This window comes from Triticum aestivum, chromosome 3B (assembly GCF_018294505.1).
Source record: "Triticum aestivum cultivar Chinese Spring chromosome 3B, IWGSC CS RefSeq v2.1, whole genome shotgun sequence".
In the NCBI taxonomy this organism is placed as follows: Eukaryota; Viridiplantae; Streptophyta; class Magnoliopsida; order Poales; family Poaceae; genus Triticum; species Triticum aestivum.
In genome coordinates, this window is record NC_057801.1 from 617,220,986 (window position 1) to 617,293,074 (window position 72,089).

The 72,089-nt window shown below is 43.4% G+C and overlaps 1 protein-coding gene and 1 long non-coding RNA gene across 2 annotated transcripts; both read right to left on the reverse strand.

Annotated features, from left to right (window-relative positions):
• Nucleotides 1-27,548: 27,548 nt before the first annotated feature.
• LOC123071284 (uncharacterized) lies at nt 27,549-29,904 on the reverse strand. The gene is made up of 3 exons (XR_006434225.1): nt 29,122-29,904; nt 28,591-28,695; nt 27,549-28,505 (listed from the first exon to the last, which is right to left on the reverse strand). It is a non-coding gene; the product is annotated as an uncharacterized lncRNA (long non-coding RNA).
• A 506-nt stretch (nt 29,905-30,410) lies between these two features.
• On the reverse strand, nt 30,411-35,656 carry LOC123071283 (heat shock 70 kDa protein 14). The gene is made up of 9 exons (XM_044494810.1): nt 35,340-35,656; nt 33,519-34,624; nt 33,256-33,432; nt 33,005-33,103; nt 32,851-32,925; nt 32,449-32,681; nt 32,246-32,344; nt 31,969-32,153; nt 30,411-31,641 (listed from the first exon to the last, which is right to left on the reverse strand). Exons 2-3 carry the CDS (start codon nt 34,619-34,621, stop codon nt 33,429-33,431), a joined length of 1,107 nt encoding a protein of 368 aa, XP_044350745.1. The 5' UTR covers nt 34,622-34,624; nt 35,340-35,656; the 3' UTR covers nt 30,411-31,641; nt 31,969-32,153; nt 32,246-32,344; nt 32,449-32,681; nt 32,851-32,925; nt 33,005-33,103; nt 33,256-33,428.
• Nucleotides 35,657-72,089: the final 36,433 nt, after the last annotated feature.

The window sequence follows — 72,089 nt, forward strand, 5'->3', positions numbered from 1 at the left end:
CTGAAACTTCACGGAAGTCATTTTTGGAATTAATAAAAAATATTGAGCGCAAAAAATACCAGAGGGGGCCACATTCTGGCCACGAGGGTGGGAGGTGTGCCCTGCCCCCCTGGGCGCGCCCCTGCCTCGTGGGCCCCCTGGCAGGCCTCCGGTGCCCATCTTCTGCTATATGAAGTCTTTCATCCGAGGAAAAATCATAAGCAAGCTTTCGGGAGGAAACTCTGCCGCCATGAGGCGGAACCTTGGCGGAACCAATCTAGGGTTGCGGCAGAGCTGTTCTGGCGGGGAAACTTCCCTTCGAGAGGGGGAAATCATCGCCATCGTCATCACCAATGATCCTCTCATAGGGAGGGGGTCAATCTCCATCAACATCTTCACCAGAACCATCTCCTCTCAAACCCTAGTTCATCTCTTGTATCCAATCTTTGTCCCAAAGCCTCAGCTTGGTACCTATGGGTTACTAGTAGTGTTGATTACTCCTTGTAGTTGATGCTAGTTGGTTTATTTGGTGGAAGATCATATGTTCAGATCCATTATGCATATTAATACCCCTCTGATTATGAACATGAATATGATTTGTGAGTAGTTACGTTTGTTCCTGAGGACATGGGAGAAGTCTTGCTATAAGTAGTCATGTGAATTTGGTATTCGTTCAATATTTTGATGAGATGTATGTTGTCTTTCCTCTAGTGGTGTTATGTGAACGTTGACTACATGACACTTTACCATTGTTTGGGCCTAGAGGAAGGCATTGGGAATTAATAAGTAGATGATGGGTTGCTAGAGTGGCAGAAGCTTAAACCCTAGTTTATGCGTTGCTTCATAAGGGGCTGATTTGGATCCATATGTTTCATGCTATGGTTAGGTTTACCTTAATACTTCTTTTGTAGTTGCGTATGCTTGCAATATGGGTTAATCATAAGTGGGATGCTTGTCCAAGAAAGGACAACACCCAAACACCGGTCCACCCACATACCAAATTATCAAAATAACGAACGCGAATCATATGAACGTGATGAAAACTAGCTTGACGATAATTCCCATGTGTCCTCGGGAGCGCTTTTCTCTATATAAGAGTTTGTCCAGGCTTGTCTTTTGCTACAAAAAGGATTGGGCCATCTTGCTGCACTTTATTTACACTTGTTACTTGTTACCCGTTACAAATTACCTTATCACAAAACTATCTGATACCGATAATTTCAGTGCTTGCAGAGAATACCTTACTGAAAACCGCTTATCATTTCCTTCTGCTCCTCGTTGGGTTCGACACTCTTACTTATCGAAAGGACTACGATAGATCCCCTATACTTGTGGGTCATCAATATTGTCAGATGTGGGGTTCCGGCAAACCCTTAAGGTTCGAACTCTGGGGTGCGCGTGAAGTCTTTCCCTCCTACCGATCTACACCCTAGCTCACTAAGATCTCGCGGACGAACTCGGCGAACTCGCAACACAGAAAGACACGAGATTTATACTGGTTCGGGCCACCGTTGTGGTGTAATACCCTACTCCAGTGTGGTGGTGGTGGATTTGCTCTTGGGCTGATGATGAACAGTACAAGGGGAAGAACAGCCTCCTGAGGTTGAGGCATTCTTGTGCTCGTCGGACTTGTGTGGGTGAAGACTCGATGAACTACTCTCCCCCCTACTATGGTGGCTAGCTCTACTTATATATGCCCTGGTCCTCTCCCCAAATATTGAGCGGGAAGGGAGCCAACAACAGCGGGCAAATTTGAAGGGGGACAGCTAGTACAAGCTATCCTGACAAAAGTGCTCTTCGCCTGCGAAAGGCTCTAGTGGTGACGCCGTCTTGCGCTCCATGATGACCTCCGTTCTACCGTCCTTCTAGTGTTGGTCTTGTTGCACCAATATGGAAACCTTTGCTTGATGCCTCGGTACTCCTCGCCTGTGTTGGCCTCCTTAGCACCAAAGAGGAAACAAGGACGCTGCACGCGCTGGCACTCGCCTGGCGCCGATCGTCATGGCTCACGTCATGAGAGCCTCGTGAGGTTTGCCCCGCCTTGATAACTCTGCTCCTCGTGAGCCTGCCTGGCTAGGCCACTCCCGAGGAGGTCTTGCATCGTCTGCCTCGCGAGGCTTGGCCCCTCGCAAGGGTCTCGGTTGCCTTGTTGATGAAGATGGGCCGTACGGCCTGCTGCCTTAGCCACACCGTGGGCCGCAGGCAGGCAAGTCTGGGGACTCTCGTTCCCAGAATGCCGACAGTAGCCCCCGGGCCCAAGGTGCACTCGGGCTTGGCTTTGCGGCGAAGCCAAGGGTCAAGTATGAAGCGCTGCGGGCCCCCAAAAAGCCTGCGGCCTCGGTTGATGTGTGGCGGTTGATTGGACGTGGGTGCCTCCGCTTCCCCACGCTGCCTTTGAATCCGCCTGGCTATGCGGCTCCCGCAGCCTACACAGTTATTCCTCCGCCGCCTGCACCCTGCTTCCCCAATCTCCCCGCTTCCTTGAGACTCTTCTCCTCTCCTCCAATCTGACCTGCCATCTGCCCGCTTCGTTGCCATGGTGCCAAAACAAGCAGATAAGGGAAAGAAGCCTTTGTCTCCGTCAAGCGCTCCCCCGGCCGTCGAGCTGGCGCTAGGCCGATCCCGGGTGCTCAACAACGAGGCCATGGACAAGGTGCATTTGATGCTTTCTTCTAGCTTCAACGAGTGGGGAGAGACGGTGGCTTGGCCTGCTTCTCGCACTCGCATGGCTCAGGCAGCCATGGAAGTCCCAATCTTCATAGATACCCTCTGGGCCGGTCTGATTCCTCCCTTCTCCACCTTCTTCAAGTCGGTGCTGGAGCATTATCAGATCCACATGCTGCATCTTGACCCTCAATCTGTGACCCTTCTTGTCGTCTTCGCCTTCTTGTGTGGAGCCATGGTGGGCATCGCTCCCTCGGTGGCTTTTCTCTGCCATTTCTTCTCGTTGCATCTAGCCGATCCTCATCAGAGCTTGGGGTGCGTGAGCTTCCAGGCCGTGGCTGCGACGGCGCACGCGGGGATTGACTTCGAGCTTCCTTCATCCACGAGCGAGTTCCACACACGATGGGTGTTTGTTGACGCCGGTGTGTTCAGCCCTCTGCTCCAAGTTCCAGCGGGGCCTACTGTTCCAAACTCTGGCTGGGGCCATCAGAAGCTCACGAGCCCCCACCTTGCTCCCGTCTGGGCTAGGCAGAGGAGGTTGAAGGAACGCGGTGTGACTGCGCCTATGGTGGTGAAGGAGTTTGTCAGGCGTCGATTCACACCGCTTCAGCGCCATTCCCGCCCAATGTGGGATTTGCTCAGCAGTCAGGACCATATGAGGTTTCAGGAGAAGGGGCTTCCTCTTACGATGCGGTAAACGGTGCTCACGGTCCTATCGAGTGTCCCTCTGCCGAACGACATGCCCAGGAATAGCTGCCTGCTATACCGCTGCAAGAACAAAGCCGCATTTGCCGCTAGCATGCCTTCCTTTGACGAGTGGGGGCTGCGCCCAATCAGCCTGGTGGGGTCTCGCGAGAACCCCATCGACGTGGTTCCCTTCCTCGCCGCCGATGCCGAGCTCGCCCCAGGTGAGGGTTGATACGTCTCCAATGTATCTATAATTTTTGATTGCTCCATGCTACTTTATCTACTGTTTTTGGACTATATTGGGCTTTATTTTTCACTTTTATATTATTTTTGGGACTAACCTATTAACCGGAGGCCTAGCCCAGAGTTGCTATTTTTTGCCTATTTTGGTGTTTCGAAGAAACAGAATATCAAACGGAGTCCAAATGGAATGAAACCTTCGGGAACGTGATTTTCTCACCGAACGTGGTCCAAGAGACTTGGACCCTGCTCCAAGGAACAAAAGAGGTGGTCACGAGGGTTGGGGGCGCCCCCCTAGGGCGCACCCCCTGCCTCATGGGCCCCCTGTTGCTCCACCGACGTACTCCTTCCTCCTATATATACCTACGTATCCCCAAACGACCAGAAGAGGAGCCAAAAACCTAATTCCACCGCCGCAACCTTCGGTATCCACGAGATCCCATCTTGGGGCCTGTTCTGGAGCTCCACCGGAGGGGGCATCCACCATGGAGGGCTTCTACATCAACACCATAGCCCCTCCGATGAAGTGTGAGTAGTTTACTTCAGACCTTCGAGTCCATAGCTAGTAGCTAGATGGCTTTTTCTCTCTTTTTGGATCTCGATACAATGTTCTCCCCCTCTCTCGTGGAGATCTATTCGATGTAATCTTCTTTTTGCGGTGTGTATGTTGAGACAGATGAATTGTGGGTTTATGATCCAGCTTATCTATGAATAATATTTGAATCTTCTCTGAATTCTTTTATGTATGATTCAGTTATCTTTGCAAGTCTCTTCGAATTATCCGTTTGGTTTGGCCAACTAGATTGGTAGTTCTTGTAATGGGAGAAGTGCTTGGCTTTGGGTTCAATCTTGCGGTGTCCTTTCCCAGTGACAGAAGGGGTAGCAAGGCACGTATTGTATTGTTGCCATTGAGGATAACAAGATGGGGATTTTATCATATTGCATGAATTTATCCCTCTACATCATGTCATCTTGCTTAAGGCGTTACTCTGTTTTTAACTTAATACTCTAGATGCATGCCGGATAGCGGTCGATGAGTGGAGTAATACTAGTAGATGCAGAATCGTTTCGATCTACTTGTCTTGGACGTGATGCCTATATACATGATCATACCTAGATATACTCATAATTATGCTCAATTCTATCAATTTCTCAACAGTAATTTGTTCACCCACCGTAGAATATCTATGCTCTTGAGAGAAGCCACTAGTGAAACCTATGGCCCCCGGGTCTATTCTCATCATATCAATCTCCATTACTTTATTACTTTCTTTGTTTTTACTTTGCCTTTTACTTTTCACTTTGCATCTATATACCAAAAATACCAAAAATATTATTTATCATCTCTATCAGATCTCACTCTCGTAAGTGACCGTGAAGGGATTGACAACCCCTAATCGCGTTGGTTGCGAGGAGCTATCATTTTGTGTAGGTATGAGGGACTTGTGCGTGGTCTCCTACTGGATTGATACCTTGGTTCTCAAAAACTGAGGGAAATACTTACGCTACTTTGCTGCATCATCCTCTCCGCTTTGGGGAAATCCAACGCAGTGCTCAAGAGGTAGCAAGAAGAATTTCTGGCGCCGTTGCCGGGGAGGCTCACGCAAGAGCAAGTCAACCATACCAAGTACCCATCACAATCCCTATCTCTCGCATTACATTATTTGCCATTTGCCTTTCTTTTTCCTCTCCCCCACTTCACCCTTGCCGTTTTATTCGCCCTCTCTTTCCCAACCTCCTCCTCTTTTTCCCGTTGCCTTTCTGTTCGCTTGTGTGTTGGATTACTTGTTGCCATGGCGCAAGATAATACCAAATTGTGTGACTTCTCGAATACCAATAATAATGATTTCCTTAGTACTCCGATTGCTCCTCTTAATAATGATGAGTCTTGTGAAATCAATACCGCTTTGCTGAATCTTGTTATGAAAGATCAATTCGCCGGCCTTCCTAGTGAAGATGCCGCTACTCATTTAAAGAATTTTGTTGATTTGTGTGATATGCAAAAGAATAAAGATACGGATAACAATATTTTCAAATTGAAGTTATTTCCGTTTTCACTTAGAGATCGTGCTAAAGTTTGGTTTTCGTCTTTGCCTAAAAATAGTATTGATTCTTGGAACAAGTGCAAAGATGCTTTTATCTCTAAGTATTTTCCTTCCGCTAAGATCATCACTCTTAGGAATGATATTATGAATTTTAAACAACTTGATCATGAGCATGTTGCCCAATCTTGGGAAAGAATGAAATTGATGCTTCACAATTGCCCTACTCATGGTTTGAATTTATGGATGATCATACAAAAATTTTATGCCGGATTGAATTTTGCTTCTAGAAATCTTTTAGATTCGGCCGCGGGAGGCACGTTTATGGAAATTATGTTAGGAGATTCTACAAAATTGCTTGATAATATTATGGCTAATTATTCTCAATGGCACATCGAAAGATCTTCTAGTAAAAAAGTGCATGCTATAGAAGAAATAATTGTTTTGAGTGAAAAGATGGATGAACTTATGAATATGTTTGCTACTAAAAATACTTCTATTGATCCCAATGATATGCCTTTGTCTACTTTGATTGAGAATAATAATGAATCTATGGATGTGAATTTTGTTGGAAGGAATAGTTTTGGAAACAACGCGTATAGAGGGAATTTTAATCCTAGGCCTTATCCTAGTAATCCTTCTAATAATTATGGAAATTCCTACAACAACTCTTATGGAAATTTTAATAAGATGCCCTCTGAATTTGAGAGTAGTGTTAAAGAGTTTATGAATTCACAAAAGAATTTTAATGCTTTGCTTGAAGAGAAATTGCTTAAAGTTGATGATTTGGCTAGGAACGTTGATAGAATTTCTCTTGAAATTGATTCTTTAAAGCTTAGATCTATTCCTCCTATGCATGAAATCAATGAGTCTCTCAAAGCCATGAGAATTTCCATTGATGAGTGCAAAGAAAGAACCGCTAGGATGTGTGCTTCCAAAGATGCCTTTATTAAAGCATGTTCTTCCAATTCCTATGAAAATCAAGATGAAGATCTAAAAGTTATTGATGTGTCCCCCATTAAATATTTGTTTTGCAATATGAATCTTGATGAAACTGAATATGATCTTCCTTTACCTAGAAGGCGTTCTAAGAATTTGGAGTTTCTAGATCTTGATGATGAAATTGATAAATGTGGGATTGAAAGAAATAAAAACCTAGATGTTGCTAAACCCACTATTTTGGATCTCAAGGAATTTAATTATGAAAATTGCTCTTTAATTGATTGTATTTCCTTGTTGCAATCCATGCTAGATTCTCCTCATGCTTATAGTCAAAATAAGGCCTTTACCGAACACATTGTTGATGCCTTGATTCAATCTTATGAAGAAAAACTTGAGTTGAAAGTTTCTATCCCTAGAAAACTCTATGATGAGTGGGAACCTACTATTAAAATTAAAATTAAAGATTATGAGTTTCATGCTTTGTGTGATTTGGGTGCTAGTGTCTCTACTATTCCCAAAACTTTGTGTGATTTGCTAGATTTCCGTGACTTTGATGATTGCTCTCTAAACTTGCATCTTGCGGATTCCACTATTAAAAAGCCTATGGGAAGAATTAGTGATGTTCTTATTGTTGAAAATAGGAATTATGTGCCCGTAGATTTTATCGTTCTTGATATAGATTGCAATCCTTCATGTCCTATTATTCTTGGTAGACCTTTCCTTCGAACGATTGGTGCAATTATTGATATGAAGGAAGGGAATATTATATTCCAATTTCCCTTAAAGAAGGGCATGGAACACTTCCCTAGAAAGAAAATAAAATTACCATATGAATCTATCATGAGAGCCACTTATGGATTGCCTACCAAAGATGGCAATACCTAGATCTATCCTAGCTTTTATGCCTAGCTAGGGGCGTTAAACGATAGCGCTTGTTGGGAGGCAACCCAATTTTATTTTTGTTTTTGTTTTTGATTCTTTTTAGGAATAAATAATCCATCTAGCCTCTGTTTAGATGTGGTTTTATGTTTTAATTAGGGTTTGTGCCAAGTAGAACCTATAGGATAACCAACGATGATAGTTGATTTGATTCTACTGAAAAACAGAAACTTTGCACGCACGAATATAATTTTGTTAAATCACATAAACGTTATTTTGCGTTGATTCTTTTTGCTTCTGTTCAATAAACAAATTGTACAGGACTTCCTATTTTGGTAGGATTTTTAGAGTTCCAGAAGTTTTCATTAGTTACAGATTACTACAGACTGTTCTGTTTTTGACAGATTCTGTTTTGCGTGTGTTGTTTGCTTATTTTGATGAATCTATGGCTAGTAAAATAGTTTATAATACATAGAGAAGTTGGAATAAATTAGGTTTAACACCAATATAAATAAAGAATGAGTTCATTACAGTACCTTAAAGTAGTCTTTTCTTTTCTTTCTCTAACGGAGCTCACGAGATTTCTATTGAGTTTTGTGTTGTGAAGTTTTCAAGTTTTGGGTGAATTCTTTTGATGGATTATGGAACAAGGAGTGGCAAGAGCCTAAGCTTGGGGATGCCCATGGCACCCCCAAGATAATCTAAGGACACCAAAAAGTCAAAGCTTGGGGATGCCCCGGAAGGCATCCCCTCTTTCGTCTACTTCCATCGGTAATTTATTTGGAGCTATATTTTTATTCACCACATGATATGTGTTTTGCTTGGAGCGTCTTGTATTATTTGGTGTCAATTGCTCAACAGTAATTTGTTCACCCACCGTAGAATATCTATGCTCTTGAGAGAAGCCACTAGTGAAACCTATGGCCCCCGGGTCTATTCTCATCATGTCAATCTCCATTACTTTATTACTTGCTTTGTTTTTACTTTGCCTTTTACTTTTCACTTTGCATCTATATACCAAAAATACCAAAAATATTATTTATCATCTCTATCAGATCTCACTCTCGTAAGTGACCGTGAAGGGATTGACAACCCCTAATCGTGTTGGTTGCGAGGAGCTATCGTTTTGTGTAGGTACGAGGGACTTGTGCGTGGTCTCCTACTAGATTGATACCTTAGTTCTCAAAAACTGAGGGAAATACTTATGCTACTTTGCTGCATCATACTCTCCTCTTCGGGGAAATCCAACGCAGTGATCAAGAGGTAGCAAGGGTGTAGGAGGGCGAGCTCTGACGGGGGCCGGTGGCTCGAGTGCTGAGGAGCACATGCTGAGTGGTGATTCTGGAGCGTCATCCTCGGGAGCTCGCGACCCCTCTCCTAAGGCTTCGGCCGCTGAGGAGACGCAGCATGCGGCTCCCGAGGCTAAGGCTCCAAGAGCATCGGGAGGTTGTGGTGAGGCGGCGCTAGACTGTTCACCACAGCCGGGCACCCCAGAAGCAGTTCCTCCGTGCTCTTCCTCAGCCTCGCCCCGCGTTGGTCGCCATGTCCAGCGCTTCGGTCGGCTTTGCATGGACTTCGAGGAGCTCCGCAAGAGGAAAGGATCCCCGAGCGGTGACAGCATCTTTGGGCCACTGAAGTGAAGGAAGTACATCGTCGTCGACGTGTAAGTACCGTATCGCTATGGCTTCTTGTGTGTTGTTTCCATTTCCTGACGTCAGTTCTTCAGGGCTCCTTCCGTCAAGGCGGCTACGCCTTCTGAGAAGCGGCCTCCTCCTTCCTCAACTCCCCCATCGGCCTTGAGCCCCCCGGGTCCGCTTGCAGCCCCTGGAGCAGGGTGGTTTGAAGGAGCGCTCTTGCCTTCACGGCGCGCTGAACCCGCGGCTTGGTCGCTCCTCCCCCATGGCCTGGTGTGGAGCTTGGCGGGCATGACCAAATCCCCTCATTTGGTCATGGACAGCAGCTGGTTGGCTCCGATCTTTGGTTCCTCTGCAAGCAGTGAGCCCCATTTGGCCTGGGCTCCTCGCGAGGACTGGTCGACGTTAGGTGTAGTGCCAGCCCCCAGCCCCCTACCGAGAGGCGGCGCGCCGCTTGATACCCCGCCCACAGCCCCCGAGGCAGTGGACGAGGCGGGTCGTGCATTCGAGTTCGAGCGCGGGCGAGGCATAGTCCGCCATGAGCTCTTCCAGGAGGCAATGGGTGCAATGAGCCGACTTGGTGAAGAGCTCGCGGGTGTTGACTCGTGCCTTGAGGCTGAGGGTCTTCGGCTGGTGGAGGAGCGGCGCAAGCTGAGGGTGGCCATCAACCTCGGCTGCTATCAGTGTGACCTTGAGAGCGCGAAGGATGAGGCGTCCCTCAAGGTTTCCCGTGAAGCCCGCTCGCGAGCTTTGGAAGAGGCTCGCGACGCTGACCGCCATCACGAGGCTGCGGAGAAGAGCATGTGGGAGCTCCTGGCTTGGAGTGCATCCCTTGAGCAGCAGGTGGAGACGCGCAGAGCCGCTCTTGCATCGCTGAGGGGGACGCCCGTGGAGGAAGAGGAGGTCCGGGAACGCGAGGAGGCGATGGCCCTGGAAGCCGTGGAGCGCAGCCTCGAGCTCGAGCAACTGGAGATGAGGGAGCGTCAAGTTGCTCAAGAAGAAGATGCCGTCAGGGCTCGCGAGGCCAGGGTCGAGGAGGAGGTCGATCGCCGGGTGGGCGAGGTTTGCACAGACCTTGAGGGTAGGTACGACTTGAAGCTGAAGCTCACGGGTAAAGAGGATGCGGGCAGGGCCGCTGCCCTCAGGCCCAAGTTGGATGAGGCTGAGAGGCGTGTGGATTCCACAGCCGCCGCCCTGGTTACGGCGCAGGCGGACTTGGCCTCCGCCTGCACCGAGCTGCTTTCTCTTCGAAAGCGGGTTGATGACGCTGAGGCCGTCACACGGCAAAATAGGAAGGAAGTGCTCCAACGATGAACGCTGGAGCGCGAGCATACCCCCATGCTACAGGATCTTCGGAACAGGGCCAATACCGCCCTCGGCCATATTTGCGACAAGGATGCACCGACCCCTCACTCGAATGACTATGCCAGCCACCTGACCTTCTTCACCGAGCTGGCGACGCGCCTGGAGGCCCGATCTGATAGAGCTCGCCAGCTTGTGGAGGAGAGGGGTCGTGGCATGCTTGAGCGCGCCTTCTCTCATGTCTTCAGCCACCTTCTGAATGCCAACCCCAACTTTGATTTTGACGCCCCCATCACCCCTGTACCCACGGCCGTCCGGGGCGACCTGGCGCGTTGGGTTCGGGATAATGTGGAAGTGTTGGTCAGGGCCTTCACTTCGGAGGATGACGCAGTGGTGGTCGTCGCAGACGAAGGCGGCATGGTTGACGACGGCAACGGGGGAGTCACCGACGGTGGCGATGGTGCTGACGAAGATGATGACGACGCGAGTGATGCGTCCGGGGGTGATGTAGCGAGTGACATTTCTGGCTGGTCCCATGTTCTCCTGTCGTTTTACCCTGTACACAAAACTCGGGTGTGGCCCTTGGAGAACTTGTAAGAGCATTTTGAGAGGGGGAGCCCATCATGTAAGCAAGTTGCAGCCTTCACTTTCCTAAGCGATATTGAATATGTGCCCTCGTGAACTCGTGAATCCGGGAGCGAGTTTTCCGTTGTGGTTTATCTTAGTCAGTGCCGGCTTCGAGCTGGGTCGCGAGGCGACGAGTTTCTGAGAATCCTGCGGAGTTTGTTGCCCCGTCAGAAGGGGCCCCACAAGAGGTGAGCACCAGTTGCAGCGCCGGTGCGTGCTTGGCGTGCATGCGCTTCGTGCAGTCCCGCTTGCGAGGAGCTTGTGAGGGGAAGGCGACGGACATGAGTCCCAAACGAATTGAGATCCAGAAAGCAAGAAATTGCTCGAACGAGAAAAGGCACTCCCCGCATGCATCAATAAAAACTCGACTTCAACTCAAATTCAAATCCATAAAGCAAGGCTACAGAAAAAGAGATTCAAAACGAAAGGCCGCGTCTGACCCCTAGTCTAGTCTTCTGGTCTTCAAGTCTTCTCACCAGCGCGGAGCTAAGTGCTGCCACTAGGCGTGGGAGGGAGCCCCGGGGCCTGAGGCCGGCGCTCTTGAGACTCTGGGGCGTGTATAGCCCCAACTCATTATTACGTGAGAGTGTCACGGGCGGCGAGCTTCACAGGTGCTGGGCCTTCTTCACAGGTACCGGCCTTGCTTCATATCGCCTGATGAGGGCCCCACCTTGCGCCACCCTTGACCTCCTTTGAGCCGGCCGGCTACCAGGACGACACAAAAGAGGGAAAGGGGACGCCAGCGGCGCCCTTGGCGACCACGGGTTCTCTGTTGGGGGAAGGGTTTTCGAGGCCTCCCCGGCAGAGGGCCTACCACCGGACGTCACTCGGCTTCGCGCGGCGTGGGGAGGGGGCCTGCTCCTGGCTCCCTCCGCACAGCCCCCAGCGTGTTTCCCCCGGCGGAAAGGATGCTACTGCGCCGGGGCCGTCGACCGATGCCGTGACCTGATTCACTTGTGGCCCACGGTTAGCGTAAGCCTGCTCCTGAGAGATTAGTGGTACCCTGTAGTTGTTGTTGCCGACGCGATTGTTGCGGTTCCCCGTGGTTCTTGGAAGGCTTCCACTTCTAGCGTCCCTTCTTCCCAATCTTCTCTGAGGAACGAGTTGGGGTCGTCTTCTGGAGCGTACTCCTGGTCCATCATGCGGGGCACGTAAGCTTCCGGGGCCTTTACCCCGAACACCTCGCCGTAGTGCCCCACACTCCATGTCGCCCGGCCCAGCATGGCGTCCTGAGGATGATAGCGCGACATCCCACTTGGGCCATGGGAGGCGACATTTGTGCCCATGCTTGCCACAGGCGGCATGGGGGCGCCGGAGCCCCTGACGCCGCTGGCAGTGCTGGTGTTGACGAAGCCCCCAAGCGTACCCGAGGTCGTGCGGTTGTGGTGAGGTCGGTCGTTAGGACCTGCGGCGGCCTGAGGAGAAAGCCGATAGCAGAAAGGCGGCGCTCCCAACGCCGCTGCGTTCAGCAGCTCGGCAACGCGCTCCAGCAGTGCATCCCGACCGCTTTCCAACAGCCGGCACCGTGATACGTCTCCAACGTATCTACTTTTCCAAACACTTTTGCCCTTGTTTTGGACTCTAACTTGCATGACTTGAATGAAACTAACCCGGACTGACGCTGTTTTCAGCAGAACTGCCATGATGTTGTTCTATGTGTAGAAAATAAAAGTTCTCGGAATGTCCTGAAAATCCACGGAAACACTTTTTGGAATTAATAAGAATTTCTGGGCGAAAGAAATACACCGGGGGGCCCACGGCCTGTACACGAGACAGGGGGGCGCCCCCCCCCTCCTCTATAGGGTGCGCCCCCTATCTCGTGGGCCCCCTGGACCTCCACCTACCTCAACTCCAACTCCATATATTCCGTCTCGGGGAGAAAAAATCAGAGAGAAAGTTTCATCACGTTTTACGACACGGAGCCGCCGCCAAGACCTAATCTCTCTCGGGAAGGCTGATCTGAGTCCGTTCGGGGTTCCGGAGAGGGGGATTCGTCGTCGTCATCATCATCAACCATCCTCCATCACCAACTTCATGATGCTCACCGCATGCGTGAGTAATTCCATCGTAGGCTTGCTGGACGGTGAGGGGTTGGATGAGATTTACCATGTAATCAAGTTAGTTTTGTTAGGGTTTGATCCCTAGTATCCACTATGTTCTGAGATTGATGTTGCGATGACTTTGCTATGCTTAAGGCTTGTCACTAGGGCCCGAGTCCCATGATTTCAGATCTGAACCTATTATGTTTTCATGAATATATGTGTGTTCTTGATCCTATCTTGCAAGTCTATAGTCACCTATTATGTGTTATGATCCGAAAACCCCGAAGTGACAATAATCGGTATACTTCTCGGTGATGACCGTAGTTTGAGGAGTTCATGTATTCATTATGTGCTAATGCTTCGTTCCGGTTCTCTATTAAAAGGAGGCCTTAATATCCCTTAGTTTCCGCTAGGACCCCGCTGCCACGGGAGGGTAGGACAAAAGATGTCATGCAAGTTCTTTTCCATAAGCATGTATGACTATTTACGGAATACATGCCTACATTACATTGATGAACTGGAGCTAGTTCTGTGTCATCCTATGTTATAGCTATTACATGAGGAATCGCATTCGGCATAATTATCCATCACTGATCCATTGCCTACGAGCTTTTCACATATTGTTCTTCGTTTATTTACTTTTTCGTTGCTACTGTTACAACTACTACAAAAACCCAAAAAACTATTATCTTTACTTTTGCCACCGTTACCTTTATTATCATACTACTTTGCTACTAAATACTTTGCTGCAGATACTAAGTTATCCAGGTGTGGTTGAATTGACAACTCAACTGCTAATACTCAAGAATATTCTTTGGCTCCCCTTGTGTCGAATCAATAAATTTGGGTTGTACTTCACCCTCGAAAGTTGTTGCAATCCCCTACACTTGTGGGTTATCAAGACTAATTTCTGGCGCCGTTGCCGGGGAGCATAGCTCTATTCTCTAAGTCACTTGGGATTTATATCTGTTGATCACTATGAAGAACTTGAAAGACGCTAAAACCAAGATCTATCCCTCAACTACGAGGGGAGGTAAGGAACTGCCATCTAGCTCTGCACTAGATTCTCCTTCTGTTATGAGTAAGCTTGCGACAACTAAACCTGCTACTGCTATGAATTCTGATATGTCGCATGTTATTGATGATGCCACTTCTGCTATGCATGATGAAACTAATTTTGTGTGTGATACTACTTTGCCATTAGGTGAATTTCTTGATGAACAACTTGCTAGAGTTAGGGGGAATGAAAATATTGAAGATGCTATTATTGATGATAGTGATGATGAAAGTTCTCCCAATGATTATGTATTGCCTGTTGTTCCTAAGGGTTATGTTATGAATGAAGAAGCTGCTAGAGCTATCTTTGCTTGCAATGATAGATATGATCTTAAGAAATTATTAGCTAAATGGAAGCAGCAGTCTCTTAATGCTAGAATGAAACCTGACCCTGCTTTTGCTACTTCACCTATCTGTGTTACTGATAAGGATTATGAATTCTCTGTTGATCCTGAGATTATTACTTTAGTTCAATCTGATCCTTTTTATGGCCTTGAATCTAAAACTGTTGTGGCACATCTTACCAAGTTGAATGAAATAGCTACCCTGTTTACTCATGATGAAAGATCTTGCTATTTTTATATCCTTAAGATATTTCCATTCTCGTTAAAGGGTGATGCTAAGACTTGGTATAATTCTCTTGCTCCTGGTTGTGTGCATAGTCCCCAGGATATGATTTACTACTTCTCTGCTAAATATTTCCCTGCTCATAAGAAACAAGCTGCCTTTGCGGGAAATATATAATTTTGTGCAAATCAAAGAAGAGAGTCTCCCACAAGCTTGGGGGAGGCTTCTCCGGTTACTTAATGCTTTGCCTGATCATCCTCTCAAGAAAAATGAAATACTTGATATCTTTTATAATGGACTAACCGATGCTTCCAAGGACTACTTGGATAGTTGTGTTGGTTGTGTTTTCAGGGAAAGAACAGTCGACGAAGCTAAAATATTATTGAATAATATGTTGACTAATGAAAATAATTGGACTCTTCCTAAGCCAATTCCTGAAGCAATTCCTGAACCAATTGATCCAACTCCTGAGCCCATTCCTAAACCCACTCCGAAGAAGAGAGGTATTTTATTTCTCAGTCCTGAAGATATGCAAGAGGCAAAGAAATCAATGAAAGAAAAAGGTATTAAAGCTGAAGATGTTAAGAATTTACCACCTATTGAAGAAATACATGGTATTAATATACCGCCTGTTGAAGAACCACATTGTCTTGATAACCCGACACAGGTAGTAAAGGTAAATTCTCTCTATAGATATGATAAAGTTGAAATACCCTCTACTAAATTTCATAGCTCATGCTTAGATGAATTTGATGACTTTATGGCCAGACAAGAAAGTTTTAATGCTTATGTTGGTAGAGAGTTAAAGAATAATGCTTTCGAGATAGGACGCATAAGCGATAACTTGGCTAGAGTTAAAGCAGAACTCCAACTCATTAGCAAATATGCTTCTATGGTTGCTACTCAAGCTGAGCAAGTACTCAAAGCTCAAAATGATTTGCTTGATGAGTTAAATAATAAAAATGACTTTGCTGTTAGTGTGGCTACTAGAACTGTTAGAATGACTCGGGATCCTTTGTATCCTGAAGGCCACCCTAAGAGAATCGAGCAAGATTCTCAGAGAAATAATTTAGAGGCACCTAGTTCTTCTAAAAAGAAGAAAAAGAAAAACAATAAAACTTTGCATGTTTCTAGTGAACCTACTGTAGACACACCTGAGAATCCCAATAATATTTCTATTTCTGATGCTGAAACACAATCAGGTGATGAACATGAACCTAGTGATAATGTTAATGATAATGTTCATGTTGATGCTCAACCTAGCAAAAACAATGATGTAGAGATTGAACCTCCTGTTGATCTTGATAACCCACAATCAAATAATCAATGTTATGATAAGAGAGATTTTGTTGCTAGGAAGCATGGTAGGGAAAGAGAACCATGGGTTCAGAAACCCATGCCCTTTCCTCCTAAACCATCCAAGACAAAGGATGATGAGGATTTTGAGCGCTTTGCTGAAATGATTAGACCTATTTTCTTACGTATGCGTTTAACTGATATGCTCAAAGTAAATCCTTATGCTAAGTATATGAAGGATAGCATACAAATAAAAGGAAGATACCGGAAGCTGGAATTTCCACCATGCTTGCTAATTACACTTTTAAGGGTGGAATACCAAAGAAACTTGGAGATCCGAGTGTACCAACTATACCATGCTCCATTAAAAGAAATTATGTTAGAACTGCTTTATGTGATCTTGGAGCCGGTGTTAGTGTTATGCCTCTCTCTTTATATCGTAGACTTGAATTGAATAAGTTGACACCTACTGAAATATCTTTGCAAATGGCTGATAAATCAACTGCTATACCTGTCAGTATTTGTGAGGATGTGCCTGTTGTGGTTGCAAATGTCACTATCTTAACGGACTTTGTTATTCTTGATATTCCCGAGGATGATAGTATGTCTATTATCCTTGGTAGACCTTTTCTTAATACTGCAGGGGCTGTTATTGATTGCAACAAAGGCAATGTCACTTTTCATGTTAATGGTAATGAGCATACGGTACACTTTCCGAGGAAACAATCTCAAGTTCATAGCATCAATTCTATTGGAAAAGTTCCAACTATTATTATTGGAGGTTTCGAATTTCCTCTCCCTACTGTCAAGAAAAAGTATGATATTCTTATTGTTGGGGATTTTCATATCCCCGTTGAGGTAACTTAGTGTTATTCGAAATTTCTCCGGTTCCGTGTTATTCGGAATAAGTTTGTTAACAAGACTTGATCAACCTTGTTAGTGGATTCATTTTGATGATCATGAGATGGATGAAACTAGAAGGCACAACCCTTCTGTACCCTCTTTTTACTTTATGTTATTTAGAATAAATAAAGCAAAAATAGTATTATCTATCTGTTTTTTGAATTATCCGTGCATTAAGAAATATCTCGAAAATAAAAGTGCTCCAAATGCCCTGCAAATTTAGTCTTATTTTTTATGGAATATTTGAGGATTTTAGGCACTGAAAACACTACAAGAGGGGCAAGCACCAGGCCACGAGAGTGGAGGGCACCCCCCCCTATAGGGCGCGCCCCCCTGTCTTGTGGGCCCCTGGTGGATCCCCTACACTTATGCCAGCACCCACACACTTCATCTTCTACCCAAAAAAATCCTCATCCAGCTCAAGCACGAGTTCTAGCTCGTTTTGCTGCGATTTTCGATCTCCTTGATCAAAGCTCCATTCACAAAACTGCTTTGGGAGATTGTTGCTTGGTATGTGACTCCTCCGTTGGTCCAAATAGTTTTTGTTCTAGTGCTTTATTCATTGCAACTTTTTGCTACATAGGTGACCATGTTCTTGAGCTTGCATGTTAAATTTATGAGGTCCTAAGCAATTCTAATGCATGATATAGGCTCTAGGCACTTGTAGGAGTAGTTGCTACCAATCTTGTTTAGTTTTATTCACTTTTATTTTGAAGTTACTAAAATTTCAGAAATTTTCAGAAAAAGAATTATGTTTAGGAGAATGTACCAAGGTGGTTCCTCGGTGAAGAAAGGGCCCAGGATTGCTATACGTGAGCAAGATGTTGAATTGATGAGGGACGCGGCTGTGCGGGCTTGTGAGTGGCCATCCGATGATTTTATGGTCAAAGCAGGCTTTAAGGAGGAATTTGATGCGTTTGTGTGTAATGCTGAGCTGGAGGACTTCGTACAAGATAATTGTCCTCAGTACTATCAATTGACTGATTCTTTTGTGCGGAGGTTCAAATATAACTGTGCGCGTAATTCTCCTAGTGTCATATTTGATATTTATGATACATCTTATACCATGGATTTAGAGGATTTCACAACTGCTTGCAAACTCCCATGGTGGGGTAAAATTAATGATCCTCACAAATCTGAATTTAGAGATTTTCTTGCTAGTATTACTGTGGGAGAATCTAGGGACATAGCACAAGCTACCATAGGGAGCATCCATTTTCCTGCTATACATTATTTTGCTCCCTTTATTGGTAGATGCATTAACGGTAAAGACGAAGCATGTCACATGTGTGTCCCTGATCTGTGTGTCCTCAAGAGTGCGGTGTTAGGTTATAAAGGTTATAACTTGGGGGCAATGGTTGCACGTAGGTTGCAAAATAATAGTAGAAAGGGAAATTTATTTGGAGGAATTTATGCAACCCGTGTGGATAATTATCTTGGTATAGCCCCACGAGAGGGAGATATGATAATACCTCCTGTTTATTTGGATTATGAAGCTATGGTCAGTCATGAATTTCTTGGGAGGAATGAACAATTCCTCCATTATCGACTAACCTATGGCAGACACAACGTCGTCCATGTTACTCTTCCTGCTCCCTACCTTTTTGATTATCAGGAAAAAGGAAGATATGTTGTCGCCAGGGAGGAAGCAGCTGAACACGAGAGGAGAGCGGAGGCATCTCGCCAACACGCTGCAGCTCAGGAGGCGGTTGCCGCTGCATCTCAGTACGACCCCGGTTTCACTTACGTATATCAGCCAGGCGGTCCTTGGTACTAGACCAACTTAGGCCAAAAGCCTAAGCTTGGGGGAGTACGTATTTCTCACCGACTTTACATTCATGTTCACACACTATTCGTCGGTGCTCATGTTGGGGAACGTAGTAATTTCAAAAAAATCCCTACGCACACGCAAGATCATGGTGATGCATAGCAACGAGAGGGGAGAGTGTTGTCCACGTACTCTCGTAGACTCTTCTTTAAGAAAATCATTAAGGAATGCAGTTTTGACATCCATTTGCTAGATTTCATAAAATGTGGCAATTGCCAACATGATTCGGACAGACTTAAGCATCGCTACAGTTGAGAAAATCTCATTGTAGTCAACACCTTGAACTTGTCGAAAACCTTTTTTGCGACAAGTCGAGCTTTGTAGATAGTAACACTGCTATCAGCATTTGTCTTACTCTTGAAGATCCATTTATACAATATGGCTTGCCGATCATCGGGCAAATCCACCAAAGTCCACACTTTGTTCTCATGCATGGATCCCATCTCAGATTTCATAGCCTCAAGCCATTTCGCGGAATCTGGACTCATCGTCGCTTCCTCATAGTTCGTAGGTTCATCATGGTCTAGTAACATGACTTCCAGAACAGGATTACCGTACCACTCTGATGCGGACTGTACTTTGGAAGACCTATGAGATTTTGTAGTAACTTGATCTGAAGTTTCATGATCATCATCATTAGCTTCCTCACTAATTGGTGTAGGAATCACTGGAACTGATTTCTGTGATGAACTACTTTCCAATTCGGGAGAAGGTACAAATTACCTTATCAAGCTCTACTTTCTTCCCACTCACTTCTTTCGAGAGAAACTCCTTCTCTAGAAAGGATCCATTCTTAGCAACGAATGTTTTGCCTTCGGATCTGTGATAGAAGGTGTACCCAATAGTTTCCTTTGGGTATTCTATGAAGACGCACTTCTCCGATTTGGGTTCGAGCTTATCAGGTTGAAAACCTTTTTCATATAAGCATCACAACTCCAAACTTTAAGAAACGACAGCTTAGGTTTACTGCTAAACCATAGTTCATACGGTGTCGTCTCAACGGATTTAGATGGTGCCCTATTAAACGTGAATGCAGTTGTCTCTAATGCATAACCCCAAAACGATAGTGGTAAACCGATAAGAGACGTCATAGATCGCACCATATCTAGTAAAGTACGATTACGATGTTCGGACACACCATTACATTGTGGTGTTTCAGGTGGCGTGAGTTGCGAAACTATTTCACATTGTTTCAAATGAAGACCGAACTCGTAACTCAAATATTCGTCTCCACGATCAGATCGTAGAAACTTTATTTTTCTTGTTATGATGATTTTCCACTTCACTCTGAAATTCTTTGAACTTTTCAAATGTTTCAGACTTATGTTTCATCAAGTAGATATACCCATATCTGCTCAAATCATCTGTGAAGGTCAGAAAATAACGATACACGTCGCGAGCCTTAACACTCATCGGATCGCATACATCGGTATGTATTATTTCCAATAAGTCAGTAGCTCGTTCCATTGTTTCGGAGAACGGAGTTTTAGTCATCTTGCCCAAAAGGCACGGTTCAGAAGCATCAAATGATTCATAACCAAGTGATTCCGAAAATCCACCTTTATGGAGTTTCTTCATGCGCTTTACACCGATATAACCCAAACGGCAGTGCCACAAATAAGTTGCATTATCATTATTAACTTTGCATCTTTTGGCATCAATATTATGAATATGTGTATCACTACGATCGAGATCCAACAAACTATTTTCATTGGGTGTATGACCATTTGAAGGTTTTATTCATGTAAATAGAACAACAATTATTCTCTGATTTTAAATGAATAACCGTATTGCAATAAACATGATCAAATCATATGCATGCTCAACGCAAACGCCAAATAACATTTATTTAGGTTTAACACTAATCCCGAAAGTATAGGGAGTGTGCGATGATGATCATATCAATCTTGGAACTACTTCCAACACTCATCGTCACTTCCCCTTCAACTAGTCTCTATTTATTCTGTAACTCCTGTTTCGAGTTACTAATCTTAGCAACCGAAGAAGTATCAAATACTCAGGGGCTACTATAAGCACTAGTAAGGCACACATAAATAACATGTATATCAAATATACCCTTGTTCACTTTGCCATCCTTCTTATCCACCAAATATTCAGGGCATTTCCGCTTCTAGTGACCATTTCCTTTGTAGTATAAGCACTCAGTTTCAGGCTTTGGTCCAGCTTTGGTCTTCTTCACGGGAGTGACAACTTGTTTGCCATTCTACTTGAAGTTTCCCTTTCTTTCCCTTTGCCCTTTTCTTGAAACTAGTGGTCTTGTCAATCATCAACACTTGATGCTCTTTCTTGATTTCTACCTTCGTCGATTTCAACATCATGAAGAGCTCGGGAATCGTTTTCGTCATCCCTTGCATACTATAGTTCATCACGAAGTTCTGGTAACTTAGTGATGGTGACTAGAGAATTCTGTCAATCACTATCTTATCTGGAAGATTAACTCCCACTTGATTCAAGCGATTGAAGTACCCAGACAATCTGAGCACATGCTCACTAGTTGAGCGATTCTCCTCCATCTTTTAGCTATAGAACTTGTTGGAGACTTCATATCTCTCAACTCGGGTATTTGCTGGAAATATTAACTTCAACTCCTGGAACATCTCATATGGTCCATGACGTTCAAAACATCTTTGAAGTCCCGATTCTAAGCCGTTTAAGCATGGTGCACTAAACTATCAAGTAGTCATCATTTTGAGCTAGCCAAACGTTCATAGCGTCTGCATCTGCTCCTGCAATAGGTTTGTCACCTAGCGGTGCATCAAGGACATAATTCTTCTGTGCAGCAATGAGGATAAACCTCAGATCACGGATCCAATCCGCATCATTGCTACTAACATCTTTCAACAGAGTTTTCTCTAGGAACATATCAAAATAAACATATGAAAGCAACAACGCGAGCTATTGATCTACAACATAATTTGCAAAATACTACCAGGACTAAGTTCATGATAAATTTAAGTTCAATTAATCATATTACTTAAGAACTCCCACTTAGACAGACATCTCTCTAGTCATCTAAGTGATCACGTGATCCAAATCAACTAAACCATGTCCGATCATCACGTGAGATGGAGTAGTTTTCAATGGTGAACATCACTGTGTTAATGATATCTACTATATGATTCACATTTGACCTTTCGGTCTCCGTGTTCCGAGGCCATATCTGTATATGCTAGGCTCGTCAAGTTTAACCTGAGTATTCTGTGTGTGCAACTGTTTTGCACCCGTTGTATTTGAACGTAGAGCCTATCACACCCGATCATCACGTGGCGTCTCAGCACGAAGAACTTTCACAACGGTGCATACTCAGGGAGAACACTTCTTGATAATTAGTGAGAGATCATCTTAAAATGCTACCGTCAAACTAAGCAAAATAAGATGTATAAAAGATAAACATCATATGCAATCAAAATATGTGACATGATATGGCCATGATCATCTTGCACCTTTGATCTCCATCTCCAAAGTACTGTCATGATCTCTATCATCACCGGCACGACACCATGATCTCCATCATCTTGATCTATATCAATGTGTCGTCACATGGTCGTTTCGCCAACTATTGCTCTTGCAACTATTGCTATCGTATAACGATAAAGTAAAGCAATTATTTGGTGCTTGCATCTTATGCAATAAACAGACAACCATAAGAATTCTGCCAGTTGCCGATAACTTCAACAAAACATGATCATCTCATACAACAATTTATATATCATCACGTCTTGACCATATCACATCACAACAAGCCCTGCAAAAACAAGTTAGACATCCTCTACTTTGTTGTTGCAAATTTTACGTGGCTGCTACGGGCTGAGCAAGAACCGTTCTTATCTACGCATCAAAACCACAACGATATTTCGTCAAGTTAGTGTTGTTTTAACCTTCGCAAGGACCGGGCGTAGCCACACTTGGTTCAACTAAAGTTGGAGAAACTGACACCCGCCAGCCACCTGTGTGCAAAGCACGTCGGTAGAACTAGTCTCGCGTAAGCGTACGCGTAATGTCGGTCCGGGCCGCCTCATCCAACAATACCGCCGAACCAAAGTATGATATGTTGGTAAGCAGTATGACTTGTATCGCCCACAACTCACTTGTGTTCTACTCGTGCATATTACATCTACGCATAAAACCAGGCTCGGATGCCACTGTTGGGGAACGTAGTAATTTCAAAAAAAATCCTACGCACAAGCAAGATCATGGTGATGCATAGCAACGAGAGGGGAGAGTGTTGTCCACGTACCCTCGTAGACCAAAAGCGGAAGCGTTAGAACAACGTGGTTGATGTAGTCGTACGTCTTCACGGCCCGAACGATCAAGCACCGAAACTATGGCACCTCCGAGTTCTAGCACACGTTCAGCTCGATGACGTTCCCCGTACTCCGATCCAGCAGAATATCGGGGAAGAGTTTCGTCAGCATGATGGTGTGGTGTCGATCTTGATACTCTACCGTCGCAGGGCTTCGCCTAAGCACCGCTACAATATTATTGAGGACTATGGTGGAGGGGGGCACCGCACACGGCTAAGAGATCAAGAGATCAATTGTTGTGTCTGTGGGGTGCCCCCCTGCCCCCGTATATAAAGGAGCAAGGGGGGAGGCGGCCAGCCAAGGAGGAGGGCGCGCCAAGAGGGGAGTCCTACTCTCACCGGGAGTAGGACTCCTCCTTTCCTTGTTGGAGTAGGAGAGAAGGAAAGAGGGGGAGAGGGAGAAGGAAAAGGGGGCTGCACCCCTTGTCCAATTCGGACCAGAGGGGGGCGCAGGCCTCCTTCCTTTTGGCCTCTCTCCTCTATTCCCGTATGGCCCAATAAGGTCCATATACTCCCCGGCGAATTCCCGTAACTCTCCGGTACTCCGAAAAATAACCGAATCACTCGGAACCTTTCAGAAGTCCGAATATAGTCGTCCAATATATCGATCTTTACGTCTCGACCATTTCGAGACTCCTCGTCATGTCCCCGATCTCATTCGGGACTCCGAACTCCTTAGGTACATCAAAACTCATAAACTCATAATATAATTGTCATCGAAACCTTAAGCGTGCGGACCCGATGGGTTCAAGAACTATGTAGACATGACCGAGAGACGTTTCCGGTCAATAACCAATAGCGGAACCTGGATGCTCATATTGGCTCCTACATATTCTGCGAAGATCTTTATCGGTCGAACCGCATAACAACATACATTGTTCCTTTTGTCATCGCTATGTTACTTGCCCGAGATTCGATCGTCGGTATCTCAATACCTAGTTCAATCTCGTTACCGGAAAGTCTCTTTACACATTACGTAATGCATCATCCCGCACCTAACTCATTAGTCACATTGCTTGTAAGGCTTTATAGTGATGTGCATTACCGAGAGGGCCCAGAGATACCTCTCCAACAATCGGAGTGACAAATCCTAATCTCGAAATACGCCAACCCAACATGTATCTTCGGAGACACATGTAGAGCTCCTTTATAATCACCCAGTTGAGTTGTGACGTTTGGTAGCACACAAAGTGTTCCTCCGGTAAATGGGAGTTGCATAATCTCATAGTTGTAGGAACATGTATAAGTCATGAAGAAAGCAATAGCAACATACTAAACGATCAAGTGCTAAGCTAACAGAATAGGTCAAGTCAATCACATCATTCTCCTAATGATGTGATCCCGTTAATCAAATGATAACTCATGTCTATGGTTAGGAAACTTAACCATCTTTGATTAACGAGCTAGTCAAGTAGAGGCATACTAGTGACACTATGTTTGTCTATGTATTCACACATGTATTATGTTTCCGGTTAATACAATTCTAGCATGAATAATAAACATTTATCATGAAATAAGGAAATAAATAATAACTTTATTATTGCCTCTACGGCATATTTCCTTCAGCTCATACTCTTTCATTATATTATCCATGCTAGTTTAAATTTCTATTTCTAGTTTTCTTCTTGTGTGTTTGATAAACCTTAAGAAAAACCAAAAAAAATAGTTAGTTTAATTTCCATGCTTGTAGTAGAAATTAAAATGAAAACCCAAAAAGATTTCTAGTTCTTCTTCTTACTTGTTGGGAGCTTTCCCGTGTAAATAGTTTTATTTTCTTTTCTTTCCTTTGGGGGTCGAGAAGACCATATTGAAAATGTTTAGTGGCTCTCATTTGCATGATTGTTTATTTAACCTAGAGCCCATATTACTTGTCTTCTCTCTTGAGTTGAATGCTTGCAGATTCCAGCTTAGTCCAATGCACGTGCACTCTTATTATTATACACATCTTTCGGTCGTGCAAGTGAAAGGCAATAATGACGATATATGATGGACTTATTGGGATGAGAAAAGCTGGTATGAACTCGACCTCTCTTGTTTTTGTAAATATGATGAGTTCATTGTTTCTGAGTCAGCTTATTATGAAGTAAACATATTTGCAATGACATTTAGAGATTATAGTTGCTTGTGCCATGCTTGATTAGCTATGAGTTATAATGGTTTATCTTGCATGCCAACATGCTATTAGAATGATTATGATATGGTATGATGGGATGGTATCCTCCTTTGAATGAATTGAGTGACTCGACTTGGCACATGTTCACGCATGTAGTTGAATCAAATCAACATAGCCTTCATGATATTTATGTTCATGGTGGATTATATCCTACTCATGCTTGTATTCGGTGTGAATTAATTTTAATGCATGTTAATGATTGTTGTCGCTCTCTCGGTTGGTCGCTTCCCAGTCTTTTGCTAGCCTTCACATGTACTAAGCGGGAATACTGTTTGTGCATCCAAACTCCTTAAACCCCAAAGTTGTTCCATATGAGTCCACTATACCTTCCTATATGCGGTATTTACCTGTCGTTCCAAGTAAATTTGTATGTGCCAAACTCCAAACCTTCAAATGAAATTCTGTTTTGTATGCTCGAGCAGCTCATGTTACAACTAGGGCTGCCTATATCTTCCATGCTAGGTGGGTTATTCTCAAGAGGAATGGACTCCGCTCCTCATTCACGAGAAAGGGCCGGTAACCGGGATGCCCAGTCCCATGATCCAAAAAGATCAAAGCAAAACAAAATAATTAAGCAAAACTCCCCTAGGGCTGTTGTTAGTTGGAGGCACTCGTTGTTTCGAGCAAGCCATGGATTGATGCTTGTTGGTGGTTGGGGGAGTATAAACCTTTATCATTCTGTTTGGGAACTGCCTATAATGCATGTAGTATGGAAGATACATCCATCTCATAGTTGTTGCGTTGACAGCGAAAGTATGCCGCTCAAAATGTTATTCAATCTTTATTTTAAAAATCAAGCTCTGACACCTCTACAAATTCCTGCTTCCCTCTGCGAAGGGTCTATCTATTTACTTTTATGTTGAGTCATCACCCTTCTTATTAAAAAGCACCCGCTGGAGAGCACACTGTCATTTGCATTCATTACTATTGGTTTATATTGGGTATGACTTGACTGGATCTCTTTTACCATGAATTATAATGTTTAGTCAGTCCTTGATCTTTAAAGATGCTCTACATTTATGTTTTGCGGTCTCAGAAAGGGCTAGCGGGATACCATGTTGTTATATCATGTTATGATTGTTTCGAGAAAGTGTTGTCATCCGAGTTTTATTATTATGGCTCCCTAGCTGATTATGCTATTGATATGAGTAATTGTGAGACCCAAGTGTTATTGTGAGTATGGTTAGTTCATAATATTTGTTGAAACTTGAATGCTGGCTTTTCACGTTTACAACAACAAGAGCAAACGGAGTTTGTAAAAGTTTTTCTTTATCACTTTCAGTTTATCAACTGAATTGCTTCAGGACAAGCAAAGGTTTAAGCTTGGGGGAGTTGATACGTCTCCAACGTATCTACTTTTCCAAACACTTTTGCCCTTGTTTTGGACTCTAACTTGCATGATTTGAATGAAACTAACCCGTACTGACGCTGTTTTCAGCAGAACTGCCATGATGTTGTTTTATGTGTAGAAAAGAAAAAAAAAGTTCTCAGCAGAACAAGCTAGGGACCCATAGGTCTGTGGTGAACTACTCACCCATCATCGATAGGGCAGCAAGGTTGATGTAGAAGCCCTCCGTGACCGATTCACCCTCCGGCAGAGTACCGAAAAAGGCCTCCAGATGGGATCCGGAAAAATAGATACTTGCGACAGCGCAAAAATTGTTTCGGGTGGCTCTTTGGTGGTGTGGGGATTTATGAGAATTTATAAAAGTGAAATTAGGTCAATCGAAGCCCAGTGGGCATGCCATGCATGCTTGTGGCCCTCTCGTAGATCATTTGTCCTTCTCCCGAAGTTTCTAGGGTCCCTTCTGGTCTAGAAAAAGCCACTGTAAAGTTTCATTGTGTTTGGCTCCGTTTGATATTGATTTTCTAAAAAACAAAAAACATGTGGAAAATAGAAACTAGTACTGGGCACTGAGTTAATAGATTAATTCTCAAAAAAGATATTAAATAGTATAAAAAGCATATAAAGCATTCAAAATTGATAATATAATAGCATAAAACAATCAAAAATTAGTTTGAGGGGAGAAAGAAAGTAAGAAAAGAGGACTTTAAACGGGCGTTCTACTAGTAGTAAGTCATTTTATCGGTTCATCTTCAAACAACCAGTCCGCCATGGATCACGCTCCAAGGCTCCCACCGTCAGCCTCCACGGCTCCACGCTCTCCTCTTTGCCCTTCCCACCATTCTTCCACCAGTCCGGCAATGTCATACCAATGGCGGTAGCGGGACTGCAGGAGTGCCGGACGGGAGATGCCGCATACGGTAGTGGACAGCTCGAATTCCGGCAGGCGAGCAGCGGATCGCGGAAGGTCAGATTCCGGCAGGCCGGCGGAGTTCAGTGTTTTGTAGTGCGATACTGCGATTGCCTGGTAAGCATCAAATCCCCATGAACTCCTATATGTTTCTGGCAATCTTGCATTCTGGCTTCCTGTAATCCTGCATATCAAATTGGGGTCAGTGTCCATCGATCGGGGTCGTGATCCGGCAATCGATCCAGCTCGACCCGCCGTCGTCCCCGACCCTCGATCGGGGTCGATCGACCACGGGACGGGGATCGCACCATCGACCCGCGAACCAGGCTACTATGACCTGAACATGGGGAAATTTTCCTTCTGAGGTCGCACTCCTATGGCCAACGTTCTCTGTGCAAAGCAAACTCTCAATGGGTGATCCACCGTTGTGTAATCTGTAAATCCTTTTGTCAAACGCATTAGGAAAATCTGCTGTCCTAGCAGAGTCGGCCTGAAGCCCCTTGCATCAAACATATCGGCCTGTTGTCCCCATAAGGTAAGAACAGCAGGCTGGCTGTAAACAACCGCACAGTGAACTATGCTTCAGTCTGTTGATATGTTCGACCCGTATTTATTACTACTTGAAGTAGCTGACAGTACCTACTTTCCATCTGTAATGTATATATGTCTCCTCTGTTGGTGATGCGCTCCAGCTGGGGGCAATACTTCAGTGACTGATGTTACTAAATCCAACATCTGCAAATCAAGAATTGTCATGACTGGGTTGATGCCTCCATTTTCAGTAATACAACGTATTTGTATTTATAATCATGAACATATTTACGCGTTCTGATCCATTCGCGGTGTCAAGACTGTAAAAGGGGGTGTGCTCTCTAGCCGGAGCTTGGTTTCTGTAGCGGTTGTCCTTTCGGTAAATAAAATTCTCTTTGGATAATCCACTGCCATGTAAACCATCGTAGCAGCTTAGAAGTTGAAATTCCGAATGCAATAGATAGAACCTTCTTTTAGTGTGTTTTTGAATTTGTTAAATCGGTGACACGGGATGGCTTCTTCCATAGTAGCTCCCTGTTATAATAAATGAACAATTGTTATCAGTTAGTATGTAGATATTTTAGAGATGGCAAAATGTACATCTTGTATTTGGCCTGACCTGTTGATCCACCATAACCTGGGTACCCGCACAACTACTGTTGAATCATAGAATTCACTACCAAGCTGCCTGAGTAGTGTGTCACCCATGGGTATACTCTTATTCCTTGTATAAAACAAAGGCAGGAAGAGTGTAAATATTGGGAAGCAGACAATTGTATTTCTGATAGAATGTGCAAATGTTTACATACAACAATTTGTTACTGTAGACTTGCAAAAATGGATAAGCATTTATACGTAGGATTTTTTCACTACAAAATCAGATTATGAAAATGCTTATATACTGAAACTCTTTATTATGAGAATACATCCAATAAGATGCGTGTGTAAAGCCAATCGACAACTCGAGATAGAGAGTATTCATCCTGCTTCATGTATACATCGTTAATGACATGTGTATGTAAATCTAACCGACAACTCAATATAGGGAGTGCTAATTTCCCTTGCTGTAAGCATAAATTCTAGATCTGCTATAAGTTCAACAAAGCAGAACCAACAGAGAAAAACAGGGAACATGAGGCAAACAATGTACCTTTGTCTGCTCCTGATGAGGACGAGGCCATGGGGCATGCAGAGGTATGCGCGATGGATGAGCCGAGGTTTAGCCGGAAGCAAGCAGAATGACAAGGCGGAGAGTACCAAGCAGGTGTCAGTGATGATCATATTCAGTGTAAACCGAAGCCCAGAAGGCCAGAAGCTCCAGCGCCCCAGTCGCCGAGTCCAGCATGGTCACTCCACACACGAACGAAGACAGGCAGATCAGAACATGTACAGGAGCATATCGCCGGAGCGCTGCTCGATTGATTTGATTTCTCACCTCTGTATTCAGAGCCGCGAAGGACCGTGGGAGGTGGCTCTGATGAACATAGAAGGGCCACTCCGGAGCTCGCCGTGGCCGAGCTCGGTCACCAGGTCCGTCACATCTCGTGCCCGCGGGATCGCAACCACCGCCGCCGAGCTAAGGAACCGGTGCGATGGAGGGGGCTGAGGCAACGGCACGACAGGAGACGGCGGCATGGTCCGCCTCCCGCTAGTCCGACGACATGGCCTGCAGCGCGGCGCCCATCTCCGACGCCTGCGGCTGCACGGGTTCCATTCCACCAGCTGCGTTTGCAGCATCAGGCTTTGCGCCTACGGCAGCGCCATGACAGACCCGGCTGTGGGGTGTGGAGGCGGCGGCGGCGGCGGCGGCGGCGGCGGCGGCGGCTGAGGCCACGAACTCGACGTCGCGCTTTCGCGGTGCTTCACACACCAAGTGGGATGTTGTCTGAAGCTTAGCGAGACCCTCTTCGAGTGCCTGCCCTCTTTCGCTTCGCGGTCCTTCAGACAAAGTGGGATGTTGTCTGAAGCGTAGCGACACCCTCCTTCAAGTGCCTGCCCTCTTTCGCGGTCCTTCAGACACGACGTGTCTGGAGTGTAGCGACGTAGCGTTACACACCTCCTCCCAGTGCGATCGATTTATCATGCTCCTCCAAGCGCTCTCGATTTATCGCGCCCTGCCAGTCAAACGCGAAATGGGTCGTGTCTGAGACGTAGCGTTCCAGTGCCATTGATTTTGATCAAAAGGAGTTGGGCGGACAAATAAGAATATTTGCTGCTGCTGGCGGGAGCAATTTGAGCTCAGCGCCGCCACGACGATGCCCGGGCTCCCACCTCAAGAAGCAAGCAAAGGCAAATGTGAAGCAGCCGCCTGAAGCGACACTGTAAATTTATACCAAGAACTACTGCTGTGTGATATCTCATGAAACAGTCAGAAAGGAGGAAATCAACAAAACATGAGAATATTTCATCAAGGTTTTAATTAGAGAAGAGGGATACTGCTGTAGCACATAAGTGTACATAGACTAATTAGAAATTTAGCACACTTTCTACTGTGCTCCTCTTCATTACAATCATCAATTAATCGTCTGAGGCATCTACAACCAAAACATGGTTGACCAAATGATGGAACCAAAAGGTGCACTCACTTCAGCAAGATGATCACTAACTTCTGATGTCAAGGCTAGCTACCATGTTCAGACCCCAAAAAGCATCCCTGCGAATATAAGACGTTTTTGCAAGCTAACATAGCTTGCAAAAAGGTCTTATATTACAGGACGGAGGGAGTACAACCAAGCTACAACTACAAACCAGACCACTAGACAGCCTTCCAATCATCATTATACAGGATAGGGAGAAAGCAATTAAGAACAAGGTATAGCATACTTGCTATGGTCTCCATGTCCACCTCAACTTGACAATTTCTAAGCTCTCGAACCAGATGGTCTGAAATCTCCCCTGAAGTCTTCGAGTTCTTTATAGCATTTGACATGTGCTTCCAGTTCCATATCACATACATTAAAAGTTTGCTCTCACACTTGAAATCCTTGAACACAGCGTTGTATACTATCCTAAATCTTGCTGTTTCACAAAGCATAATTGCACATGTCATCACAGTCTGAATGAATTCTTTATACTGAGCGGGATCCCCAGTATAGTTCCAGAGAACATTTATACATTCTTCGGTGAGTGCCAACTTGTCGAGCACCTCGATAAACCTCTTTATGTATAGCTCAGTTTTTAGCTTCTTGTTTTGCTCATCTCTTTCCGTTGGATCTTCTGGATTGTAGTCAACAAGACTTCGATAATCACAGTGGCACTTCAGAAGGATAGAATTCTTAAATAAACGATTTCTAGGGCCTCCTAAACTGTCATTGTCGTCAGTAGGTTTTGTTTCATTGCCAGTCTTCCCTGTGGGTTTCGTTTTCGTCTCTGATGCAAGTTCATATATTTGTGCAAACCTGTTCTCAACCGCAACGATGTATAGATTGTCATTCCTCGCATAGAGTGCTGGCCTTTGACCTCTTTCGCCCACAATTTCAATCCGTGTCAGGTTCTCGGTACCGAAGAATTCCAGTTGATAGGGGAGCATACGACAACCCATGATTCTTCAGCTTCACTGTTATCAGCGAGCCTCATACGAAAATAATCAATGACGGTAGCTAGATCATCTCGCCCCAGATTAAACGTGATTCTTATCCCATGAAATTTGTCTTCGAAATGACCTATAAAACTGTTTAAGCAGTGTATAAGAAATTATGAAAAAAACCATATAAAGAAAGGAAAATTATTGTCGGCCATCTCAAAAACATGCAGTTCGAAGTGCAAACTATGCACAAACAGACAGAGACTATGAAAGAAGTCAAAGTGGTAGGTTGCATTTTAAGTGCCATAAGTGTAACAAAGTAATGTACTGATGGCATTGCAATAAACAAAGCTTTCTCACAACAAAATATGCTACCATTGAAACAAAAAAAAACTCTACAGTGCACACACTTATGGCACTTAAGAGTTAAGACACAACCTATCACATATTTATGGAAGCATCAGGTTTAAGTACCGTGTTTTCTGAATATGTTCGAGCCTTGCCAAGGCATATCGGATGGCCTGCTCCTCCTGCTGCTTGGCCTGCTGCTTTTTATTCAATTCAAGATAGGCATCATGAATACTTTGAATCTTAATCCTGATGGACACAGAATCAAGATAAGGGTTTTCCTTCAGCCATGCTTCTGCATCGGCACAGATCTGCATAACAACAACAACAATAATAAAAATTTAGTTACTTAAATAACAAACATGCATGAAACCACAATGCTTATCTCTGTTTGTTTGAATACCTTTGGCATCTCCTCCAAATATGTTTTTTTTGTTGTAACTCTACGAAAGTCCTTAGTGGCCTCTTTGCACGCATCGATTTCCTTAAAAAAATTCTCGCACTGCATACAGAACAATAAATTGTTGGCAATTTATTTATAATATATAGAACTAAAAGTAGACAAAGCATTTAATACGAAGCATTATCAGGGAATAAAAGGCAAACCTGTCGAAACATTAGTCTAAAAGGATGAGAACCCGCTATTATATCCAGATGTGGTTGCAAGTTCACCATAAGACTCTTGGCTTCTTCATCCATAAGATCATCTCTGTCAAGGACTTGTTGGTATTTACCACGAAAAAACATCAGTTCCTCGTCTTTGATAGATTTGCTCAGCAGGTCATCCGGAGTGCGTTGTAAAGCAACTTGGTAACATATAGACTCGGCACTCGAGGTTCCTGAAGGGTAGGGAGTTCACACAAGGTTAAGACTCGGCATTTGTTTAGCTTGCAAAAACGTCTTACATTGTGGGACGGAGGGAGTACTTCACTAGAGATTTATGATGAGACGGATAGAAATAGAAACAGAAACATACACGATTTTCATCAGAGTTGGAAAAAAAAATACCTAGGAAGAAGTTTCATTCTTCTCAGCAACATACTCAAAAGCCTTTGTAGCTACCTCTTCATCCTCGTACAGCATCTACATAAAACCAATTGTATTGATTGCCAAAAATAAACTAATAAAGCAGGTAAAGATCTTAATACTTTTCATCACTTACTTTGGCTGAGATTGAATTGATTCCACTGATATCAATGTGAACTTTTAGTCTTAGTTCAACTGTTGCATCTAGGACTTGAGATGCTTGGACGAAACCAATCTATAATTAAATCAAAGTTGAAGTTAGTGGTTAGCTGATAGCAGCAAACTATTATACTCCTGCTGCTTCTGCTGCTAGGTGATGCTAGCTGCTGCTTGTGCAAATTGACAAATTCTAACATTGCTACTGTCCAAAACAAGTGCAAATAATACCTGATGGCTACTGCTTAGTGTTGTACCCAAAAGCAAGTCCACAGTGCATGGAAGAGTCGTATGGAAGGTAACCACCTCAGATGAAATAGGAAGGCCTTTGGGGATAGGAATTGCAGCAACCTTATCATTTGAATCTTTGATTTGCATCCGAATTGGAGAAGGGAACTTTTCAGTTATCTGAAATGCAATTGAGAAAGTGTCATATAACAATAGTAATGCCTAAAAATAAATAGACAAATTTACAACTTGGAAGTCAATCATACATTGAACTTATCAGTCTGCGTTTTCTTTCAGATGTATCATTCTCAGTAATTTTGTCGTGCCGGATGATTGATAAACAATGCATGGCGCATCCTTTGGCCACCGATTCGATTGCACTAGCATAAGTCCAGCGCTCGGGCTTTCTCCCCAAAACATCTTCTATTATATTGGGTATCTGCGGGTATTGTGTTCCAGATCCAGCCAATACAATAGACCCTATTTCACTGGCTTTTAGGTGAGCTTCATCTAATACCTCCCGTATGAGACCACGCAATGGTGCAGATCTAGTTTCTAGACGAGCTATCAATTCTGTCTCTTCCAATTGCGTCCTTTTATCAGTTAGAAACTTATTTTTCCACTTTGCAATATAGGCGGTATTGTTATTGCAATGCTCAGAAATGACATCCTCAAAGGTCTTCTCTCCGATTTCCTTACTGTAGGCATGGGCAAGGATCTCCATCTCAATATCTCTTTTTCCAAAGATTTTGATTTTCGATGCAATGAATTTTGCAACACAGGCCTGCATGGTATTTTTATCAATATTGAGAACTAACAAATGCTTATCTTTCAAGGTATTCAAGTTCTTTGACTCATCCATTCCATATGAAAGAGCTACAGCAGTGCATTCGTGCAACAGTCTTAACGGGATCAGACCAGCAACTTCAGCTGCTTGATACACAGCCCTGCGCTGAATATCAGTAAAGAACGATGGAATGGCAATGCAGCACCTTTGAACATCATCATTTTGCTGTAAATCTGCCGCCCTCTTCAACTTTGACAGAACCATTGCCAACAGCTGAACATAATTAAACTCTGATGTGCCAATTTGCACAGGCAAAGCGTCTATATTTCCTATATTCTGTCTAATTCTAGTTATTTTCATACAGCCCGGGTTTTCGGTAGGGGGGGGGGGGGGGGCACCATCAATATGACGCAACCCATTCAGAAAATAAATATCAGATGAGATTTCCTTCCCTTGGGCTTTAGCCATTTCAACGTTGAAATCATAACATGTCAGAATAGACACCAAACATGGATCGTCTAACTCATTTTCAAAGCCCCCGAGGTCAAACCCACCATATATGCGTGAATCCATTTTCTTCATGCTCTGCAAAGTTTCAAGATTCGTTTGTTAAAAGAACTGAACACAGGCAACCATAAGTTATATTTGACAGAATCATACAAGCAAAGCACTGTATCAAGCAAGCACTAAACTGCATTCATCCATACGAAAATATGCTACTTGAACTTTGCTTCGGTACACCCCCACCCCCTAGAAAAGTTTATAGAGTTCGATGCAGATTTTAGGTGAAGATTAGAACAAAACTCATTTTGGATTCGTAAAAAAAAATACTTTGAAGTTTGAACAAACAAACTGAGTTTAATTCTTCTAAATTTATTATACTTAAATTTACATGAGATTGTATGTGATGCAGAATACTATTACACAAGTAACAAATTTTAAAAAAATGTACACAATTCGCCCATGAAAAAAAGGGCACTCATAATTCAGATAATGGTACACATTTCGCCCCAAAAGAACTTTTCCAAAAAATGGGGCCAAGGATCTTGGCTGTGGGTTAATGGGGCACTATATCTTTTTAAATAATTCACTTTCCCATTAGTATGGCAGGTTCACCAAGCTAGCTACACACAGATTTGTCAAAAGATGAGATATTTGGCTGGAGGACTTGCAAGCTTAGGGTTAGGGTTGGAGGTATATTCTAAAACAAAAGGTTTTTTTTGCGAAACAAAACAAAAGGGTTGGGGTTACAGCTATGTCAAGGAAAGAGTGCAGAAGATGAGAGGTGGAGGAGACTTACCAGGTGCGTTCACCTAGACGGCAGCCCTCACCGGTGGTGGGACGAGACAGTGGAGATGGATCTGCAACGAATAGCCAGGAGCACTTGAGGAGGAAAGGAGCGGAGTCAGGAAACCAAAGTGGGTTCACCCGCAGCCGGAAGCCTCATGGGTTCACCCGCGGCCGGAATCCAGACGGCGGCGACCGAAGATCTGGCGCCATTGCTCCTAATTTACGAGAAAACCCATCTTCGAAGAAGAGCGAGAAGAGCGAGCAGAGTGGGTGAAAGAGTGAGAGTGAGAGTCGAGACAACAGAGCTAGGGAGCTGTCGGACAATGGGAGTCCTCTAGCTGGGCCCCACGTGGGCTGTTTGGATGCTGCCCTGGCCAGCCCTACCAAATCGTGGGCGAGCCAAAACTTTGGCGCAGCATCCAGCCGCCCACGCCCTGCCCAAGAGTTGGCAATAAAATGAATTGGAGATGCCCGTGCAGCCAGGGCGTGCCAAATATTTGGTCATCATCCAAACGAGTACCCAGCACCTGGTCAACGTCCAATGTTTTGGCATGGCGGCTGTTGGCTGGAATTCAAACAGACCTCTCTGATCCGTTACTATATATTCATTAATAACAGCATCTGCAACCGGACCCATACGCGCCAAAACGGCAGTCCGGAGAACCGGAAATTACCATCGAGTGTGAAGTTGTAGGAGCCGGATCCTGTAGAAGGGAAGTCTCTGTGTGCTACAGTGCTCGTCTAGTGTAAAATGAAGAAAAAATGTTAGAGACTATTAGCAGGTTATTTACTTTTGATAATTGCTGTAGATATAAAAATCCAAAATTAATTTATCTCATCATCAACTTGTTTGTATGTAATTACTATGAATGTACATACTAGATCTGTAATTTAAAAATTAATTTAAGTTATTTTAGCCTTAGTTATATGGATTAACCGAAGGAAAGTTAGGATAATGTAGCTTCTCTAACATCTCTTGTGTATGTTAGACGATCCAGTTCCGAAGTTGTAGTGCTCCGGCACCTTGGTGCCCCTTTTTTGAGAAAATGAAAAAAAAAGGCATATTTAAAAGTTTCAAAAAAATTGAAATAATTTTGTGAAAACTTGTATGTATTTACTACGAATCCATGGAAATTTTGTTTTGAAAAAATGTAATTTGTAAGTTGTAAAAAAAATCCAACCCAATAACGAAAAAAGTAGCTCATTTGAAAATGCATATTTATCTTTTTTGTACACCACATGTGAAAGTAAAATGATACTCCCTCCGTTTCAAATTACTCGTCGCAGAAATGGATGTATCTAGAACTAAAATACATCAAGATACATCCATTTCTGCGACGAGTAATTCGGAACGGAGGAAATATGTGCGTATAACTTTTTTGCTAAAATTCCAGATTGTAGTGCGTGTTTGCAATTTTGGACCAAACTAACCTCCACTCAAATCGTTGTGGTGTACAAAATGATACTCCCGCAGGAGCATGCACGTGGGGTGGTGGGTCATATGCGGTAAGGCCAACTCCACCACGTGATCCCAAACGGACGTCCGTTTTGCCCGGATTCTGTCCGTTTGGGTAGGACAATGGGGTCGTGTCCCGACCGTTTTTGGAATGCGGTGGCCGTGCGCCCAACGTGCGGACTCATCCCGGCCGCATCCTGTCCGCGTACTTTTTCTATGCAAGCCCTTAAACTTTTTTTCATCATTCATTCTTGGTACATGGGAATACATCACCAAATTTTGACTAGAAAAGTAAGACCAAAGAAAACAAGAACCACAAGAATATGTTTTAGAAGATATCCAACTTCCATAACTGCTCATGTAAGTTGGATACTGGATTAGTGCCTTCTCGATGCATTCATTGTTGATCTACGGAGGAGCCGCCTCCATCTTGCGTGTTTCTTTCTTCTTCGAGTCTAAAGAAGTAGAGGTTGCTTCCTCGCATCTAGTCTCATGTCTAGCCTCTAATCTAGCAGCAAGTGCACTTGTCTCATCTACAGCCTCTATGCTAGCTAAAAGTGCACGAACATCTACTAAATTGCGCTCTATCAATATATCGATGTACTCTTCTTCCCAATACCAAAACTTGCATCCATTCTACACAACAAAATTTGAAGTTAGCACAACTAGTCAAATCTAGAGCACAAACCGAAGCTAAAAAAAGCACATACCCCATCGTTTACGCACTTGATGAACACCCAACCGGGATGTTCCGGCGTTGTAGACACGCGGCGCACGACCTTCTTTAGGCAGTGGTCGCACTTAATGAGCGGCAACGGTGCGCCGACGAGCTTTTGGGCTAGCACCGAGCCCGGCCGACCGCCATTTGTGTATCTGTCAGCAGACCACCGACGGTGTAGATCCGAGCGGCTAGAGGATGAGCCACTGCCTACATGTGGCCTTGCGGCCCTGCCATGGCCTTCCGGCCCGGTGCCCGGCCAGTCCATGGCGTGGCGTGGCCTCCCACAGCCGGGCGAGCTCAAGACCAACCGGATCCGCCCCAAATCCGGCCGGCGGATGCGCAAAACAGGTGGCCGTGGTTGGGTAGCTCGGGGGCGCCGAGGGGAAGGGGCTGGGCGAGCGCGCGTCCGAGCTGCACAGCTACAATGGCAGCGGCGGCGAGGGAAGAGTGGAGAAGAATGGAGGGCGTGCGGCCCGAGGGAGGGAGGGGGCGGATAGAAAAAGGCGCCCCTGTGCCACCGACGGGCGGGCCAGGGGAGGACACGCGTAGACGGCCCGCGTGTCCGCGTGCTGTCCGTTTCACCCCAAAAACGGCGTAAACTTGGGCCGGGATGGGTCGAAAGCAGACACAAAACGGATAAAAGTCCATTTGCGCCCACGCGTTGGGCCGTCTGGTTCGTCCGTTTTATCCCAAACGGACGCGCGCGGACAGGATGGGGTCGCGCGGTGGAGTTGGCCTAAAAGCTGGGCTTTCTCGTCCAAAGTACAACGGTCAGCACATTCGTTGGTATGAGAGCCAGAGTCTATGTGCACTATAATAAGGAACAGAGGGAGTATGAAATATTGCAGATACATAATATACATGTGTGTGTCTGTTTACAAAAAAGAATAGTTTATTTTCGGTTGTAGGAAAATGCTTTTTGAAGACAGACACCAAGGTGCTCGTGCGCTAATGCTAACTTCCGCCATTCAGACGCCCTATATCTAGCCCAAACGTCCGGACTAACTCACAGTCTCCATATCCGGCCCATATCGAAGCGGATATAGGAGGCCCGGACGCACCCAAGCAGCACCGCCACATCGGCCCGGCCCGATCTAGCCTACGCCTTCCCACCATCGTTCCCACAAAAAACCCACCTGCTCGAACGAACCCTAATCAATCTCAGTCTACCCGCCCTCTCCGCTCCCGTCCCGTCTCCTTTACTTCATCTCTCTATCTTTCCGCCTCCTCCGGCATGGCCAAGTCATCCCATGACTCTGGCAGCGAGCCCGGTCCCATTGACTGGGACAACGTCATGAAGGAGGAGGACGCCGACCCCGCTAGCGACGCGTCGGTGAGGAGGAGCTCGCGCTCTGCATCGCCATCTAGCACTCGCGGGTGGACATCGGCGGGAGCTCGAGCACTGTTACCTCCATCGCCAGCTCATCCGGGTCTCACCACCGCTATGCGGGCCGCCATCACCTGTCCCGTGCTTGTTCGTCCCGCTCTGCGCCGCTCCAAATCTAGAGCAGAGCGGCCGTCTTCCCTTCCCCTTCGGCGCCAACCCTGCCCGAGCAGCGCTGGGTGCTCGTGTCCAACGCACTCATGCGGATGCGCATGCCGGAGACGGAGGCGAAGGGGGCCCAGCACGAGCAATAGCAGGACATGACCGCGTTGGAGTCCAGCACTTCCCGCCAATGCGCACGCTACGTCCTCGTCGACCCGGGGGAGGTGCTCCTCTGTGAGGTCATGTGGCGGTCGCTTACCATGGCGGAATCCGATGCTCGGCTCCTCCGGTGCAAAAACGTGAAGGCGCTCCGGCTCGGGCTTGAAGCTTCTGAGTGCCTCGCAAGGGAGAAGGAGTCCACCAAGGCAAAGGTAACACGCCACGCGAAGTATCAGCAGTGCCTCTTCCGTTGCCTCTCCGGCTACATCTCCTTGACATTGGAGAGCGACACCACCAGCACGGACGACGACGACAATCCTTTTGTCACGGACACGCACATGATACGTTCATTTTGCACCATGCTTTTATATTGATATTTATTGCATTATGGGATGTTATTACACATTTTATCACAATATTTATGTCTATTCTCTCTTATTTTTATAAAGTTTACATGAAAAGGGAGAATGTCGGCAACTGGAATTCTGGACTGGAAAATGAACAAATATTAGAGACCTATTCTGCACAACTCCAAAAGTCTTGAAACTTCACGGAGCATGTTTTTGGAATATATATAAAATATTGGATAAATAAAGTACCAAAGGGGGGCCACCAGCCAGCCACAAGGGTGGAGGGCACGTCCCCCGACCTTGTGGGCCCCCTGGCAGGCCTTCGGTGCCATCTTTAGCTATATGGTGTGTTTTGACCTGGAAAATATCAGAAGAAAGCTTTTGGGACGAAGCGCCGCCGTCTCGAGGCGGAATCTGGGCAGAACCAATCTAGGGCTCCGGCGGAGCTGTTCTGCCGGGGAAACATCCCTCCAGGAGGGGGAAATCATCGCCATCGTCATCACCAACGATCCTCTCATCGAGAGGGGGTCAGTCTCCATCAACATCTTCACCAACACCATCTCCTCTCAAACCCTAGTTCATCTCTTGTATTCGATCTTGGTCCCAAAACCTCAGATTGGTACCTATGGGTTGCTAGTAGTGTTGATTACTCCTTGTAGTTGATGCTAGTTGGTTTATCTGGTGGAAGATTATATTTTTAGATCCTTAATGATAATTAATACTCCTTTGATCTTGACCATAAATATGTTTTGGGAGTAGTTACGTTTGTTCCTACGAATATGCGAGAAGTCTTGTTATAAGTGATACCTCTTGAGCACTGCGTTGGTTTTCCCTTGAAGAGGAAAGGGTGATGCAGTAAAGTAGCGTAAGTATTTCCCTCAGTTTTTGAGAACCAAGGTATCAATCCAGTAGGAGATCACACACGAGTCCCAGCACCTACACAAACAAATAAGAACATCGCAACCAATGTGATAAAGGGGTTGTCAATCCCTTCACGGTCACTTACGAGAGTGAGATCTGATAGATATGATAAGATAATATTTTTGATATTTTTATGATAAAGAGAAATAAAGATGCAAAGTAAAATAAATGGCAATAAAAATAGCTAAGTGTTGGAAGATTAATATGATGGAAGATAGACCCGGGGGCCATAGGTTTCACTAGTGGCTTCTCTCAAGAGCATAAGTATTACGGTGGGTAAACAAATTACTATCGAGTAATTGATAAAATTGAGCATAGTTATGAGAATATCTAGGTATGATCATGTATATAGGCATCACGTCCGCGACAAGTAGACCGAAACGATTTTGCATCTACTACTATTACTCCACACATCGACCGCTATCCAGCATGCATCTAGAGTATTAAGTTCATAAGAACAGAGTAATGCTTTAAGTAAGATGACATGATGTAGAGGGATAAACTCATGCAATATGATATAAACCCCATCTTTTTATCCTCGATGGCAAAAATACAATACGTGCCTTGCTGCCCCTGCTGTCACTGGGAAAGGACACCGCAAGATTGAACCCAAAGCTAAGCACTTCTCCCATTGCAAGAAAGATCAATCTAGTATGCCAAACCAAACTAATAATTCAAAGAGACTTGCAAAGATAACCAATCATACATAAAAGAATTCAGAGGAGATTCAAATATTGTTCATAGATAATCTTGATCATAAACCAACAATTCATTGGATCTCGACAAACACACCGCAAAAGAAGATTACATCGAATAGATCTCCAAGAAGATCGAGGAGAAATTTGTATTGAGATCCAAAGAGAGAGAAGAAGCCATCTAGCTAATAACTATGGACCCGAAGGTCTGAGGTAAACTACTCACACATCATCGGAGAGGCTGTGGTGTTGATGTAGAAGCCCTCCGTGATCAATGCCCCCTCCGGCGGAGCGCCGGAAAAGGCCCCAAGATGGGATCTCACGGGTACAGAAGGTTGCGGCGGTCGAAATAGGGTTTTGGCTCTGTCTCTAATGGTTTGGGGGTACGTAGATATATATAGGAGGAAGAAGTAGGTCGGTGGAGCTACAAGGGGCCCACGAGGGTGGAGGGCGCGCCCCCTGCCTCGTGGCCTCCTCGTTCGTTTCTTGACGTCCACTCCAAGTCCTCTGGATCACATTTGTTCCAAAAATCACGTTCCCGAAGGTTTCATTCCGTTTGGACTCCGTTTGATATTCCTTTTCTGTGAAACACTGAAATAGGAAAAAATAGCAATTTGGGTTGGGCCTCCAGTTAATAGGTTAGTTCCAAAAATAATATAAAAGTGCACAATAAAGCCCATTAAACATCCAAAATAGAATATAATATAGCATGGAACAATAAAAAATTATAGATACGTTGGAGACGTATCAATAAGTAATCATGTGAATTTGGTGTTCGTTCGATATTTTGATGATATGTATGTTGTCTCTCCTCTAGTGGTGTTATGTGAACGTCAACTACATGACACTTCACCATTATTTGGGCCTAGGGGAAGGCATTGGGAAGTAATAAGTAGATGATGAGTTGCTAGAGTGACAGAAGCTTAAACTCTAGTATATGCGTTGCTTCGTAAGGGGCTGATTTGGATCCATATGTTTCATGCTATGGTTAGGTTTACCTTAATACTTCTTCCGTAGTTGCGGATGCTTGCGAGAGGGGTTAATCATAAGTGGGAGGCTTGTCCAAGGAAGTTCAGCATCCAAGCACCGGTCCACCCACATATCAAATTATCAAAGTAACGAACGTGAATCATATGAGCATGATGAAAACTAGCTTGACAACAATTCCCATGTGTCCTCGGGAGCGCTTTGCTTTATATAAGAGTTCTTCCAGGCTTGTCCCTTGCTATAAAAAGGATTGGGCCACCTTGCTGCACCTTAGTTACTTTATTTACTTGTTACCCGTTACAATTTACCTTATCACAAAACTACCAGTTATCGATAATTTCAGTGCTTGCAGAGAATACCTTGCTGAAAACCACTTGTCATTTCCTTTGCTCCTCGTTGGGTTCTACACTCTTACTTATCGAAAGGACTACGATAGATCCCCTATACTTGTGGGTCATCAAGACTCTTTTCTGTCGCTGTTGTCGGGGAGCGAAGCGCCTTTGGTAAGTGGAATTTGGTAAGGAAACATTTAAATAGTGTGCTTACTGTCACTTGTTACTATGAAAAAAAAAATCCTTCGAGGGGCTTGTTCGGGGTATCTTCACCTCGCCCGGAAGAGCAAAGAGTTGCTCCTTGAAGGAAATATGCCCCAGAGGCAATAATAAAGTTATTATTTATTTCCTTATATCATGATAAATGTTTATTATTCATGCTAGAATTGTATTAACCGGAAACATAATACATGTGTGAATACATAGACAAACAGAGTGTCACTAGTATGCCTCTACTTGACTAGCTCATTAATCAAAGATGGTTGTGTTTCCTAGCCATGGACAAAGATTTGTCATTTGATTAACGGGATCACATCATTAGGAGAATGATGTGATTGACTTGACCCATTCCGTTAGCTTAGCACTTGATCATTTAGTATGTTGTTGTTGCTTTCTTCATGACTTATACATGTTCCTATGACTATGAGATTATGCAACTCCCGTTTACCGGAGGAACACTTTGTGTGCTACCAAACGTCACAACACAACTGGGTGATTATAAAGGTGCTCTACAGATGTCTCCGAAGGTACATGTTGGGTTGGCGTATTTCGAGATTAGGATTTGTCACTCCGATTGTCGGAGAGGTATCTCTGGGCCCTCTCGGTAATACACATCACTTAAGCCTTGCAAGCATTGCAACTAATGAGTTAGTTGCGGGATGATGTATTACGAAACGAGTAAAGAGACTTGCCGGTAACGAGATTGAACTAGGTATTGAGATACCGACGATCGAATCTCGGGCAAGTAACATACCGATGACAAAGGGAACAACGTATGTTGTTATGCGGTCTGACCGATAAAGATCTTCGTAGAATATGTGGGAGCCAATATGAGCATCCAAGTTCCGCTATTGGTTATTGACCGGAGACGTGTCTCGGTCATGTCTACATAGTTCTCGAACCCGTAGGGTCCGCACGCTTAATGTTACGATGACAGTTATATTATGAGTTTATGTGTTTTGATGTACCGAAGGTTGTTCGGAGTCCCGGATGTGATCACGGACATGACGAGGAGTCTCGAAATGGTTGAGACATGAAGATTGATATATTGGAAGCCTATGTTTGGACATCGGAAGTGTTCCGGGTGAAATCGGCATTTTACCGGAGTACCGGGAGGTTACCGGAACCCCCCGGTAACTTAATGGGCCTTAATGGGCCTAGTGGAGGAAGAGGAGAGGATGCCAAGGGGCAGTCGCGCGCCGCTTCCCCCCAAGTCCGAATTGGACAAGGAGGGGGGTGGCGCCCCCCCCCCTTTCCTTTACCCTCTCTCTCTCTCCTTCCCCCCAAGTCCTAGTCCAACATGGAAAAGGGGGGAGTCCTACTCCCGGTGGGAGTAGGACTCCTCCTAGCGCGCCCTCCTCCTGGCCGGCCGCACCCCCCCCCCCTTGCTCCTTTATATACGGGGGCGGGGGGCACCCCAGAGACACAACAATTGATCATTGATCTCTTAGCCGTGTGCGGTGCCCCCCTCCACCATAGTCCACCTCGATAATACTGTAGCGGTGCTTAGGCGAAGCCCTGCGTCGGTAGAACATCAACATCGTCACCACGCCATCGTGCTGACGAAACTCTCCCTCAACACTCGGCTGGATCGGAATTTGAGGGACGTCATCGGGCTGAACGTGTGCTGAACTTGGAGGTGTCGTACGTTCGGTACTTGATCGGTCGGATCGTGAAGACGTACGACTACATCAACCGCGTTGTGCTAACGCTTCCGCTTACGGTCTACGAGGGTACGTATACATCACTCTCCCCTCTTGTTGCTATGCATCACCATGATCTTGCGTGTGCGTAGGAATTTTTTTGAAATTACTACATTCCCCAACAGTGGCATCCGAGCTAGGTTTTATGCATAGATGTCGTATGCACGAGTAGAACACAAGTGAGTTGTGGGCGATATAAGTCATACTGCTTACCAGCATGTCATACTTTGGTTCAGCGGCATTGTGAGATGAAGCGGCCCGGACCGACATTACGCGTACGCTTACGCGGGACTGGTTTCACCGCCACGAGCACTAGTTGCTTAAAGGTGACCGGCGGGTATTTGTCTCTCTCACTTTAGTTGAACTGAGTGTGGCTACGCCGGTCCTTGCGAAGGTTAAAATACCACCAACTTGACAAACTATCGTTGTGGTTTTGATGCGTAGGTAAGAACGGTTCTTGCTCAGCCTGTAGCAGCCACGTAAAATTTGCAACAACAAAGTAGAGGACGTCTAACTTGTTTTTGCAGGGCATGTGTATGGTCAAGACATGATGCTAAATTTTATTGTATGAGATGATCATGTTTTGTAACCAAGTTATCGGCGACTGGCAGGAGCCATATGGTTGTCGCTTTATTGTATGCAATGCAATCGCCCTGTAATGCTTTACTTTATCACTAAGTGGTAGCGATAGTCGTAGAAGCATAAGATTGGCGAGAAGACAACGATGCTGCGATGGAGATCAAGGTGTCGCACCGGTGACGATGGTGATCATGACGATGATGGAGATCACAAGCACAAGATGATGATGGCCATATCATATCACTTATATTGATTGCATGTGATGTTTATATTTTATGCATCTTATCTTGCTTTGATTGACGGTAGCATTATAAGATGATCTCTCACTAAATTTCAAGATAAAAGTGTTCTCCCTGAGTATGCACTGTTGCCAAAGTTCGTCGTGCCCAGACACCACGTGATGATCGGGTGTGATAAGCTCTACGTCTATCTACAACGGGTGCAAACCAGTTTTTGCACACGCAGAATACTCAGGTTAAACTTGACGAGCCTAGCATATGCAGATATGGCCTCGAAACACTGAGACCGAAAGGTCGAGCGTGAATCATATAGTAGATATGATCAACATAGTGATGTTCACCATTGAAAACTACTCCATTTCACGTGATGATCGGTTATGGTTTAGTTGATTTAGATCACGTGATCACTTAGAGGATTAGAGAGATGTTTTTCTAAGTGGGAGTTCTTAAGTAATATGATTAATTGAACTTAAATTTATCATAAACTTAGTACCGGATAGTATCTTGCTTGTCTGTAGATAGATGGCCCGTGCTGTTGTTCCATTGAATTTTAATGCGTTCCTTGAGAAAGCAAAGTTGAAAGATGATGGTAGCAATTACACGGACTGGGTCCGTAACTTGAGGATTATTCTCATTGCTGCACAGAAGAATTACATCCTGGAAGCACCGCTGGGTGCCAGGCCTGCTGCAAGAGCAACACCAGATGTTGTGAACATCTGGCAAAGAAAAGCTGATGACTACTAGATAGTTCAGTGTGCCATGCTTTACGGCTTAGAACCGGGACTTCAACGACGTTTTGAACGTCATGGAGCATATGAGATGTTCCAGGAGTTGAAGTTAATATTTCAAGCAAATGCCCAGATTGAGAGATATGAAGTCTCCAATAAGTTCTATAGCTGCAAGATGGAGGAGAATAGTTCTGTCAGTGAGCATATACTCAAAATGTCTGGGTATAATAATCACTTGATTCAACTAGGAGTTAATCTTCCGGATGATAGCGTCATTGGCAGAATTCTTCAATCACTGCCACCAAGCTACAAGAGCTTCATGATGAACTATAACATGCAAGGGATGGATAAGACGATTCCCGAGCTCTTCGCAATGCTAAAAGTTGCGGAGGTAGAAATCAAGAAGGAGCATCAAGTGTTGATGGTTAACAAGACCACTAGTTTCAAGAAAAGGGCAAAGGAAAGAAAAAGGGGAACTTCAAAAAGAACAGCAAGCAAGTTGCTGCTCAGGAGAAGAAACTCAAGTCTGGACCTAAGCCTGAAACTGAGTGCTTCTACTGCAAGCAGACTGGTCACTGGAAGCGGAACTGCCCCAAGTATTTGGCAGATAAGAAGGATGGCAAGGTGAACAAAGGTATATGCGATATACATGTTATTGATGTGTACCTTACTAGAGCTCGCAGTAGCACCAGGGTATTTGATACTGGTTCTGTTGCTAATATTTGCAACTCAAAACAGGGACTACAGATTAAGCAAACACTGGCAAAGGACGAGGTGACGATGCGCGTCGGAAATGGTTCCAAAGTCGATGTGATCACGGTTGGCACGCTACCTCTACATCTACCTTCGAGATTAGTATTAGACCTAAATAATTGTTATTTGGTGCAGCATTGAGCATGAACATTATATCTGGATCTTGTTTGATGCGAGACGGTTATTCATTTAAATCAGAGAATAATGGTTGTTCTATTTATATGAGTAATATCTTTTATGGTCATGCACCCTTGAAGAGTGGTCTATTTTTGATGAATCTACTTAGTGATACCTAATGTTGAAGCCAAAAGATGCAGAGTTGATAATGATAGTGCAACTTACTTATGGCACTGCCGTTTGGGTCATATCGGTGTAAAGCGCATGAAGAAGCTCCATACTGATGGACTTTTGGAACCACTTGATTATGAATCACTTGGTACTTGCGAACTGTGCCTTTTGGGCAAGATGACTAAAACACCATTCTCCGGTACAATGGAAAGAGCAACAGATTTATTGGAAATCATACATACAGATGTATGTGGTCCAATGAATGTTGAGGCTCGTGGCGGATATCGTTATTTTCTCACCTTCACAGATGATTTGAGCAGATATGGGTATATCTACTTAATGAAACATAAGTCTGAAACATTTGAAAAGTTCAAAGAATTTCAGAGTGAAGTTGAAAATTATCGTAACAAGAAAATAAAATTTCTACGATATGATCATGGAGGAGAATATTTGAGTTACGAGTTTGGTCTACATTTGAAACAATGCGGAATAGTTTTGCAACTCATGCCACCCGGAACACCACACCGTAATGGTGTGTCCGAACGTCGTAATCATACTTTACTAGATATGGTGCAATCTATGATGTCTCTTACTCATTTACCGCTATCGTTTTGGGGTTATGCTTTGGAGACGGCCGCATTCACGTTAAATAGGGCACCATCGAAATCCGTTGAGACAATGCCTTATGAACTATGGTTTGGCAAGAAACCAAAGTTGTCATTTCTTAAAGTTTGGGGCTGCGATGCTTATGTGAAAAAGCTTCAACCTGATAAGCTCGAACCCAAATTGGAGAAATGTGTCTTCATAGGATACCCAAAGGAGACTGTTGGGTACACCTTCTATCACAGATCCGAAGGCAAGACATTCGTTGCTAAGAATGGATCCTTTCTAGAGAAGGAGTTTCTCTCGAAAGAAGTGAGTGGGAGGAAAGTAGAACTTGATGAGGTAACTGTACCTGCTCCCTTATTGGAAAGTAGCTCATCACAGAAATCTGTTCCTGTGACACCTACACCAATTCGTGAGGAAGTTAATGATGATGATCATGGAACTTCAGATCAAGTTATTACTGAACCTCGTAGATCAACCAAAGTAAGATCCGCACCAGAGTGGTACGGTAATCCTGTTCTGGAAGTCATGTTACTAGACCATGATGAACCTACGAACCATGAAGAAGTGATGGTGAGCCCAAATTCCGCAAAATGGCTTGAGGCCATGAAATCTGAGATGGGATCCATGTATGAGAACAAAGTGTGGACTTTGGTTGACTTGCCCGATGATCGGCAAGCAATTGAAAATAAATGTATCTTCAAGAAGAAGACTGATGCTGACGGTAATGTTACTGTCTTCAAAGCTTGACTTGTCGCAAAAGGTTTTCGACAAGTTCAAGGGATTGACTATGATGAGACCTTCTCACCCGTAACGATGCTTAAGTCTATTGGAATCATGTTAGCGATTGCCGCATTTTATGATTATGAAATATGGCAGATGGATGTCAAAACTGCGAACGGGTTTCTGGAAGAAGAGTTGTATATGATGCAGCCAGAAGGTTTTGTCAATCCAAAGGGAGCTAACAAAGTGTGCAAGCTCCAGCGATCCATTTATGGACTGGTGCAAGCCTCTCGGAGTTGGAATAAATGCTTTGATAGTGTGATCAAAGCATTTGGTTTTGTACAGACTTTTGGAGAAGCCTGTATTTACAAGAAAGTGAGTGGGAGCTCTGTAGCATTTCTGATATTATATGTGGATGACATATTGCTGATTGGAAATAATATAGAATTTCTGGATAGCATAAAGGGATACTTGAATAAGAGTTTTTCAATGAAAGACCTTGGTGAAGCTGCTTACATATTGGGCATTAAGATCTATAGAGATAGATCAAGACGCTTAATTGGACTTTCACAAAGCACATACCTTGACAAAGTTTTGAAGAAGTTCAAGATGGATCTAGAAAAGAAAGGGTTCTTGCCTATGTTACAAGGTGTGAAGTTGAGTAAGACTCAAAGCCCGACACTGCAGAAGATAGAGAGAAAATGAAAGGTGTTCCCTATGCTTTAGCCATAGGCTCTATCATGTATGCAATGCCGTGTACCAGACCTGATGTGTGCCTTGCTATAAGTCTAGCAGGGAGGTACCAAAGTAATCCAGGAGTGGATCACTGGACAGCAGTCAAGAACATCCTGAAATACCTGAAAAGGACTAAGGATATGTTTCTCGTTTATGGTGGTGACCAAGAGCTCATTGTAAATGGTTACGTTGATGCAAGCTTTGACACTGATCTGGGCGATTCTAAATCGCAAACCGGATACGTGTTTACATTGAACAGTGGAGCTGTCAGTTGGTGCAGTTCTAAACAAAGCGTCGTGGCGGGATCTACATGTGAAGCGGAGTACATAGCTGCTTCAAAAGCAGCAAATGAAGGAGTCTGGATGAAGGAGTTCATATCCGATATAGGTGTCATACCTAGTGCATCGGGTCCAATGAAAATCTTTTGTGACAATACTGGTGCAATTGCCTTGGCGAAGGAATCCAGATTTCACAAGAGAACCAAGCACATCAAGAGATGCTTCAATTCCAGCCAGGATCTAGTCCAGGTGGGAGACATAGAAATTTGCAAGATACATACGGATCTGAATGTTGCAGACCCGTTGACTAAGCCTCTTCCATGAGCAAAACATGATCATCACCAAGGCTCCATGGGTGTTAGAATCATTACTGTGTAATCTAGATTATTGACTCTAGTGCAAGTGGGAGACTGAAGGAAATATGCCCTAGAGGCAATAATAAAGTTATTATTTATTTCCTTATATCATGATAAATGTTTATTATTCATGCTAGAATTGTATTAACCGGAAACATAATACATGTGTGAATACATAGACAAACAGAGTGTCACTAGTATGCCTCTACTTGAGTAGCTCATTAATCAAAGATGGTTATGTTTCCTAGCCATGGACAAAGAGTTGTCATTTGATTAACGTGATCACATCATTAGGAGAATGATGTGATTGACTTGACCCATTCCGTTAGCTTAGCACTTGATCGTTTAGTATGTTGTTGTTGCTTTCTTCATGACTTATACATGTTCCTATGACTATGAGATTATGCAACTCCCGTTTACCGGAGGAACACTTTGTGTGCTACCAAATGTCACAACGTAACTGGGTGATTATAAAGGTGCTCTACAGGTGTCTCCGAAGGTACATGTTGGGTTGGCGTATTTCGAGATTAGGATTTGTCACTCCGATTGTCGGAGAGGTATCTCTGGGCCCTCTCGATAATACACATCACTTAAGCCTTGCAAGCATTGCAGCTAATGAGTTAGTTGCGGGATGATGCATTATGAAACGAGTAAAGAGACTTGCCGGTAACGATATTGAACTAGGTATTGAGATACCGACGATCGAATCTCAGGCAAGTAACATACCGATGACAAAGGGAACAACGTATGTTGTTATGCGGTCTGACCGATAAAGATCTTCATAGAATATGTGGGAGCCAATATGAGCATCCAGGTTCCGTTATTGGTTATTGACCGGAGACGTGTCTCGGTCATGTCTACATAGTTCTCGAACCCGTAGGGTCCGCACGCTTAACGTTACGATGACAGTTATATTATGAGTTTATGTGTTTTGATGTACCGAAGGTTGTTCGGAGTCCCGGATGTGATCATGGACATGACGAGGAGTCTCGAAATGGTTGAGACATGAAGATTGATATATTGGAAGCCTATGTTTGGACATCGGAAGTGTTCTGGGTGAAATCGGCATTTTACCGGAGTACCGGGAGGTTACCAGAACCCCCCGGTAACTTAATGGGCCTTAATGGGCCTAGTGGAGGAAGAGGAGAGGATGCCAAGGGGCAGTCGCGCGCCGCTTCCCCCCAAGTCCGAATTGGACAAGGAGGGGGGGTGGCGCCCCCCCCCCTTCCTTTACCCTCTCTCTCTCCTTCCCCCCAAGTCCTAGTCCAACATGGAAAAGGGGGGAGTCCTACTCCCGGTGGGAGTAGGACTCCTCCTGGCGTGCCCTCCTCCTGGCCGGCCGCACCCCCCCTCCCTTGCTCCTTTAATATGGGGGCGGGGGCACACCAAAGACACAACAATTGATCATTGATCTCTTAGCCGTGTGCGGTGCCCCCCTCCACCATAGTCCACCTTGATAATACTATAGCGGTGCTTAGGCGAAGCCCTGCGTCGGTAGAACATCAACATCGTCACCATGCCGTCGTGCTGACGAAACTCTCCCTCAACACTCGGCTGGATCGGGATTCGAGGGACGTCATCGGGTTGAACGTGTGCTAAACTCGGAGGTGCCGTACGTTCGGTACTTGATCGGTCGGATCGTGAAGACGTACGACTACATCAACCGCGTTGTGCTAACGCTTCCGCTTACGGTCTACGAGGGTACGTAGACATCACTCTCCCCTCTCGTTGCTATGCATCACCATGATCTTGCGTGTGTGTAGGAATTTTTTGAAATTACTACGTTCCCCAACACTCCTCAACCTACTGCACCTACTGAAAATATTTATTATGAAATTCCTTTGGGTATGATAGAGAAACTGCTAGCTAATCCTTATGCAGGAGATGGGACATTACATCCTGATATGCACCTAATCTATGTGGATGAAGTTTGTGGATTATTTAAGCTTGCAGGTATGCCTGAGGATGTGGTCAGGAAGAAAGTCTTCCCTTTAACTTTCAAGTGAAAGGCATTGACATGGTATAGGCTATTAGATGATATTGGATCATGGAACTACAACCGATTGAAATTGGAATGTCATCAGAAGTTTATTCCTATGCATCTGGTTCATCGTGATCAGAAATATATATATAAGTTTTGGCCTCGTGAAGGAGAAAGTATCGCTCAAGCTTGGGGAAGGCTAAGTCAATGTTATATTCATGCCCCAGTCATGAGCTCTCAAGAGAAATTATTATTCAAAAAAATTATGCTCGGCTTTCTCATGATGATCTATCCATGCTCGATACTTCTTGTACTGGTTCCTATATGAAGAAAGACATTGAATTCAAATGGGATTTATTGGAAAGAATTAAGCGCAACTCTGAAGATCGGGAACTCGACAAAGGTAAGGAGTCAGGTATAAACCTTATGTTCGATTGTGTTAAATCTTTTATGGATACCGATGCTTTTCGTGATTTTAGCACTAAATATGGACTTGACTCTGAGATAGTAGCTTCTTTTTGTGAATCTTTTGCTACTCATGTTGATCTCCCTAAGGATAAGTGGTTTAAATATCATCCTCCCATTGAAGTTAAAATAGTAGAACCTATTAAAGTTGAAGAAGAAACTATTACTTATAATGTTGATCCTATTGTTCCTACTGCTTATATTGAGAACCCACCTTTTCCTATTAGAATAAAGGATCATGCTAAAGCTTCAACTGTGGTTCGTAAGAGTTATACTAGAACACCTACACCCTCTGAGCAAATTAAAGTTGAACCTAGTATTGCTATGGTTAAATATCTCTTTGTTGATAATATTGATGGGTGTGTTATTTATTTCTGTGATGAAGCTGCTAGGATTGCTAAACCTGATATGAAAGATAAACATAGATCTGTTGTTGGCATGCCGGTTGTTTCTGTTAAAATAGGAGATGATTGTTATCATGGCTTATGTGATGTGGGTGCTAGTGTGAGTGCAATTCGTTATACCTTATATAAAGAAATTATGAATGATATTGCACCTGCTGAGATAGAAGATATTGATGTTACTATTAAGCTTGCTAATAGAGATACTATATCACCAATTGGGATTGTTAGAGATGTTGAGGTCTTGTGTTGGAAGATAAAATATCCTACTGATTTTCTTGTTCTTGCTTCCCCACAAGATAATTTTTGTCCCATTATATTTGGTAGACCCTTCTTGAATACTGTTAATGCTAAGATAGACTGCGAGAAAGATATTGTTACTGTTCATTTGGGGGATATGTCTCGTGATTTTAATTTCTCTAAATTTTGTAGACAACCCGATGATAAAGAATTACCTAGTAAAGATGAAATTATTGGTCTTGCTTCTATTGTCGTGCCTCCTTATGATCCTTTAGAACAACATTTGCTAGACCATGAAAATGATATGTTTATGAATGAAAGAAGGGAAACAGAGGAAGTATTCTTTAATCAAGGGCCTATTCTGGAACACAATTTGCCTGTTGAAATCCTCGGGGATCCTCCTCTACCCAAGGGTGATCCAGTGTTTGAGCTTAAACAATTACCTGATACTCTAAAATATGCTTATCTTGATGAAAATAAGATATATCCTATTATTATTAGTGCTAACCATTCATAGCATGAAGAAAATAAATTATTGAAAACTCTGAAGAAGCACCGTGCCGCTGTTGGATATATTCTCGATGATCTTAAGAGCATTAGTCCCACTCTATGTTAGCACAAAATTAAATTGGAGAAAGATGTTAAACTAGTTGTTGATCATCAACTATGGTTAAATCCTAAGATGAAAGAAGTGGTGAGAAATGAAATACTAAAGCTTCCGAATCTTATGGAGGACACCACGCTAGAGATAGAACTACACATAAGGTATTGCAATCCGAGTTCTATTGGCCCACTCTCTTCAAGGATGCCTGTAAGTTTGTCTTGTCTTGTGATGAATGCCAGAGAATTGGTAATATTAGTAGACGTCAGGAAATGCCTATGAACTATTCACTTGTTATTGAACCATTTGATGTTTGGGGCTTTGATTATATGGGACCTTTTCCTTCCTCTAATGGGTATACACATATTTTAGTTGATGTTGATTACGTTACTAAGTGGGTAGAAGTTATTCCAACTAGTAGTGCCGATCATAACACTTCTATTAAGATACTTAAAGAAGTTATATTTCCGAGGTTTGGAGTCCCTAGATATTTAATGGCTGATGGTGGTTCACATTTTATTCATGGTGCTTTCCGTAAAATGCTTGCTAAGTATGATGTTAACCATAGAATTGCATCTCCTTATCATCCCCTTGTGGCTGGTGCGCTTCCCCTCTTGGCCCATAAGGACCATATCTTTTGCCGAGGGTGCCCTAAACCCCTTCCAGTGACCCGATAAGTACCCGGTACCCCCCGAAACACTTCTGGTGTCCGAATACCATCATCCTATATATCAATCTTTACCTCTCGACCATTTCGAGACTCCTCATAATGTCCGTGATCTCATCCGGGACTCCAAACCCTCGGTCACCAAATCACATAACTCATATAATACTATATCGTCATCGAACGTTAAGCGTGCGGACCCTACGGATCGAGAACTATGTAGACATGACCGAGACACCTCTCCAGTCAATAACCAATAGCGGAACTTGGATGCCCATATTGGCTCCTACATATTCTATGAAGATCTTTATCGGTCGAACTGTTATGACAACATACGTAATTCCCTTTGTCTATCGGTATGTTACTTGCCCGAGATTCGATCGGCTGTATCTTCATACCTAGTTCAATCTCATTGCTGGCAAGTCACTTTACTCATTCTGTAATACATCACCTCATGACTAACTCCTTAGTCGTTTTCTTGCAAGCTTATGATGTGTATTATCGAGAGGGCCCAGAGATACCTCTCCAATACTCGGAGTGACAAATCCTAATCTTGATCTATGCCAACTCAACAAACACCTTCGGAGATACCTATAGAGCATCTTTATAATCACCCAGTTACGTTGTGACGTTTGATAGCACATAAGGCATTCCTCTGGTATCCAGGAGTTGCATAATCTCATAGTCGAAGGAATATGTATTTGACATGTAGAAATCAATAGAAATAAAACTGAATGATCATTATGCTAAGCTAAAGGATGGGTCTTGTCCATCACATCATTCTTCTAATGATGTGATCCCTTTATAAAATGACAACTCATGTCCATGTTTAGGAAACCTTAACCATCTTTGATCAACGAGCTAGTCTAGTAGAGGCTCACTAGGGACACGGTGTTTGTTTATATATTCACACATGTATTAAGGTTTTCGATCAATACAACTCTAGCATGAATAATAGACCTTTATCATGAATAAGGAAATATAAAATAACAACTTTATTATTGCCTATGGGGCATATTTCCTTCATGTGTGGCGGAAATAAACCATGGATGCCAGCCTACCAACTCCACAATGCAAAAATAAGCCCGTAATGAACAAAATTCAAATGAATCAATTCAGCTCACCTACACGCCAGCTTGCCCTCATCCACGAAGTTCTTGGAGGCTGATACGTCTCCAATGTATCTATAATTTATGAAGTATCCATGTTATTATATTATCCATCTTTGATGTTTTATGGGCTTTACTATGCACTTTTATATTATTTTTGGGACTAACCTATTGACCCAGAGCCCAGTGCCAGTTCCTGTTTTTTCCCTTGTTTCAGTGTTTCTAAGAAAAGGAATATCAAACGGAGTCGAAACGGAATGAAACCTTCTGGAGAAGTTATTTTTGGAAAGAAAGCAACCCGGGGGACTTGGAGTCCACGTCAAGAAAGCAACAAGGAAGGCACGAGGCAGGGGGCTCGCCCACCCACCTGGGCGCGCCCTCCACCCTTGTGGGCCCCTCGTTCCTCCCCTGACATATTTCTTCCGCCTATATATATATCCATATATCCTAAAACGATCGGGGAACAGAATAGATCGGGAGTTCCGCCGCCGCAAGCCTCTGTAGCCACCAAAATTTGATCGGGACCCTGTTCTGGCACCATGCCGGAGGGGGGAACCCTCACCGGTGGACATCTTCATCATCCCGGCGCTCTCCATGACGAGGAGGGAGTAGTTCACCCTCGGGGCTGAGGGTATGTACCAGTAGCTATGTGTTTGATCTCTCTCTCTCTTGTGTTCTTGAGGTGATACGATCTTGATGTATCGCGAGCTTTGCTATTATAGTTGGATCTTATGATGTTTCTCCCCTCTACTCTCTTGTAATGGATTGAGTTTTCCCTTTGAAGTTATCTTATCGGACTGAGTCTTTAAGGATTTGAGAACACTTGATGTATGTCTTGCAGTGCGTATCTGTGGTGACAATGGGATATCACGTGATTCACTTGATGTATGTTTTGGTGATCAACTTGCGGGTTCCGCCCATGAACCTATGCATAGGGGTTGGCACACGTTTTCGTCTTGATTCTCCGGTAGAAACTTTGGGGCACTCTTTTAGGTTCTATGTGTTGGTTGAATAGATGAATCTGAGATTGTGTGATGCATATCGTATAATCATACCCACGGATACTTGAGGTGACATTGGAGTATCTAGGTGACATTAGGGTTTTGGTTGATGTGTGTCTTAAGGTGTTATTTACTATGAACTCTAGGGCTGTTTGTGACACTTATAGGAATAGCCCAATGGATTGATTGGAAAGAATAACTTTGAGGTGGTTTCATACCCTACCATAATCTCTTCGTTTGTTCTTCGCTATTAGTGACTTTGGAGTGACTCTTTGTTGCATGTTAAGGGATAGTTATATGATCCAACTATGTTATTATTGTTGAGAGAACTTGCACTTGTGAAAGTATGAACACTAGGCCTTGTTTCCTAGCATTGCAATACCGTTTACGCTCACTTTTATCGCTTGATACCTTGCTGTTTTTATATTTTTAGATTACAATTACAAAAACCTATATCTACCATCCATATTGCACTTGTATTGGGTGTGTTGGGGACACAAGAGACTCTTTGTTATTTGGTTGCAGGGTTGTTTGAGAGAGACCATCTTCATCCTACGCCTCCCACGGATTGATAAACCTTAGGTCATCCACTTGAGGGAAATTTGCTATTGTCCTACAAACCTCTGCACTTGGAGGCCCAACAATGTCTACAAGAAGAAGGTTGCGTAGTAGACATCAAGCAGTTTCTGGCGCCGTTGCCGGGGAGGTGAGTGCTTGAGGGTATATCTTTAGATCTTGCAATCGAATCTTTTAGTTTCTTGTTTTATCACTAGTTTAGTTTATAAAAGAAAGCTACCAAAAAATGGCATTGAGTTTGTCTCATACTCTTCATATTTTTAATATCTTTTGTGAGAATGATGGAAATGAAAATTGTGACAAAGTGTTAGAAGAAGAATGCATTAAAATGTTTATCACTAAATCTTTGAATGATGAGCATGATTGCAATGTTGTTAGTATGAACTCCTTGAATATCCATAGTACTAATGATGATTGCACTAGTTATGATGAAAATGTCTCGTATAAACATGTCAATTTTTGTGGAGTGCATTGGGTTTGCAAGTACACACCGAATAGAGAAGATAGATATTGCAAGAAGCATAAGCATTTAGAAACTAAATTGTTGCATGAAAGGCTAGATGTTTGTGCTGAAAATTTAAATTTCCTTGGCCGTACTTGTGGACTTTGCAATGAACGGGGTCATTTAGGTATCCGATGAAAATTGTTTCATGATCTAATCGTGTCCAAAAATTGTGATGACTTGATTTCCCTTGCACATTATAATGAACTTAGTTTGCTTATGGGCTACGAAGAAATGAAACGTATAACTAAGCATCTTCCAGAATTTGCCCGTTATAAACTTCTTGGTTTTGATCTAGAGGAAATTCATATGTATTGTGCGGTGAATTGCATTGAAAATCCTTATATTGCCAATTACATAAAGAAAATAAAACAAATAGAGGATGAAGAGAATACTAACGAAAGGGAAGAGACTTCCCAATATACTCCTATTATTTCTTATGATGAATCAGGTAACGAGGAGGAGCCTTCTATTCAACCAATCTCATTAATAAGGAGCTCCAAAAAGAGGATTGAACCCACACATGATGTGGTGAAGAAGAAGAAAAGAAAAAGGAAGAGAGGTAAAAAGATATCTCTCCCAAATAATGTTGCTCCTATTATTGTTGTGCCTCATGAAAATGAATCGAAAATAATTGTGGAAGATGATGCACTTAATGATGATCTCGTTATGCCTATTGCTTGTTGTGATGATTATGATTGGGAAGATAATGATACTTATGATCTTGAAAATCTTTTTGGCACTTGCTTGGAAGAATATGATAATTGCCATATTATTGGTGTTATCCATACTATTAATGATGAGAGTGATTATGCTTATGATATGAAAATGCCCAAGCTTGGGGATGCTATGTTTAATGAAGATGATGTTTCTGAGAATATATTTGCTGCAATTAATGTTTGTCCCAAGCTTGGGGATGCTACGTTTAATGAAGATGATATTTTTAGTCTCCCAAGTTTTGATACGCAAATTTATAATAATGATAGCATGCCTCCTACTTATGATGATTATATTGATGAAAGTGTGTTTGGAAGAGTGTCAACTTTAGGAAGTAGTGATCCCACTATTTTGGAGGATGTTGAATCTTATAATATTTATGAAAGTGGATTTGGAGAGGTCATGACTTTATTTAGTGATGTATCCACTATTTCGGAAGAGGTTTCAATTGATTATGATGAGAACAAAGTTGCTACTTATGATGATTATTGTGATGAAACTTATGCTATAAAAAGTAGTGATGATTGTATTTATAAAACTTGTCATGATTATGATTATCCTTTTTCTGAACATTACTCATTTAACGTGGAAACAATTTATAGTATTCGAGTCTCTTATGATATTCCCACTATTCCGAATGAGAAATTTTTTGCTTATGTGGAGAGTAATAAAAATTCTATGCAAGTAGATCATGAAAAGAATGCTTCAGGTGCTGGTTATATTGTTGAATTCATTCATTATGCTACTGAAAATTATTATGAGAGAGGATCATATGCTTCTACATATTGCAATAATATCAAGTTTCCTCTCTGTGTGCTTAAAATCTTGAGGTTATGCTTGTTTTACCTTCCTATGCAAGTTGATTCTTGTTCCCATAAGTTGTTTTCTCAAAAAATCCCTATGCATAGGAAGTGGATTATACTTAAATTTACTAGTCATATTCTTCATGATGCTCTCTTTATGTTTCAATTCTTATCTTTTAGGCGAGCATCATTGAAATCATCATGCCTAGCTAGGGGCGTTAAACGTTAGCGCTTGTTGGGAGGCAACCCAATTTTATTTTAGTTTCTTGCTTTTTGGTTCTGTTTAGGAATAAGTAATCCATCTAGCTTCTGTTAAGATGTGGTTTTATGTTTTAATTAGTGTTTGTGCCAAGTAGAACCTTTGGGAAGACTTGGTGAAGTCTTTATGATCATGCTGTAAAAGACAGAAACTTTAGCGCTCACGGGATTAGCTATAACTTTTTACTGGAGAGTGCTATTTAGTTGATTATTTTTGCATATGATTACTAGACAAATTACTCAGGTCCATCAATTTATTTTAGAATTTTTGGAGTTCTAGAAGTTTGCGTTAGTTACAGATTACTACAGACTATTCTGTTTTTGACAGATTCTGTTTTTCATGTGTTGTTTGCTTATTTTGATGACTCTATGGCTAGTAAAATAGTTTATAAACCATAGAGAAGTTGGAATATAGTAGTTTTAACACCAATATAAATAAAGAATGAGTTCATTACAGTACCTTGAAGTGGTGTTTTGTTTTCTTTTGCTAACGGAGCTTACGAGTTTTCTGTTGAGTTTTGTGTTGTGAAGTTTTCAAGTTTTGGGTAAAGATTCGATGGACTATGGAATAAGAAGTGGCAAGAGCCTAAGCTTGGGGATTCCCAAGTCACCCCAAGGTAATATTCAAGGATGACCAAGAGCCTAATCTTGGGGATGCCCCGGAAGGCATCCCCTCTTTCGTCTTCGTTCATCGGTAACTTTACTTGGAGCTATATTTTTATTCACCACATGATATGTGTTTTGCTTGGAGAGTCATGTCATTTTATTTTGTTTTGCTTGCTGTTTGAATGAAGTATCAATATCTGAAATTATTAAATGGGAGAGTCTTCACATAGCTAAATAATTTTTTAACTACTCGTTGATCTTCACTTATATCTTTTTGGAATAGTTTGTCATTTACTCGTGTGCTTCACTTATATCCTATGAGTAAATGGTTGAATGATTTGAATGTCATAAATCTGAAATTATATATGTTTCATATGCCTTTCCCATGGGGAGTAATTCCTTCACATATAAGAAGTAGAGGTGGTAAATTTATTGAAGGTTAGCAAACATTGCATTGGTCACTTGAACAATTCATGAAAGAATATTGAAGGAAGAGAGATTTCACATATAAATATACTATCTTGGACATCTTCTATGATTGTGAGCCCCATTAATTATTTTCAAACCTGAGCAAATTAGTTGAAGTTGGAGAAGGAAGACAACATAATGAGTTATGCTTGGGTATATTTGTATAGAAGTTATATTGTTATGGATCCTCTAACATGTGGTGCTTGCTTTTTAGAATCCTTTGCCAGCCAAAATATCTGTACTAAGCGGGAATACTGCTTGTGCATCCAAATTCCTTGAACCAAGTTTCTTCCATGAGTGTCCACCATATCTACCTATATGTGATATTTACCTGTCGTTCCAAGTAAATTTGCATGTGCCAAACTCTAAACCTTCAAATAATAATCTGTTTTGTATGCCCGAATCGCTTATGTAGCGACTAGAGGCTAGCAGTATCTTCCATGCTAGGTGGGTTATTCTCATGATGAGTGGACTCCGCTCATCATTCACGGGAAAATGGCTGGTAACTGGGATGCCCAGTCCCATGATCAAAAGATCGAAATCAAATCAAAAATAATTGCAAACAAAACTCCCCTAGGTTTGATGTTAGTTGGAGGCACCCGTTGTTTCGGGCAAGCCATGGATTGATGATTGTTGGTGGAGGGGGAGTAAAAATCTTTACCTTTTTGTTTGGGAACCGCCTATAATGTATGTAGTATGGTAGATATTGGGAACTCTTGGTCGTTATGTTGACAATGAAAGCATACCTCTCAAAATTATTTTCATCTCTGTTTTTGCTTTGAGCTCTGGCACCTCTACAAATCCCTGCTTCCCTCTGCGAAGGGCCTATCTTTTACTTTTATGCAAGAGTAAATAGTATTCCTTCTCATTCCAACCTACTCTTTAGTTGGCAAGCATCATGTGATGGAAAGATCTAAGCATACATGGCCATTCAAATATATTTGATCATGAATTATTATTGTTGACAATTATTTATATGATAAATAAGTTGGGAGGCGAAACATTAAGCCCCTATCTTTCTCTGTGTTCGATGGATGCTATTTGTTCTAAAAATATGCTTTGAGTGGTAGCAATCATGGAAGACTATATGATAGTTGAGTATGTGGGATTTGCTAAATCAAAGCTCTGACATAAACTCTTCATGAAAATAAGATGAATTGCAATTGTTTGATGACTGAGAACATAGTTTGTTAGTTTTCAAGAAAGTTTATGATCTATACTTTAACATGTGAATAGTTTGTTACTTGATCATGAAAAGTTCTATGAGTTGAGCTACTATTATGACATATAATGATGCTAGAAAAGGTGATTGAAATTATAATTGATCAAACTTATGCACCTGCTAGCATTCACACTTCATAAATTATTTCTTTTATCATTTACCTACTCGAGGACGAGCAGGAATTAAGCTTGGGGATGCTGATACGTCTCCAACGTATCTATAATTTATGAAGTATTCATGCTATTATATTATCCATCTTGGATGTTTTATGGGCTTTACTATGCACTTTTATATTATTTTTGGGACTAACCTATTGACCCAGAGCCTAGTGCCAGTTCCTGTTTTTCCCTTGTTTCAGTGTTTCGAAGAAAAGGAATATCAAACGGAGTCGAAACGGAATGAAACCTTCTGGAGAAGTTATTTTTGGAAAGAAAGCAACCCGGGGGACTTGGAGTCCACTTCAAGAAAGCAACAAGGAAGGCACGAGGCAGGGGGGCGCGCCCACCCCCCGGGCGCGCCCTCCACCCTCCTGGGCCCCTCGTGGCTCCCCTGACGTATTTCTTCCACCTATATATATCCATATACCCTAAAACGATTAGGGAACATAATAGATCGGGAGTTCCGCCGCCGCAAGACTCTGTAGCCACCAAAAACCAATCGGGACCCTGTTCCAGCACCCTGCTGGAGGGGGGAACCCTCACCGGTGGCCATCTTCATCATCCCGGTGCATCTCCATGACGAGGAGGGGGTAGTTCACCGTCGGGGCTGAGGGTATGTACCAATAGCTATGTGTTTGATCTCTCTCTCTCTCTCTCTCGTGTTCTTGAGGTGATACGATCTTGATGTATCGCGAGCTTTGCTATTATAGTTGGATCTTATGATGTTTCTCCCCCTCTACTCTCTTGTAATGGATTGAGTTTCCCCTTTGAAGTTATCTTATCGGATTGAGTCTTTAAGGATTTGAGTACACTTGATGTATGTCTTGTCGTGTGTATCTGTGGTGACAATGGGATATCACGTGATTCACTTGATGTATGTTTTGGTGATCAACTTGCGGGTTCCGCCCATGAACCTATGCATAGGGGTTGGCACACGTTTTCATCTTGATTCTCCGGTAGAAACTTTGGGGCACTCTTTTAGGTTCTATGTGTTGGTTGAATAGATGAATCTGAGATTGTGTGATGCATATCGTATAATCATACCCACGGATACTTGAAGTGACATTGGAGTATCTAGGTGACATTAGGGTTTTGGTTGATGTGTGTCTTAAGGTGTTATTTTACTACAAACTCTAGGGTTGTTTGTGACACTTATAGGAATAGCCCAATGGATTGATCGGAAAGAATAACTTTGAGGTGGTTTCATACCCTACCATAATCTCTTCGTTTATTCTCCGCTATTAATGACTTTGGAGTGACTCTTTGTTGCATGTTGAGGGATAGTTATATGATCCAACTATGTTATTATTGTTGAGAGAACTTGCACTAGTGAAAGTATGAACCCTAGGCCTTGTTTCCTAGCATTGCAATACCGTTTACGCTCACTTTTATCGCTTGCTACCTTGATGTTTTTATATTTTCAGATTACAAAAACCTATATCTACCATCCATATTGCACTTGTATCATCATCTCTTCGCCGGACTAGTGCACCTATACAACTTACCTTGTATTGGGTGTGTTGGGGACACAAGAGACTCTTTGTTATTTGGTTGCAGGGTTGTTTGAGAGAGACCATCTTCATCCTACGCCTCCCACGGATTGATAAACCTTAGGTCATCCACTTGAGGGAAATTTGCTACTGTCCTACAAACCTCTGCACTTGGAGACCCAACAACGTCTACAAGAAGAAGGTTGCGTAGTAGACATCAGAGGCCCGACAGAATAAGTGCCAAAACAAAGTGTTCTTAGTTAGACGCCCGCCCGTTGCCATGGGTTACAATGCACGCACGAGTTTCTAGAACTACTTCTTTAGAATTTGTAATATTGTCCAATGCCATGTTGTCATATGGTAATTTTATTATCTGCCCCAAAAATCAACATGCTGGCGTTTAAGCAAAAGGACATTCAATCAACCAGGAACTAATGGTAACAAATAAATATCAGCAATATAGTTCATTCCTTTGCAAATTTGTGAAGTGGCGGCACATCACATCACATAAATCACAAGGCTGCAAAAAAGATAGGGTTGCAACATTACTGACTACCAAGAAATCAATAGCTGGATGAGAGACGTGGAGGCACGATGATGCAGTTCTCACTGCTTGCACAAGGTCTGGACAACACATAATCGACAAGAACAACTTTCGCCCACAGGACCATTCATCTCCATTATCTCGCACACTGAATCAACATAGCGCAACCTTAGACTGAAGGATCATTCGTCTCCTTCATGCCCTTGTCAGTTGGAGCAGCCATTGGGCATGGAGGAGAGGGACCCAACACTCCACATCTAGAAACTCAAGGGACTCGAGACATGGCCCTCTTGAGCCTCCTGTAAGCAGCCACCAATTTACATAACAAAAAGCAGTAAAAATTCACACTGTAAGAAACAACGGTGTTAAGCATTGAACTCACTTCCTCATGAACTGGAGTGAGGCAACTATATTCGACACCTCTTAGAATAAATGATGATCCAAAGTTCCAAACTCATCAACATTGTTAGACTATCAGGCCATCTGAGTTCATGATATTAGGAATCCCCTTTGACTTTGAGTGCATCTGCAATTGTTGGAAACCACGATAAAAACAGTGACATTCCATTGAACATGCCAGCGAAAAATCATTGCCAGATGGTACAAGGATATAAATCGCTTGGGCTCGTCGAAGATGACAATAAAGCAGCCAGGCCATCGACCTTCTCTATCATCTTCCCGCACAATTGCAAACCACCACGGCTGCCCATGATGAACAAGGATGAAGCATAGGAGCAAGTAGATTGAATGGGAAACAAGGTAGAGTTTTACTCATGTTTAGACCCTCGTAAAAGAGGTAATATCCTACTCCTGCTCGCGTGTATTGATTTGTGTACATGGGTTACAAGGATTGAGGCATTGAGCAATATCTTTGTGATTCTGTACCTAGTTGATCTAGCCTCGACTTATATCGGTAACGGGGTTTAGGGTTACATGTTCTAACTTCTAAGTCTGTTAGAGGAGTCCTCATGGACCATGGCCTAGGCCAATCGTCCCATGGCATAACCGACCTAGGAGGCCCCAGGACGACCTACTTGGGCGGATTCCGATAAGGTGAGGCACCCTTGGGCCATAACAACATCAAGCCTATTGTTATGCGTGGTTGATGTCTACTACACAACCTTCTTCTTGTAGACGTTGTTGGGCCTGCAAGTGCACAGGTTTGTAGGACAGTAGCAAATTTCCCTCAAGTGGATGACCTAAGGTTTATCAATCCGTAGGAGGCATAGGATGAAGATGGTCTCTCTCAAGCAACCCTGCAACCAAATAACAAAGAGTCTCTTGTGTCCCCAACACACCCAATACAATGGCAAATTGTATAGGTGCACTAGTTCGGCGAAGAGATGGTGATACAAGTGCAAAATAGATAGTAGATATAGGTTTTTGTAATCTGAAATAATAAAAACAGCAAGGTAACTAATGGTAAAAGTGAGCGTAAACAGTATTGCAATGGTAGGAAACAAGGCCTAGGGTTCATACTTTCATTAGTGCAAGTTCTCTCAACAATAATAGCATAGATAGATCATATAACAAGCCCTCAACATGCAACAAAGAGTCACTCCAAAGACACTAATAGCGGAAAACAAATGTATAGATTATGGTAGGGTACGAAACCACCTCAAAGTTATCCTTTCTGTTCTATCTATTAAAGAGTTCGTAGTAAAATAACATAAAGCTATTCTTTCCGCTCAATCCGTCATAGAGTTCATACTAGAATAACACCTTAAGACACAAATCAACCAAAACCCTAATGTCACCTAGATACTCCATTGTCACCTCAAGTATCCATGGGCATGATTATACGATATGCATCACACAATCTCAGATTCATCCAACCAACATAAAAGTACTTCAAAGAGTGCCCCAAAGCTACTACCGGAGAGTCAAGAACGTGTGCCAACCCCTATGCATAGGTTCCCAATGTCACGAAACCCGCAAGTTGATCACCAAAACATACATCAAGTGGCACATGTGAAAGTGCAACTATCCCTAGGTGGTTTTGGTAATTCATCACAACATATAGCTCATTGAGCTAATGCTATTCCAAGACATATATTTCAGAAAGCTCAATGAATGGCATGGCATGGATGATGAAAGTGGATCCCTCAAAATATCAAGGACAAAGGATTGGCTCAAGCTCAAAAGCTCAAGACTCTTCATTTTATATTTCAGTGATCCAAGATCACATTGAGTCTATAGGAAAAGCCAATACTATCAAGGAGGGATGAGGTGTTGCTTAATGAGCCTCTTGCTTCATGTGCTTAGTGATATGCTCCAAAACCCTCAACTACTTTCTCACATCCACATATGACCTAAACCTAAAGCCAAAATCGGTCACACCGATTCTTTCTATCCGGCGCCACCGAGTTCAGATGTCATAGCCACTGCCACAAACCCTAGGCAAATCGGTCTCACCGATAGGGATCTCGGTCTCACCGAGATGGGATTGTAATCTCTCTGTTTCCCTTTGTAACGTTTCGGTCTAACCGAAGTGAGCGATCGGTCCCACCGAGATTGCAATGTAAACTCTCTGTTTCCCTTTTGTAACATTTTGGTCTCACCGAAAAGAGCAAATCGGTCCCACCGAGTTTACCTGACCAACTCTCTGGTTAGCTAATTACCAAAATCGGTCTTACCGAGTTTGTGTAATCGGTCTCACCGAGATTACGTTATGCCCTAACCCTAATCATATCGGTCTCACCGAGTTGCGTTTTGGTCCCACCGAAAATCCTAACGGTCACTAGGTTTACTAAATCGGTCTGACCGAGTTTATTGATTCGGTCCCACCGAGATTGGTAAATTGTGTGTAACAGTTAGATTTTGTGTGGAGGCTATATATACCCCTCCACCTCCTCTTCATTCATGGAGAGAGCCATCAGAACAAACCTACACTTCCAACTTACCAGTTCTGAGATAGAACCACCTACTCATGTGTTGAGGCCAAGATATTCCATTCCTACTATATGAATCTTGATCTCTAGCCTTCCCAAGTTGCTTTCCACTCAAATCTTCTTTCCACCAGATCCAAATCCTATGAGAGAGAGTTGAGTGTTGGGGAGACTATCATTTGAAGCACAAGATCAAGGAGTTCATCATCAACGCACCATTTGTTACTTCTTGGAGAGTGGTGTCTCCTAGATTGGCTAGGTGTCACTTGGGAGCCTCCAACAAAGATTGTGGAGTTGAACCAAGGAGTTTGTAAAGGCAAGGAGATCACCTACTTCGTGAAGATCTACCGCTAGTGAGGCAAGTCCTTCGTGAGCGATGGCCATGGTGGGATAGACAAGGTTGCTTCTTCGTGGACCCTTCATGGGTGGAGCCCTCCGTGGGCTCGTGCAACCGTTACCCTTCGTGGGTTGAAGTCTCCATCAACGTGGATGTATGATAGCACCACCTATCAGAACCACGCCAAAAACATCCGTGTCTCCAATTGCGTTTGAATCCTCCAAACCCTTCCCTTTACTTTCTTGCAAGTTGCATGCTTTAATTTCCGCTGCCTATATACTCTTTGCATGCTTGCTTGATTTGTGTGATGATTGCTTGACTTGTCCAAAGTTGTTAAAATCTGTCAAACTCTAAAATTGGGAAAAGGTTAAGTTTTTAATTGGTCAAGTAGTCTAATCACCCCCCCTCTAGACATACTTCAAGGTCCTACAAGTGGTATCAGAGCATTGGTATCCATTTGCTTTGATTTCCATAGCTTTTGGTGGTCATAGCCTTGGTTTCACAACCTAGGAGAGTATGGAGTCTAGCGAGGGAAATTATCACCGTAGAGGTCCTTACTTTGATGGAACTAATTTTGCTAGTTGGAAGCATAAGATGAAAATGCATATTCTCGGACATAACCCTGCCGTTTGGGCTATTATTTGTATTGGCTTGCAAGGTGACTTCTTTGATGGGAGAGAGCCGAACCGTGAAGCTAATGCGGAAGAATTGAAGATGCTGCAATACAATGCTCAAGCTTGTGATATCATCTTCAACGGATTGTGCCCTGAAGAGTTCAACAAAATCAGCCCTCTTGAGAATGCAAAGGAAATTTGGCACACTTTGATTGATATGCATGAAGGTAACGACTCCGTCAAGGAATCCAAGTTGGATGTTCTCCAAAGTCAGCTTGACAAGTTCAAAATGAAGGATGGTGAAGGTGTCGCTGAAATGTACTCTAGGCTTGCTCTTATCACAAATGAGATTGCCGGCTTAGGGAGTGAAGAAATGACCGACAGATTCATCATCAACAAGATCCTGAGAGCATTGGATGGAAAATATGATACCATGTGCACATTGATTCAAATGATGCCCAATTACAAGAATCTCAAGCCAACGGAGGTCATTGGTAGAATTGTTGCTCATGAGATGTCACTGAAGGATAAGGAGGAACTTCACAACAAGTCAAGTGGTGCTTACAAAGCCTCAAGTGAAGCCCCCACATCATCAAGTGAGAAACAAACCTTCAATGAAGAACTGAGCTTAATGGTGAAAAATTTCAACAAATTCTACAAGAGTAGAAGCAAAGAAAGAAGCTCTAAGTCAAGGTCCTACAATGACAAAAGATCTTCCAGTCCAGAGCGCAACTGCTACAATTGTGGGAGACCCGGACACTATTCCAATGAGTGTACGGCACCCTACAAAAGAAGAGAAGATTCTCCAAAAAGAAGAAGTAGAAGAGAAGAATCACCACCAAGAGAGAGAAGGAGTAGAGATGATCGTTATGAACGAAGACCCTCACGGAGAAGCAAAGATTCGGAAAGGAAGGACAAGTCATCAAAGATCTACACAAAACAAAGACATCAAGCTCATGTTGGTGAATGGGTATCCGGTTCCGAATCTGAACATCACTCCGAAAGAAGCTATCACTCCGACTCTGAACATACTCAAGATGAAGGTGTTGCCGGTCTAGCACTTGTGTCAACCAACTCCTACGACATATTTGACTCACCAAATGAAGGAATTGGAAGATGCTTCATGGCCAAAGGTCCAAAGGTAACACATCCCGAGTATGTTGATTTCAATAGTGATGAAGATGACTTGCTAGGTGATGATGATTTACTTATTGACAACTCTAGTGATGAATACTATGATGAAATGTCAATTAATCATGATAAACAAGATAAAACGAATGACAATGATAAGGAGAAGATTGAGCTTCTAACTAAAGAACTAGACACTCTCAAGTTAGCTCATGAAACTATCTTCGAAAATCATCGAGAACTTTTAAGGGCTCATGAGAAGTTACGCTTTGAAAAGCTCAATCTTGAGCAAGAGCATGAGTTCTTAAAGGCAATCAATGATGATCTTCGCAAGAAAAGTTCTTCTTATATTGCCAAGCGTTTACTCTTATCTACTTACATGCCTCAAGTCAAGTCTAGTAACAAGAACAAGAAAGATTCTTCCTCTAGTAGTAACAATAACTATGCTAAATCCAATGTTGTTGCTTCTAGTAGTTCTCTCGATTCCACTAATGATTCTCTTAGCCAAGTTACACTTGAGCAAGAAAATAGCTTATTGAAGGGAATTATAGAGAAAGGTGTATACAAGAGCCTTGCCGGGAGTAAGCAATTCGAGGAAATTGTACGCAAGCAAGGAAGGCACCGGAAGAATCAAGGTGTTGGTTTCGAACGAAAGTTCAATGCCAATGGAGTTGAGTGGGAAGAAGATCAATACCCCAAGACGAAGTTTGTTCCTCAACAAGAGAAGTATGATCCTACTTCTTTCAAGGGAACACAAGCTCAAGATGATCTTCCACCACAAGACCATAAAGGCAAGGACAAGCTTCAAGAGGAGATTGATGCATTTGAAGAAGCACCTAAGGCCTTGGTCAAGTGGGTTCCCAAGACTACGTCAAGTTCTACTTCATCAAGTACAACTACAACTCCAAGGATTCCCATCAAGATGATGTGGAGCCCAAAGAAGAAGAACTAGAGAGTTCTTGAGGGTGACTCCGCCAACATTCTTCACTCATATCTTTATGGCAAGAACACGTGCAATCAACCTCCACATCTTGCACTAGTTCAAGGAGTCACAAACCCTCATGTTGGTAAGGCAAGGGACAAGGTAACCAAATGATTTCATGGACATCATCTTGTGTGTGCATCACTCTATGTCTATGGATATTCTTATTTTGTTCCTTGTGGGACTAACCCATGTAGGTATTGAAAGTGCAACTCACTCCAAAGGATTGCTCCATAAGATCTACATCAACATTGAGCATCCACATCTTCAACACCTACATGAAGTCATCATCGACAAAACCCAAGGTTAGTTCATCCCTCTAAGGGGGGATCTCACATCTAGGGGGGAGCCTAACTCTAAAAATTGAGTCAAAGCAACTCTAATGATGTGAACACATCAATGCATTATGTAAAAGTGGTAACCCCACTTGAGCTTAAACGATGAGTATGACCTATGATCAAATGTTCTCATTTGACTCCTAAGTCAATATACTCATATATAGATGACCTAGTCATCGCCAATTGTTTGATAGATGCTAGAACTGGTTGTGCATGCTTTGCCACATATTTAATTTGTCACTTTATTGTGTGAGCATGCTGGTTGCATATTTTACTCATTCGAGGACATCCAATTGTTGTTTTGATTGATTGGTTTCCTTTTTCTTTGACCAAGTGGATGGACAAGAATGCCTAAGAAACTTCTCTAGCTATCTATGCTTTTCTCGTCTCAAACTCTATTCATGCTACATCACAAAATTTGATCAAGTTAGATTCGAACCACTCTGTGTGAGGAGCACTTGGAGTCCCCGATTCGTCATAGACTTAAACTTCCAAAACTTCTTTGTGATTCTCGGTCTGACCGATTCCTCCATTTCAGTCCCACCGAGATCACTAAGTCGATCTAGGTTTTCCATCTCGGTGCAACCGATATGAACTTTTCGGTCACACCGAGTTGCTGTAACTGTTAACAGTTATGCATCTCGGTGCCACCGAGTTGTTCAACTCGGTCACACCGACAGTGTCGGGCTATATATAGACACGGGCATAAATTTGTAAATTCCTCCAAACCCCTTCACCTGCGCGTAGCTCGCTCTGCCTACTAGGTCTACGGATCATCAACTTCGTCGCCAGCCGCCTCCTGTCGCTGGTCTTCGCCGCCGTCAATGGATTTCTTCTCTGCCATTGCCGCCGTAGCGAGTTCACCGCCGAACTAGGGTATGAACTCAATCACAGTGCTTTCCTCATCTGATTCTCAGCACATTGTGTTCGTAATGCATCTTGCCACGATTGAAACACTCCTATCCAACCAATGTGATCCTTAGAATAGATGTGATTCGAAAATTTAGGGTTAGGTTTCCGCCGAAACCATCTCGGACCCACCGAGTTGAAAAACTCGGTCCCACCGATTTGGCTAACGCCATTGCACTAGTAAGTCTCGGTCTGACCGAGAATTACAAATTCGTGTGATCAATTTTAGAACTTTGTGAAACCCTAGCAGTCTCGGTGCCACCGAACTGTGACTCGGTCTGACCGAGATCACTAGTTTATGTTCCAAAACTGCTTCGGTATCACCGAGTTTGAAAATTGGTAGATCCGAAATCCTTTCTGTGAAACTAAAACTAAGTTTTTAAATCATTGTTTTGCAAAAATCTCTGCATTTTGTGATGCTCATCCACTCTGTCTCATCTATAACTATTCACAGGGTCAGCAGTCAGTGATTTGCATCATGTCAGACCTTAGTGACAGTCAGAACAGGGAAGAAGAGCGGATTCACATGAGTGAGGGCACTAGTCCCTCAAGTACTTCAGATGAAGGGAGCAGAAGCACTCCAAGCAACTTGCCCAAAACAGCCACAAGAGCTAGAAGGAAGAGAACCTCAGACTCAGAGGATGAGGACTATGTGGCAGCAGAAGATGAGGCTACTTCCAAGAAGGTAGTGCTCAAGAAGGTGCTTAGTTCAACTGTAGTAAAGCCAGGCATGAAGATCAAAAGGCCAGCAGGGAGACAGCCAATGTCTAAAGCTAGAGCATCAACTCAAGTACCTGAGATGCCTGAAGAGCCAGCTGCAGAAGGAAAGAAAAGGAAGGAAAGGGTCAAGAAGACCATGGCCAGAGTTGTTGGTCAACCTTCCATGATGGAAGAGGAAGAAGAGGTTGCTGCACTAGCACCAAAGGCACATAAGCTTATGGGTGATGCAATAAAGTCAGGGGCTGCAACATCAAAGCCCAAAGAAGCACCCAAAGCTGCCCCCAAGCCCAAGATTACACCAAAGAGAAATACCAGGAGTATATCAGCAGCTGAGAAGAACAAGGCCCCAATGCCTGAGGCTGCTGCTGAGGAAGATGAAGAAGGGCAGGTCCTAAGAAAGCTCAAACCCAAGATTCCAGACCACAATGATGCTCATCCTGTGGCTGAGAACATGAAGATAAGGAAAGGCTCAGGGTTGAGGCTATGGAGATTGTCTGATCCATATGCCACCAGGAGAAGGACTGCTTTAGATTACAGGTTCCACACCAAGGAGCAGCAGGACTTCTATGAGACAATCTTGTTGGACAAGAAGCCTATAGTGTGTGATATGAGATGGGTCGACTGGACCTACATAAAGGAAAATGAAGAACACTATCCTGGAGTGCAAGACAGTTTCATTGCTTGTGGAGTTGCAAACTTTGTTGGGCAGAAGCTCACCAACTGG

Bases quoted from the DNA above. Each gene is read 5' to 3' on its own strand.
- LOC123071283 (XM_044494810.1), bottom strand. From the start codon at position 34,621: ATGAAGAAAATGGATTCACGCATATATGGTGGGTTTGACCTCGGGGGC.